General features: G+C 34.4%; 1 gene segment (V, D, J or C); it reads left to right on the forward strand.

The window, feature by feature from the left end:
* Positions 1-12,111: 12,111 nt before the first annotated feature.
* LOC121951147 lies at positions 12,112-54,166 on the forward strand. The segment is given in 6 exon segments: positions 12,112-12,134; positions 13,279-13,343; positions 18,147-18,278; positions 51,919-52,125; positions 52,747-52,788; positions 52,890-54,166. Coding segments are annotated over 6 exon segments (657 nt in total).
* Positions 54,167-60,353: the final 6,187 nt, after the last annotated feature.

Raw genomic sequence — 60,353 nt, forward strand, 5'->3', positions numbered from 1 at the left:
AACCTGCAGCCGGCTCCAAACGCCGTGTTTCGGCTCAGGGAACACCTAGAATCTGCTCCTGGACACCTGGTCTCTGTAGGTGAGTCCTCGCTGCTGCTTGTCCACCTGAAGTCCCTTTTCTTGGTGTCCTCACTGAGCCCTGTGTCTCTGCTGTCCTGCCGTCCCGCTGTCCGTGCCGCTGAAATGTGAAATATTCGGACATGAAGCCGGTGAAAACGCCTGTGTGAGCCTTGGACTTTGTCCTCCGTGTCTGCGGCTCCAGCTGAGGAGGATTTTTAACACTTTGGAGCCTGTGAGGAGGACGCACAGCGGAGAGGTTTTTGTACGAGGATGTAACGCTGTGACTACTTAATATTTGGGGATCCCATCCGTCTCACGGTCACTTCTGACGGTAAGAAAACACACTTTCTGCCTGTTTTCGTGCTCAGTGTCGATCACATTTACAGCTTCTGCTCAGCTCTGGACTGAAGTTTTTATGTTTTAAAGCTGAAAGTCGATGAATGAGCTGCAGACGTCCTCTGACTGTCTCCAGACACGCAAAAAGCAGAAAAACGGTTCCTCTCACGCAGGAGGAAACCATCTGAAATGTCTTAAAGACATTTTCTGTCGGTTTAAAGCTTGAAAACTGAAATTCTGCAACATTTTAGGTCGTAAGTTCAGTTTCATGGTGTGATGGAAAGTCAGTAATGAGAAGTAATAAGAATAGTAAATGCAGCCAAAATTGCTAAATGTCGAACAAAAAAAAGAAAAGAAAATAACGTTAAGTGGAGCGTTTAAAAGCGTAAAAGAGAAAACTTAATTTTAATTTTTAAATCCAAAGTGATCTACCTGAAAAAAAAAACAGAACAAGTGCTAAAATCTGTCCTCTAAAAAGTCTAAAAATCCTTTTAAAAAAATCCCGATTTAAGCTTTGTCAAATTTACGGACTTAAGTGCTTCTAAACAGCTACAGTCAAACAGGATTATCAGGTCTCAGATTCTGTTTTAACAGCCTTTTTGATTTTTTCTTTATATGTTTTTTGTATGTTGTGTGACTGTTTACTTGTTCATAATTTAACAATAATGCTCCTTTAATTAAACTCTAAGTGCTTTATACAAAAATTAGACATTTTAAAACTGTTCAAGGTGAATACTTAAAATGCGTTAAAGTAATCACCCAAAACTTTAAATGCGGAGTGGTTTACTGAAAGCAGAGCAGAAGCAGAAATCCGTCCTCTTAAAGTGTCTGAAATACTGAAAAAGTCCTGATTTAAGATGGATTTTATTTTATTTTTAATTGGTGGACTTGATGGATTTAAAACACTTACTGTAAAATATGATTGTTCGGTCCTAAATTCAGTTTTAACAGCCTTGTCGTGGTTTCTTCATGTAACATTTGTCTGTTTTTTCACTGTTAATAACAGTGAGAATTTTCCAATAAAGATAAAGTTGATTTAATTCAACTCCGTGTTTTTTTGTGAAAATTAAACTTATAACTGCTTAAAGTGCAGAGTTAAAAGTCATTAAAGTGAAAATCTAAAACATTATTAAATCGCAGAGCGATTTACTGAAGCTGATACAGAACTCAGAGCCTGTCCTCCTAAAACGACCTCAAACCCTAAATAAAGTCCTGATTGAATGTTTTTAAAATTTACAGACTTAAGTGATGTTAAATACCTGCAGTCACATGTAATCTTTTCACCCTTAAATTCAGTTTTTAATAGCCTCGTTGTTCATATAATGTTTGGATGTCTTTTTGTAATGTTAATAATAACAGAGTTTTTTGAATAATGATAATTATATTTTAATTCAGCTGAACATCTTATAACTGTTCAAAGTGCAGAGTTAAGAGGCGTTAAAGAGAAAATAATTCAAAGTCGCAGAAGCCAAAATTTGTCCTCCTGAGGTGTCCGAAAAAACTGATAAAGTCCTGATTTAATGCGTATTTTATTATTAATTTTATTTTTTAAATTTATGGACTTGCGTGGTTTCAAACACGTCAGATGTAATTGTTCAGTCTTAAATTTATTGTAACAGCTTTGTATTTGGTTCTTCATATTATATCTGTATGTTTTCAAAACATACATAAAAAAAATTAACCTTAAAACAGTTTGAGTCGAGAAAGAAAGTGAACATAAAACTATAATATCATAAACGCAGAGCGATTTACTGAAGCCGACACAGAACTCAGAATCTGTCCTCCTAAAATGACTTCAAATCCTAAAAACGCCCCGAAAAATCCTGATTAAAAGTTTTAAAGTGGTTTGAAACGCTTACAGTTAAATAGAATTATCAGCTCTTAAATTCCATCCGAACAACTTTGTTATTGTTATTTGATATTTGATGCAGATATCTGTTATTTGCAAGTTGTTTTAATATTTAAGATCACAGTGAGCATCTTTGAATATCAGTAATGTTCATTTAATTCAACTCCAAGAGCTTTTTTAAAATTAAACATCTGACCGTTCGAGGTGGAGAGTTAAAGGACGTTACAGTGAAAACCTGAAGCTGTAAGATGATGAAATAATAAATTAATATGAAATAAACACCTGCTCAGTTAAAACCATCACAGGCACAGAAGAGTTAAAGGCACTGAAGTCAGCTCCATTATGAAAGCAGATTCAAGCAGACCAATTTTAATAAAGACTGTTGCTGAGGAAACACTTTACACGTAAAAGAAGAACTATTAAAATAACTAAAGGTGGAGAGTTAAGAGACATTCAGAAATGAAAACCTGAAACATGAAATCTTTTAAATGCAAAGAAATCTCCTGAATTAATGATTGAAGTCCTGAGAAGTTCAGACATAATGATATAATATAACAACAATAATAATTATAATAATGATTTTATTATACTAATAATTAGAACAATCCTACTACTACTATTACAACTACTACTACTAATAATAATTATATAATAAAATTCTGTGAATGTCTCAAATCTGTTATCGTAATGGAATAAAACAGTACTAATTTGTCATATATCATTTAATGTGTATATCACAAAATGACATGATATATATTTTAAATAAAATAAAATTAATAAAGACAAAAATAATATTTGAAAAATTAAAAACATAAAATAAATGTCAAGAATGATAATTCTGGATAAATATTTGTGTGTCCGGAGTATGAATAAAATCAGTTTTAATGATCAGTCCGTCCTCTAAACGTGTGAGCAGCTGGTGTTGGTTGTTGGTGTTGGTTGCTGGTGTTGGTTGCTGGTGTTGGTTGCTGGTGTTGGTTGCTGGTGTTGGTTGTTGTGGTGTTTGTTGCTGGTGTTGGTTGCTGGTGTTTGTTGCTGGTGTTGGTTGCTGGTTTGTTGCTGGTGTTGGTGTGTTGTTGCTGGTGTTGGTTGTTGGTGTTGGTTGCTGGTGTTGGTTGCTGGTGTTGGTTGTGGTGTTGGTTGTTGGTGTTGGTTGCTGGTGTTTGGTTGCTGGGTGTTGGTTGCTGGTGTTTGTTGCTGGTGTTGGTTGCTGGTGTTGGTTGCTGGTGTTGGTTGTTGGTGTTGGTTGTTGGTGTTGGTTGTTGGTGTTGGTTGCTGGTGTTTGTTGCTGGTGTTGGTTGCTGGTGTTAGTTGCTGGTGTTGGTTACTGATGTTTGTTGCTGGTGTTGGTTGCTGATGTTGGTTGTTGGTGTTGGTTGCTGGTGTTGGTTGCTGTGAGGATCTGATGTGTTGCGTCTCGTTGCTCGTTGCCCTGCAGACCCTCCCGTGGCGCCGACCCTGTTCGCCCTGAGTCCTCTGCCTCCTGAGGGGACGTCGGCGGACTCGCCGGGTCCGGACGTTTGTCTGGCTACAGATTTCCGTCCGAAAGTCGGTACGCTGGTCCTGAACTTGAGGGACGGTCCGGTCAATGTGAGCACACAGCAACGCCGTCCTGTCCACGAAGAAAAAGACGTACTTCTACGCCACGTTCACCAACCAGACCCTACACTCCTGCGAGCTGTACAGCACGCCGGGAAACAACGAAATCAGTAAGAAGATCACTAAATCAACAGAATTACAGATTTTTGTACGGGGGGAAATAAAATAAAGATAAAAAAGAATTTAAAATAAAATAATCAAATAAAATGAAATGAAAATATAATAAATAAATAAGTTAGAAATACATTAAAAACTGAGCAACAGGCAGGCAATGATGATGGTTTGATGAAAAAAGATTTAAAATGAATGAAGTGAATAAATGAATATCCAGCTGTTGTAGTGGGGGTCCTGGGAAGGCTTGACAGCTGTTGGTGTCACTGGCTGTTTTCGATTTTGTACAATTTAACCCTTTAACACCTGGATCGACGCCCTCCACCAGCATTTTTTCATCTCTGAAACCTGAGAAAAGTGGTTCCATTTTTTTTCAAAAACACGAAACCCTCTGAAACAGGTTTCAAAGGGTTAATATAACATTTTGTTTGACACCAAGTCTAAGACAATATTTTGGATATAATGAAGACACGCTGATCCTTCGTGTCCCTACAGAAGAAATGAGCCCAAAATTTGCACGAAATTGGTAAAAACTTGCAAGAAAATTTCCATCCAAAAATAAATGAGTAGAAAAAGAAAATAACCAACTTGCTCACTTTTTCAAGGTTTAAATGCCTAATACTTTACATTTTATTTTATTTTACGATCAGACTTAATAATTAATATGATGTTTGTGTCTCTGACCGATGCGTCTTCTGTTTCCTCCGCTGACAGTCGACTTGTGCGCCGACGTTCATCCAGGTGAGTCAGCAAACACGCCTGAAGGTGAGTCACTGACGACGACTCAAAGCGGCTCAACTCGTCTGTTCTGTTCCTGTTTTTCTCTCTCTGAACAGACAAAAGCAAAGTGAACTTCTTCCTGCTGGTGATGAACGGAGTGAGAGTGGTGTTCACCAAAACTCTGGCCTTGAACACCCTCCTCACCATCAGAGCCGTGCTCTTCTAACGCACGCGGCTCGGCGGCCGCCGCGTCTGGAAAATCGAATGAAAACGAAGCTTCTCTGAGGCGCCAGAAAAACAAAGTTGGCATCGTACATTTCTGCAAAACGACACATTTGTACGTTTGATCCGAATCATCTCAGTGTGGTTACAGTGCCGTAGTGTCGCGAGGAGGTGGAGGGGCCGGTGGGCGGAGTTACAGGATTTAATTTTAAATTAAATCTGCTCAAATCTGGTCCTTAACTTTAAAGTCTCTTAACTTTAAACAGTACAGACAATAGAAAGCATATAAACCTTTACAACGTGAGCGAGTTTTTTCAAAAACATCAAAAAAAGTCAATCAGCAACTAGATAAGAAATGCCTCTGCAATAATTTTTAAAAAAAAGGTGACAAGAAAATAACCTAAAAATTTGTTTTAGAAAAGAGGGAAGGATCATAAGAAAATGATCCAAAAAAGAGGGAAAATGTCCTGATATTTATAATTGTAACAATTTTAGATTTGACCTTTAAATAACCTTTAAACCTTTAAATAAAGGTGCCGTTTATATTCATGCACGCTGCGTTAAACGCCCTCGTGGGTGCGTGCTGTCTGCACACTGAGTTATAGCTGTTTCACCATGTTGTCTTACTGCCTGGAGCCTCCTTTTTAAATATTTTCAAATATATATTTTTAATATTTTGAGCATAAATTGATATTTTTTTCTATAACGGCTGCTTTTGCTGTTTTGAGAGTGTATCTGGAGTGTTGTGCTTTTACACACGTCACCTGTTTTCCTGGTTTCCATGGTGAAATGTTGCCTGTTTTATTTCTAATAAACATCAGTTAAGGTTTTGGATCCTCTGTTTTTTTTTTGGGGGGGGGGGGGGTTGTTTTTTTGTGAGCAGGATGACAAAGGTTGGTTTTCTGTGGCAACCTGATTTGAAGATTTTAGGACATATCTTGGAATTTTGGATATTTCCAGGATTTTATAGGATTTTAGTACATTTGTAGGTTTGTAAGACGTTTCTCGGATTTTATAGTGTTTCTCAGACTTTAGGATGTTTCTATGATTTTAGGACATTTCTAGGATTTTAGGGCGTCAGGGCCTTAGCTCGTACCTCTGTTGAGGGTGTCAGGATCTATTTTGATGCTGTTTTATGAATTTCCTATCAGTGGCCAGATTTTTCCCGCGGGCTGTGAGTTGAGTATCACTGCAGTAAATGATGGCGTCCTTATGAGAACTTTTAAGTGATTTATCTGAAACAAACTAGTGGTGGTCTCTCCTCTGCAGCCTCGTAACATGTGGAGCCCCTCAGGGTTCAGTTCTGGGACTGATCTTTTTTTTATGTTGAGTAAATGTTATGCAGATGATACACAGATTTATCTATGAGTGATATTCACAGGCAGGTTAAACGTGTACCCAGGACCAGATGTGTTCAATTCTAACTTTATTTCTGACTGTGTTTTCTCGATCCGTCAGCTCTCTTTGTGTCTGTCTGTTTGTGTTCGAGTGTGTCTGTTGGTTTTTCAGTGCAGCAGTTTCATCAGTTGAAACCACATTTCAACAGAAAGCTGAAACCATCACAACAGTCGAACCTGAAACTGCAGATAAAGATCCGACAGGAGCCAATCAGCAACTCACTTTCAGATCAACAGGCAGCTCCGTCTCATCATGGTGAGGTTTCTTATTTTATGTGACACTGTTACAGTCTGCTTTCCACCACATACCAAAATAAGAAAATACTTTTCTTTTTTTTAGGTTATTAGCAATCTGGCTTGATTTCTTTCAAAAACATGGGAAGTAGGTAATGTGCAGCAAAAAAAGGGAAAAAAATGACCCAAAAATTTGCCATAAATAGTAAAAAGTACAAGAAAATACATAAAAGTAAAGTATTCAAAATAATAATAACACGACAACAGCAAAGTTGGGGGCTTGTCAAACATCATCTGGGAAGTTTTTCCAGGTTATTCCAGGTTATTCCAGGTCTGTGCTGCATGATAACAAAATGCATCCTCACCATGTTTAGTTCTGACTCTTTGGGACAGCCAGTGGGACGACCCCAGATGTTCTGAGGACATGAACACCAACATTTTCCCGCCAACAAATACTGACGGCGGCGAGAAACAAACAAAAAAAGCTGGCCCTTTAAAACAGGAAATGAGACAAGAAGCAGTGCCACAAAACAACCTCTAACATTTACACAACTTAGGACGCCAAAGACGTAGAGCAGAGCAGAGTAGAGTAGAGTAGAGTAGAGTAGTGTATAGTAGTAGTAGAGTAGAGTAGAGTAGAGTAGAGTAGAGTAGTGTAGTGTAGTGTAGTGTAGCGTAGAGTAGAGTAGAGTAGATTAGAGTAGTGTAGTGTAGTATAGTGTAGTGTAGAGTAGAGTAGAGTAGTGTAGAGTAGATTAGAGTAGTGTAGTGTAGTGTAGTGTAGTGTAGTGTAGTGTAGTAGAGTAGAGTAGAGTGGTGTAGTGTAGAGTAGAGTAGTAGATTAGTGTAGTGTAGAGTAGAGTAGAGTAGAGTAGTGTAGTGTAGTGTAGTGTAGAGTAGAGTAGGGTAGTGTAGTGTAGTGTAGGGTAGAGTAGTGTAGTGTAGAGTAGAGTAGTGTAGTGTAGTGTAGAGTAGAGTAGTAGAGTTGAGTAGTGTAGTGTAGAGTAGAGTAGAGTAGAGTTAGTAGAGTTGAGTAGTGTAGTGTAGAGTAGAGTAGAGTAGAGTAGAGTAGTGAATAGTAGAGTAGAGTAGAGTAGTAGTAGTGTAGTGTAGAGTAGAGTAGTAGTAGTGTAGAGTAGTAGAGTAGAGTAGAGTAGAGTAGAGTAGAGTAGTGTAGTAGAGTAGTAGTAGTGTAGAGTAGAGTAGTGTAGAGTAGAGTGGAGTAGAGTAGAGTAGAGTAGAGTAGGTGTAGTGTAGAGTAGAGTAGAGTAGTAGTAGTAGTAGAGTAGAGTAGAGTAGAGTAGAGTAGAGTAGTAGTAGAGTAGAGTAGAGTAGAGTAGTAGTGTAGTGTAGACTAGAGTAGAGTATAGTAGAGTAGAGTTGAGTAGAGTAGTGTAGTGTAGAGTAGAGTAGAGTAGAGTAGTGTAGTGTAGTGTAGTGTAGAGTAGAGTAGTGAATAGTAGAGTAGAGTAGAGTAGTGTAGTGTAGTGTAGAGAGAGTAGAGTAGTGTAGTAGTAGAGTAGATTAGTGTAGTGTAGAGTAGAGTAGAGTAGAGTAGTAGTGTAGTGTAGTGAATAGTAGAGTAGAGTAGAGTAGAGTAGTATAGAGTAGAGTAGAGTAGAGCAGAGCAGTGCAGTGTAGAGTAGAGTAGAGTAGAGTAGAGTAGAGTAGAGTAGAGTAGTGTAGTGTAGTAGTAGAGTAGAGTAGAGTAGAGTAGAGTAGAGTAGTGTAGTGTAGTGTAGAGTAGAGTAGAGTAGAGTAGAGTAGAGTTGAGTAGTGTAGTGTAGAGTAGAGTAGAGTAGTAGTGTAGTGTAGTGTAGAGAAGAGTAGAGTAGTGTAGAGTAGAGTAGAGTAGTGTAGTGTACTAGAGTAGAGTATAGTAGAGTAGAGTTGAGTAGTGTAGTGTAGAGTAGAGTAGAGTTGAGTAGTGTAGTGTAGTGTAGTGTAGAGTAGAGTAGAGTAGTGAATAGTAGAGAAGAGTAGAGTAGTGTAGAGTAGAGTAGATTAGTGTAGTGTAGAGTAGAGTAGAGTAGAGTTGTGTGTAGTGTAGTGTAGTGAATAGTAGAGTAGAGTAGAGTAGTGTAGTATAGAGTAGAGTAGAGTAGAGCAGAGCAGTGCAGTGTAGAGTAGAGTAGAGTAGAGTAGAGTAGAGTAGAGTAGTGTAGTGTAGTGTAGAGTAGAGTAGAGTAGAGTAGAGTAGAGTAGAGTAGAGTAGTGTAGTGTAGTGTAGTGTAGACTAGAGTAGAGTATAGTAGAGTAGAGTTGAGTAGTGTAGTGTAGTGTAGAGAAGAGTAGAGTAGTGTAGAGTAGAGTAGATTAGTGTAGTGTAGAGTAGAGTAGAGTAGAGTTGTGTGTAGTGTAGTGTAGTGAGTAGTGAATAGTAGAGTAGAGTAGAGTAGTGTAGTAGAGTAGAGTAGAGTAGAGTAGAGTAGAGTAGAGCAGAGCAGTGCAGTGTAGAGTAGAGTAGAGTAGAGTAGAGTAGAGTAGAGTAGTGTAGTGTAGTGTAGAGTAGAGCAGAGCAGAGCAGAGCAGAGCAGTGCAGTGCAGTGCAGAGTAGTAGAGTAGAGTAGAGTAGAGTAGAGTAGAGTAGAGTAGAGTAGAGTAGAGTAGAGTAGTGTAGTGTAGTGTAGAGTAGAGTAGAGTAGAGTAGAGTAGAGCAGAGCAGAGCAGAGCAGTGCAGTGCAGTGCAGAGCAGAGCAGAGCAGAGCAGAGCAGCAGAGCAGAGCAGAGCAGTGCAGTGCAGTGCAGTGCAGAGCAGAGCAGAGCAGAGCAGAGCAGAGCAGAGTAGAGACCATGTTGTGGAAAAGCTCCATTCGAGTGTTTAATGTGATTTTGATGTCTTCTTATTTTGATTGTAGTATTTCATGATTTTCCCGGTAAATCATCGTGAATTTTCTTGTGTCTAAATTTTATTTTAATTTTATTTGTTTTCTGTCATTTGGATGTTTGTTTGGTTTTTTTTGCAGGATGATTTTCTGAACACTTGTGGAGGCGTGGCTCCGCCTCACCTGCGCTCACTCAGTGATCAGAGCGGACTGACTCACCTGCAGGCTTCATCATCGTTTCAGTCCTGCTCACCTGCTGCTCCTCTCCTGCTGCTCCTCTGCTGCTCTCTCCTCTCTGCTCCTCTGCTGCAGACCTCTCGGCTGCAGACGCTCCAGACGCTCTCCGGCTGCAGACGCTCTCCGGCTGCAGACGCTCTCCGGCTGCAGACGCTCTCCGGCTGCAGCTTCCTGTCACCTGTCACGGCGCTTTGTTTTTAGGCCGCAGGTGAAGCTCGCCTGACAAACAGGTCACAGCAGTTGAGCTCTTCCTTCCTGCCGGTTACAGAAACTATAAAAGTCCTCCTGGAGGAGTTTTTAGCTCTGAGGAGAAGAAGCTGAAGAGGAGTCCAGAGCCGGATTACCACCAGGAGGATCCAGGAGGATCTCAGCTCAGGTAGTCCAGCTCGACTCCACAGACCGTCTCTGTGACCGTGTGCAGAAAGCTGCGTCTTCTGAAGCTAATTTTCAGTGCTGCAGTTAAGTGGCTGCATCTGACAGTTTTTGCAATTTTGCTAAAGAAAAAATGTGACGGTGACTCCAGGGCCGTTTTTAGGGTTTGAGGTCATCGAGGGCTCTGTCGGGGGGATCTGCGCTTATGATGGACAAGCTCTATTTTTATGCCTTTTTTTTTTTTTTTTTGCACTCTGGCAACTTATTTACCCCCAAAACTTCTTCACTTCTTAACATCACTTCTGAAAAGTGATGTTAAGGTTTGTTGTTGGTGTTTAGAAACAGAAACTTTATGACTGCTCATTTTTATTTCACTTTTTTGGTTTTCACTGGAGTTGGAAAGTAGTCTGCATTTTTGTTAAAAGTGAAGGAATCTAAGTGTATTTAGTCAAATATGGACAGAATATTTGGCTCCAGGATCGTTTTTTGTCATTATTAGGGACTGTGTGTTATTTATGAGGGGGGTGCATGAAGGAGGAGGCATGTCAAACAAATTTTAAGAGATTTTTTAAATTATTTATTTTTTGGCTTTGGGGAGGGGCGTACTGCTTTAAATGACTAAAGTTTTGGATTTATTTTAAAGTACATTTTTAAAGAAAACATGCAGGCTTGGAAGACATTTTTTTAAATCTTTTTTTTTTAATTTTTAAAAAGTTTTTTACTTTAAAGTTTTTCTTATTTTAAGTAAGCAGCCGTCATGGAGCATCGCGTCTGTCGCTGATCAGTTTGGAGACGAGTGACTCAGAGGTCAAACCAAAGGGTTAAATCTCAGTGAAAAACTGGGAACGGTTCCCTGACTCTTCAGGATGTTTTTCTTCGAACACGTAATGGTCAGCTGTCTGTCAGCGTTCACGGCTTTAAATGTGTTTAAAGCAGGTTTTTGGAAAACGTCTCACTTTTTGTTTTTTTTCAATTGTTGACTTTCAGGCTGAAATGGATTCTGGGACTCTGACGAACGGCGGATTGTGATTGGACGGCAGCTGATGGACGGACTCTGCTGTTTTCGGCGCAGACGTGGACTCTGAGGTCGGCGTGGACGAACGTCAGGGTGAGTTTTGTCTTCTGTCTTCTGAGTTTCGAGCTGTCGGAAAAAACGCAGAAAAGAAGAATGAAAATAACATTTCAGTATAAAACGCCGTCACACAGCTGAGAGAAGAAGCTCGGTGTGAGCGCTGCACTTTTTGTCACAGCGAGTGTTGAAGTGTGAAAACTAAAGAAGGAAACAAACTTTATTTCGGCTCTGGAACCAAACTGACTGTTGAGTCTGGTAAGACGAATATTTTCAAACTGATCAGTAGAACTGCTTTATTTGTCATTTTTGCAGACTAAAAAAAAATACAGAAAATATGAAATTAGGAGTCGATACAAGACAAAAAGTTAAACATGAAAAACAGGTTAAAATGCGATTTGCAGCGTCAGTGTGAGAGCAGTTTTACAGTGTGAAGACTCAGAGAACAAACAGGCTATTTCAGCAACACATGCACGCTGCAGACTGGCTGAAAAAAAAAAAATACAAACCTTTGTGTCTAATTATGAATCTTCAGGTTAAAAGCAAACAAAAACTGGATCAAACTGTAAAACAGCAAAAGCAGAAAGAAGTGCACATCAGTTCATAAATGCAACACGAAATGCATCGAAATAGAAGTATAATTATACTATTTTATACTATTAAATGCATATTATAGTAAAAATAAGCATGAAAAACAGTGAAAAAATGAAATGAAATAATGCAGATTTGTAGCATCAGTGTGAGCAGCAGTTTTTGTCACTGTGAGTTTGACAGTGTGAAGACTCAGGGAACAAACAGGTTTTTTTTCGGCTCTGGATCCAAACTGACTGTTGAATCTGGTGAGATGAATATTTCCTTTATTTGGTTTGATTTATTAGTGTTGATCTGGAGACTCAAACGCTGCTGACTGAGCCGCAGTTATTCTTTATTTTAGCAAAATTATCACAAAATCCTGATGATTTTAAAAGTTAATGATCAAACTTGAGACCGCAGCGAGAAAACGGTGAACAACCTGAAAAAATCCAGCCAATAACTTTATAATAAAATATGAATTTAGAGTTTGGATAAACGTCAGGAATCATGTCGCAGCAGTTTTTGTCACGGTGAGTTTGACAGTGTGAAGAATCAGGCAGGAAACAGACTTTATTTCGGCTCAGGATCCAAACTGACTGTTGAATCTGGTGAGATTATCAAAGTTTCTTTAGTCAACTTTCTGTCTCTTTAATGCAATTTGTAAAGTTTTGACTTGACCGTGAAATACAAATTAACAAAAAAATATAGAAATGGATGCAAAACTCTGTGAAAGTTAAAAATAAAGTGACAACAGGATCTTAAACTGTGCAAAAACCAACCGAAGCCGACAGCACAGAGTATAAAACCTGCACAGCAAAATAATCTTTCACAGATTTAAAAAAAAAACCAAAAACATTGAAAATAAAAGCAAAATAAGAATAAAAGCAAAAAAATAGATGACCGACAGCACAGGGCTGTTAAATCCCATCAAATAATAAAAATAAAATAATAATACATTTGAAAGTCTAAATGTATAAAAGCCAGTTTCTGCTAGGGAAAATGAAATTAATTAAAAAATGTGATATGATAATAAAACAAGCCACCTCTTGGCTCGTCAGAGCTGAGATCAAACGTCCAAAATGTACCATTTATTGAACTAATGTAGAAAAATGTAGTTAAATTTTACACATTTCAAAATACAAAGTCATTTTCTTCAGTTTTAAAGGGAAAGAGTCAGTGTTATGTGTATTTAATTTATTCTGGTTAATCATAATCTTAAAGTCATAACTTTGACTCAAAGTGAATATCGTCAGTTTTTCTTGTTTTTGGCAGAAATGGGCTTCCGTATAAACATAATAACACATCAAATAATGAACCAGTGTGTGTGTGATTGAGTGAGGTTGTGTGTGAGGTTGGTGTGTGTGAGTGTGTGTGACGGTGTGTATGGAGCTGGGAACAAGCTGATGTTCGGCGGCGGCGTGAAGCTCGTCGTGAAGCTCGTCGTGTAGCTCGTCGTGTAGCTCGTCGTGTCAACAGGTCGGTGAAAAAATTCATAACACAAAAAGCAAAATGTTTTTTCTTTATTTTTATTTTTTATCATTATGAATCCAGCTGTCGGCTCTCCGGTTCCTCACGGCAAAAAAAATGAAATTATTTAAAATTTTGCTTTTAGTTTGTCGCCAAAACTGGTCCCAAACTGGTTCGTGCTGGTTTTTGTGGAGCTGTGTGTGTCAGTGTGACTGCTCAGGGAGGCTACGCCGTCGTGTTCGGAGGAGGAACTAAACTGCGAGTACAAACCAGTGAGTTTATTCATTTTAACTGCAAAATATATTCAAATAAAGTTACCTCAGACATCAGTTTAGTGACGAACAAATTCAGGATTATCTGTTGAAATGACTGTGAGGATATAATTCAGTCTGTTCAGACTCACGTTTCTGAAAACCAGAGTCGTGTTTTTGAGATTAGAGTCAGTTAACCCTTTGAAACTGTTTAGTTTTTATTCTTATCGAAAACGTGGTTAAAAGGCAACAAGCAAATACACGAGACATGGCCCTAAATAAACCCCCCAAAATCCTCCTGAAAATATGCACAAAAAAACAAACAATGAAATGGCCAAAAAAGATTTATTTATCATATATATATATATATATATATATATATATATATATATATATATAAGGAACATAATTAATAAAATTTAAAATTATTATAATTATAGTTGGTGTCGTATTTATTTGAATAATTTCCTTCTAATCTTCCTCTCTCTTTAAAACTATTTTTAAGGTAATTTTCTTATTCTTATTATTTTTTTCTTTAATTGTTGGACATTTCTTGCTGAGTTGGTCAGAAATCAAAGTAAAACTTTAATGATTTTATGATTGATGTCAACAAAAAGTTACAACTATTAGACTTCACCAAAAGATGTCAAATAAAAGACAAATAAAAAATATAGTTTGATGGTATTTGATAAAAGTTTATATGTCTTATTGTTTTTGACTTTTAAGAAATTCATCAGAAAAAAACCCAAAAACTGGACTGAATCTTTAGTTTATTTCTAACTTCAGAGGAACCGAAAAAAAAAGACTTTTTAATGAAAGTGAATCTGTCGAAGCTGAATCTGACGTTTTCGGTCGGCTGTCAGTCACAGTGTGAGAGGAGCTGCAGAAAAGATCATTTTTGGGAGAGGAACTCAGCTGAGAGTCGACGCTGGTAAGATGGAAAACAGTTTAAAAAATATTAATTTAAAAAAAAAGTCCCATCTGCTAACTTTTGTCCACAAATGAGTCCTAAACGCTTTTTTCAACACATGAAAAGAGTCTAAAAATATTTTTGTATAATTGAGTTTCGTTGAGGACAGAACGTGGGAAAGATTTTGAGATTAAAAAGATAAGATGAGATTTTTACCGAGAAAAAATAATAAAGTTTTTGTTACCAGGGAGAAGTTTTTTTATGTAACAAAGTTTAATTTTGGAAAGTGACTTGAGGTTTTCAGCCAGCTGTCAGTCACAGTGTGACAGGAAATACAGAGAGATTAATTTTTGGGAGAGGAACTCAGCTGAGAGTCGACGCCGGTAAGAAACAAAACTCAGTTTATTTCTTATATATTTTTAAACCACCACAACGTAGAAAAAGTGGCATTTTATCCAGTGATCACTGAATATTTCTACATGTTTCCAACTATCAATTTTAGGTATTTCAGCAAAAATGAATGATAATAAGTGATGATGAAGGTGAGCTGCAGGTTTTCAGTCAGTTGATCAAACTGATCAGGTTATTTTCGGGAGAGAAACGCCACAAGGTTCTTAAAAATCTTAAAACGTTGTGTTTAAGGTGCGACACTTCAGGTGAAACAACTTTGAGATTTTGAGTGAATTTGCTTCCAAAAAATCTCTTTTCTTTTTATCAGACTTACGAAAAGAAAACGTCCAAATTCAAATTTAATTTTTTTTTTCCTGCAGACTTTCTGTTCTGGAAATTTAGGCAAAAACGCAAAATCGTAAAAAAAAAAAAACATAGAGCAAAAATAATTGTCTTAATATGAGTAAATTTCGTGGCGATATCTAAGTTAAAATTTAAGCTAATAGTGTTTTATTTTTGGTCTAAAATTGTATTGTGAAAAAACCTGATTTTATGTAATGGAAGATTTTTGTTTTGGAAATGTATGAAACTCAGTGCGTATTTAATAATATTTAATAACTCATTTGCCTTTAATTAAACAAAATGAAAAATCTCCAAAAAAATAGAAATGATAATAATGATGTTTTCAATGTAAGTAATCACCTGAGGAAGATTCATGGTGAAATCTGTTATTTGAAACCTGGATGTCTCACATTATACCAAACCGAATTCATTTATTCATTTATTTTTCTGATCTGAGCAGCTCGTATTTTCTTTATTAACAGTTTTTGTTTTAAACTGCAAAAATCTGCAGTTAAAACTCTGTTTGACTCAACTTCTTTTAGTGGAGAATAATCCAACGTTTCAAAATCTCAAGTTTTGTGGAAATGTTTTTACAACGTTTGTGAATTTATTATAAAAAGTTAAACTGAGAGACTCGAAAACTTTCACCTTTCTTATTTTAAAGTAAACTGCAGGATTGTATGGAAGCTCATTTCTGCCAAAGAAAAGCCAAAACAACAGAATGATAAAATAATAAATATGTCGTCCCTTCACAATCTTAAAAAAGGACACAAAAACAAATTGTTTCGATGCAAATAAAACGTTTAAATTCGAGAGTCGGGTCAGAAACAGCAGCTTTGAAGCCGTTTGGTTGGGAGCTGTCAGCAGTTTGAGTTTCTGTCATCAGACTCGACACTGTGTGAAATCCGGGGCGTCGACAAAATCCTGTTCGGCTCCGGAGCCAAACTGACCGTCGAGTCCAGTGAGTCTGATCTGTTTTATTTGGTTTTTTTAAAATAATTTTCTCAGCAAATTAAATCCAAGAGGAGGCAACGGTAAATCCCGACATGATCATAAGAGGTCAAAAATCAAGACAAACTGTAAATAAGCATCAATAAAAAAGAAAAGAAAATTACATTCAAAATAAAAACAGTTGAAAAATAATATCCACATAAAAATGTGTAAATATTAAAAAAATAAGAAAAATTAAATATTTCTTTAAAGAGAATTATTTAATAAGCTGAAAGATTTATTTTTCTAAATAAAACAGACTGATGAAAGAATGATCTACAACTTTAACCCTTTGAAACCGGAGCAATTTATGAGCAACTTGAGAAGAAACTACCACCAAAAATATAGCAAGTAATCAGTAAAAAGATACAAAATAAAATACCTGAACATCAGAAAAGAAGAATAAAGTAAAAAAAAAAAAAACAATCTGAAAAAATCTAATAATAATAATAAATCAGTATCACAATTTAAATAATTAAAATGATCCTCTTCAGACATTTGACGTGTTGATCAGATTTGATGTGAGGACAGAATCACTGTGTGACGTCTTCAGCTGCCGGACGGAAGATTTTATTTGAGAGAAGGAACCAAAGTGATTATTGAAAGCTGTGAGTAACCAAAGACTGAAGTTATTCCAACTTTTATTTACATTACATTCATAATGTCACTGATCCCAAAAATACGTTTTCAACGTAAAGTCTGTAAATACTAGTGGCTCAAACGCAGGAGCTCAGATTCATAGAACATCCTTTTATAATATTTAATGTTTTAAAACGGGTAAAAAAAAAAAACAACAATAAATAATCAGAAACTGCATGAAGTCAAAAAAGACTAAATATCAAAATCTACCTTTTAATTCAAATATAAACATATAAAATATAAACAGAAGCTTTATTATGCGACTGGAATAAAATCAGATTTAAAAAATTTTTTTTTTTTCTTCGTGTTGTGTGAATTCTGCTTTGGCAGCGGGACCGTTTAACCGTTTAAAAACCGTTCGACCATTTAACCGTTCGACCGTTTAACCATTCGACCGTTCGACCGTTTAACCGTTTAACTGTTTAACCGTTTGACCGTTTAAACCGTTTAACTGTTTAACCGTTCGACCGTTTAACCGTTTAACTGTTTAACCGTTCGACCGTTTAACCGTTTAACTGTTTAACCGTTCGACCGTTCGACCGTTTAACCGTTTAACTGTTTAACTGTTTAACCGTTTGACCGTTCGACCGTTTAACCGTTTAACTGTTTAACCGTTTAACCGTTCGACCATTTAACCGTTCGACCGTTTAACCATTCGACCGTTCGACCGTTTAACCGTTTAACTGTTTAACCGTTTGACCGTTTAACCGTTTAACTGTTTAACCGTTCGACCGTTCGACCGTTTAACCGTTTAACTGTTTAACCGTTCGACCGTTTAACCGTTTAACCGTTCGACCATTCGACCGTTTAACTGTTTAACCGTTCGACCGTTTGACCGTTTAACCGTTTAACCGTTTGACCGTTCGACCGTTTAACCGCTTTACCGTTCGACTGTTTAGCGTTTAACCGTTTGACTGTTGAGCTCAGTGAATACTGACGACGAACATGATCAATAGTATTTATGTGGAGAATTTCTAAAGCATGAGAAACATCTGAAAAATTACCTAGATGGTAAATTTTTTAAATTAAAGATGTTTAATCAGGTTTATCTAATCAGGTTCATTTTAACAGATTTATTAAATTGTGTTTATTCAAGTTTATTTAATCAAGTATTTATTATAAAAATCTAGTTTATTTGTTCACTTCATTTAATCAAAATAATTTACTCAGACTTATTTGTCCAGATATATTACATCAGGTTTATTTAACCAAATAATGAAATTAGCTTTATGTTATCAAGTTTATGTAATCCAGGTTTATTTAATAAACTTTAATTAATCAAGATTAATCAGGTGAATTTAATTAGGATTTATTTAATCCAAATATACTCTATTTAAACATTTTAAAAAAAAAATCAGATTAATTAATGTAGTTTATTTATTCAGGTGTATTTAATCAAACTCATTCGTTCAGATACATTAAATTAGGTTTATTTAATCAATTCATGAAATGGGGGTTATTTATTCAGGTTTATGTAATTTTATTCAATCAAGTTTATTTAATCCAGACTAATAAAGTTAATTTATCGGGTTTATTTGATCAGATTTTTTGAGGTTTATTTAATTGGGTGTTGGGTGTTTTTGTAGTCAGTGAGGTTTGTGTCGTGAAGCGTCACACTGTGACTTACGGCTCTGCTGCTAACAAGATCGTCTTTGGCGGCGGCACCAAACTTCACGTTATCGACAGTAAGTTAAAAAAACTCTTTTTGAGAAAACGGCCTGAAAAAACTAACATGCTGTAAAATTTCATAGACAACAGATTAATTGACTGGTGAGGTTTCACAGTGATATTTATATATTAGAAATGGCACTTATTCATATTTATTATTTATAAATGAATTAAATTTAAATATATTTATGCATATTTAGTATATTAATAAAACTTATTCTCATTTTATTCATGAATCATTTTAAATGAAAACAGTGACTTTATTAATCAGACAGAACGTAAAAAATAAAACTAGAAAACGTGGATGAAGTTTGGTTCAGTTTGTGTCGTGGAGCTTCACGTTGTGCGAATGATGGAGGATTTAAGATCATCTTTGGAGGTGGAACCAGTTTAACCTTTGAACCCTGTGAGTTCTGATCTATATTTTATTAATTTTACTTATCTGAGGTGTCATTAAATGCAAACGACAGTGTTAAAACCAGAATATGAACAAAACTAGAAAGTTATTAAAACTGATGCAGTGAAAACAAAAATCATAATTAAGATTTAACTTGAATTATTTTTATCATACGCTGTAAAAAGAGACAAAGTGTTTTTAACTTTACAAACGTTAGTGTGCGGGCTGCTTAAAATAATTAAAAATAAATGTCAAAGTAAAATTCAGTCCAAAGAAATTATTTCTTCTCATGGGACGATATTTAAATACATCTGTGTGTTAATAAGAAGTTTAACATTAAAAACAGTTTGTTCAGTAAATCCCACCATTAGCATCTGATTTATAATAAATATTCAGTGAATAATCAGTTATTTTAAATCAGCCACGTTAAATTGCTGTTTTTCTGAATGAGGTTTGGTGCAGTGAGTTTGTGTCGCGCTGCTTCATGCTGTGCGAATGTCGGAGCTGCAGCTAAAATGATTTTTGGACGTGGAATCAGATTAACCGTCGAACCCAGTAAGTACAGATACTGATCAGAAATATAGTTTATTTTTACAGGGAGATGAAACATTTCCAAAACAGTTCAGTCCCTCTCCAAAATACACATTCAATTTCTTCTGTGTATTTTCATGGAAAAAGCCATTCATGGTAATAATCATTCAGGCAAAAGTCTCAAATATTAAAAATAATATGATTTTTTGAGGGAAATATAAACCTACAAAATTTGGTTTAATTTATAATCAGATATCTTCTTGATCCTAAAAGTCAAAATATTAAAAAATACATCTGCTGAGAAAGAATCATGACTTTATTCATTCAGAGGATCGACACTAAAACAAATCAATATCTTTGCTGATCCGTTAATATGAAAATCATTCATAGTTCATTCACTTCATTTCATAGTTCAAAGTGTAAAAACGCTGATTTTCTGAATGAGGTTTGGTTCAGTTTTTGTCGAGCTGCTTCACGTTGTGTGAATGATGGAAGTCGAACTAAGATCATCTTTGGAAGTGGAACCAGATTAACCATCGAAACCAGTAAGCAGAAAATATATTATGTGTATTATTGTAATGATGCAGATTTATCAACAAAGTTTTCAGCGTTTGATGCAGAAAAAACACAGTCAGAGTTAAAAAATCCAATAAATAGATCTGAGATGAAAATGATTAATTTGACTCTTCAGGCCATAAAATCAACACAGAAAATAATTCAGATTTACAGATTTACAGAATTTTTATGAGCAGAAAAGCCTTTCAGGAGATATTTAACCCTTTGAGACCTGAACATGTTGGTTTCTTTTGAAATTATGAGGAAAAAGGTGATTAGTAAATTGGTAAGAAATATTGGGCAAATTGCAAGAAAATATTAAAAGGTGACGAGAAAATGACCTGAAATGATTTTTTAAAAGAGGAAAACGTCCAGAAAACTATATGTGTAATTATAACCACGTGATGTTACTGAAAAAAAAGTTTTTATTCAATTATTTTTACTTTTTTGGGGGGAATCATCATTTTTCTTCTATTATTTATTTATTTATTTATTTTTTATTTAACTTTTTGTAATTTAGTGGTAATTGTCATTTTTTTTCTAATCCCAACCCTTCCTTTCAATTTTTAATTTTTTTCTGCTATTTAGAGGTAATTTTCAAATAATCTTTCTTTTCCTGCTTGTTCTGTTCAAAAGAAGCCAAACCAAATGCTCAGCCTTTAAAGGGTTGAATATTGATGTGATTGAAAAATTAAAATCCACTAAATCAATGTGAAAATCAATCAGCATGATTGACAAAATAACCACTGAACGCAGTAAAACTCTGATACTGGTGATCACGGAGCATCATCACAAACTCACTCAGCAGCTGTTTTTAGTGTGAGAATATAAATGTGTCAAATTTAAACACTGATTTGTGGAAGAAATGTGTCATAAACGCCTGTTTTTAAAGGACACAGTGACATCATTTTCCAGCCCGAAAATAACCTTTCAGTCAATACATAAAATAAATAAATGATTATGAATAAAAGTTTGGTTCAGCTGGTCACTGCTGAGTTTATGTGGCGATGCTTCATGTTGAGGGATTATACTGGTGCTCATGAGCTCATGTTTGGAACCAGATTGACCATTGAAACCAGTAAGTGCTGGTATGGAAAAATAACATCAACACAAAGTAGAAAAATATTCAAAAGTAAAATCAACACAAAGTAGAAAATAATTCAAAAATAAAATCAACACAAAGTAGAAAATAATTCAAAAATAAAATCAACACAAAAAGTAGAAAATAATTCAAAAATAAAATCAACACAAAGTAGAGAATCATTAAAACACATCAAGTGACAAAATATAAAACTGAATGATCAATATCTGTACCATCATCAAAAAACAGTTTTGTATCTATTGTACAGCAATTTTTAAAATTTTACCATTATTTATTATACATATGTACAATAGACATTTATTTCTAATGAAAAACCCCAAACAATAATAAAACAATAACAGAAACTTTTTCGTATATTTGGTAATTCTATATTTCTTTACACACTTTACGCACTCAGCATAGTACACATATTTTACAAACTGCTCTGAAACTAAAGCCTGTTGCTCACATTTATTTTTTATTTAATATTTTTACAAATGCACTTATTTCATTTTAATTAGATTTTCAGTTAATTCTATAAATCTATAATTAAGCTCCGCATCACAGCGACTGTAACAAATCAATATTTCCTTCGATGATCAATAAAGTATTTCTAATTCAGATTCTCAACTGTAACTTAATCATTCCAAATAAAGTTTAAAAAGCGGTTTTATTTTTTAAAATGCAAATAAATGTCTGACAGATTTTCTTTATCCTGATAGTTATATATTAATAATAATAATAATAATAATAATAATAATAATAATAATAATAATAATAATAATTAAATTCCTGCTGCAAAAGAATCATGAATTTATTCATTCAGACAATCGACACTCAAAATAATCAATATCTTTGCTGATCAGTTAATGTGGAAATGTTCATTTGATAGTTCAAAGTGTAAAAATGATGTTTTTCTGAACGAGGTTTGGTTCAGTTTTTGTCACGACGCGTCCCGTAGTGTGAAGTCTACTAACCAGAATAAACTGATGTTCGGAGGTGGAACCAGATTAACTGCTGAAGCCAGTAAGTAGAAAGTAACTTTATTCTTGGCTTTATCACAATAATCAATACACACAATAATCACAATCTTCAGTATCTAATCTAGAACATGACAACCTCTCGTTCTGAACGTACAGTAAATATCAAAACCTCTAACATATATTTATCATAGATATGCATATTTTTAAATTAAAACTGTCTCTTTTTTTAGTATCTGAATGTCATCGTTCCAGTAAAATCATGATTTTCTAAATGAAGTTTAATTCAATTCATCATTGCTCAGAAAAAACACCCAAAATAAAGAATTATCCAACTAAATCCAAAACTGACGTTTTTATCATCTTAAAATTGTCTTAATCATAACAATAGATTCAAACCTTTGAGCAGCATCCTGACTCTACAGTAAATGTAACCATTTGCATTTTATTTATAATTAATAATAAATGATTTCAAATGAAAATAGTGTCTTAATTAGCCAGACTGAAGTCTCTAAAGTTAAAAAAAAGAAAAAAAGAAAAGTTTTTTCTGAATGAAGTTTGGCTGAGTTTGTGCCGTGATGCTTCATGTTGGAAATAAGATGATCTTTGGAGACAGAACCAGATTAACCAGATTAACCAGATTAACCAGTGAACCCAGTGAGCACTGACACACATCATTAATGTCTTTTATAGAGCGTTAAAAAACAAACACAAACAAACAACAATCTGAAAATAAAAAACTTGTGTTTTACAGGAATAATCCAAAAGTATTTGTGGGTATTAAAACAGTTTGCAGAGTATTTTTAATGAACCGTCATCATTCGTGTGATTTCTGACACGTATTTGTCACAGAGGTGCGTGTTTGTCTGAGGGCGGCTCAGGGCTCTGCTGAGTTTGTGTCAGGTGATTTCGTGTTGTGTGAACGCTGGAGGCGGATTAAAGATCACTTTTGGGAGTGGAACCAGATTAAGCGTTGAACCCAGTAAGTGCTGATAATGTCTGATTAATGTCTTTTACTGAGAATCCGAAAAGACACGAAAAGACAAAACACTTTTGTTTTTCAGGAATAACAAACAAAATCTGAGTGATAGATTTAAAATTATTAATGATTTATTGATGAGTAAACAGCTGCAAACAATATATGACGCGTTTAGCGCCGCAGGTTCATAAACCAGCTCAAAGCAGGAAATAATTCACTGTAACACTGTTAATAAAACTTTCTTAAGATAACAGCAACAAATCCAAAAACATGAAAAAGGAAAAATTCAAAGGTTTGCAGGAAAAGTGGCTGAAATAATCAAACACATTATTAAAAACAGGTTTTTTTTTCAGTATTTCTACTAAATGTTGGCATTGTAAGTATTTTATATATAATCTATACTTTATGATTTTTTTAAACTTGTAATTCTGAGAATTCAGAAACTAAAAAAGTCGATCTTTCTAAAACAGCAAAAATCAACAAGAAAAAAAGGCAAATTGTAAAGTTTTTGAGGAGAAGTAGCTGAAATAATCAAAAACATTGTCGATATTAAAACAGTGTGCACAGTATCTCTGCATCATATCTTCTTTACATCTCTAATATGTTGATAGTTTCTGATCATTTTATTGAAATGGTGACTTTTTTTAAGCGGACAGAAGTCTGTAAAGAAAAATGTTTTTCTGAATGTGGTTTGGTTCAGTTTGTCACACAGTTTGTGTTTTGCTGCTTCATGCTGTGTGAATGCTGACAATCGAAAGCTGATTTTTGGGAGTGGAGGCAGATTAACCGTTGAACCCCGTGAGTACCGAAACAGATGATAAATATCATTCATACAGAGCGGGTCTAAACTTCAAAAACACAATCTGAAGAAAAGCTGAAAACATAAATATACACAGTCCGGTCCAGCTGGACTCTGAGTACGTTTACGTGCATGCGAATATTTCACTTTCATTTCCATCGTGACAATATTCTGACGCTGATGCGGCTCACGTAAATACTTGATGCTGTTTGGATATTCTAAATTTGGCTGTTTTCAGGGTGTAGTATTTTCTGATTTAGACGTGGATTATTTAGATATTTTCAGGTATTTTTAGCGGGAATGTTGTCTGTTTTTGTAATGAGAGTAAAAAGGTAATATTTGTATGCATGTAAATAACTGATAAATAAACAGCTTCATTATAATAATACAGCTGCAGAAAAGAATCCGAATCATCAGTGAATTCATCTGATGTATCAAAACCATTTTCAGTATATTTTAATACACAGTTAACTTCAAATTTCAGATGTGACTGAGACAAAAGTCTGAAATGTAAAACGGCAGTTTTTTGGGTGAAGTTTGGTTTAATCGCTGTGCTGAGTTTGTGCTCTGCTGCTTTATGTTGTGTGAATGCTGGAGGTGGATATGAATTCATTTTTGGAAGTGGGACCAGATTAACCAGTGAACCCAGTGAGTACTGATACAGGCCATGAATGTCAATGGTAGACCGTCTAAAAAAAACTACGACAAAAGGAGTTTAAAGGAATATGGATAAAAAAAAAAAGAAAATTTGTATATTTCTGGACTGACTGATGAGAGCAAAGAAGAAATGATTCCTGTCAGGTTCATGAAATCTAAATAATTCACTGTAACACTGTCAGCTGAAAAACCTTCAACAAAAACAACAAAAAACTACAACTAAACTTTAAAAAACCAACCAAACAAACCCTAAAATCCTTTAAATAAGAGCCATGATCAACAAACATAAAAAAAGGAAAAAAAAAATCAAAGATTTTGCAGAAAAACTGCTGAAATAATCAAATAAATCTGTAGTGTTTAAACATTTCTGGTAGTATTTCTAAAGCAACTAGCCTCTCATCATTATCATAAGATTCATCATATATATTTATCCCAAAAATCTGTCGATGTATTGATGAGGTTCGGGTCAGGTGCTCTGCTGAGTTTGTGTTCAGGTGCTTCATGTTGTGTGAATGCTGGAGGTGCATATAAGATGATTTTTGGGAGCGGGACCAGACTAACCATTGAACCCAGTGAGTACTGACTCAGACCATTAATGTTGCATATAGAGCATCTAAAAACCAATAAACAAATGTTGGTTTTACAGGAATAATAAAAAAAAAAAACAGAGTGATGGATTTTAAAAGAGAGAGAGAATTTGTTATTTTATTGACTGACTGATACGCTAACGATTGTAAAAAAAATAAATAAAAAAAATTAAACAGATAATTTGTTCATAAAATCAGCTTAAAGTAGAAAATAATTCAGTATATGTTGTCAGGTGAAAAACTCGTATCTCAGAGATGTCAGAAATTAAAAAACACAACTTTTATTAAAATAACAGCTATAATCGGCAAACATAAAAAAGGGGAAAAAAAATCACAGTTTTTGAGGATAAGTAGCAGAAATAATCAAATAGTGTTTAAAACAGTTTGTTCAGTATCTTTTCAATTAAACATTTAAATGTCAAATATATTAATCAAGAATTTTTAGTGAAATTGTGACTTTTTTTAACTGGACAGAAACGTCTAACATAAAAACGTTGTTTTTCTGAATGAACTTTGGTTCAGTTCGTCGCTCTGCTGAGTTTCTGTCCTGGAGCTTCGTGTTGTGTGAATCCTGGAAATCAGAATCGACTCGTCTTTGGACGCGGAACCAGAATAACCATTCAGACCAGTGAGTCCTGAGATATTAACCATTAATAGTATACATATTTCTCATGGTGTTTTGCCTGTAAACACCCAAAATCACGATCGTAAAAAAAGAAAAAGATGAAAAACCAAACTTGCAGTTCAGACTGATGTGAGATGAAAACTTTGTAACTCCAAAATGTTTTAAAAATCAAAGGAAATAGTTTTGTGATCAGACATCAAAATGAACCAACATCCATATTTGCCAAAATAGAGACTCGATTTAGTAAAGCAGAATAGCAGAAATCTGTGAGTGGATATTAAAAATAAAACTATTAAACAAGTAAAATGGAACAAGAGTTAATCTAACAAAAAAAAAAGATTTTGGTGCAAAATGTCAAAAAGTCTTTCCAAATCTCCATATTTTGATGTGTTAAACAACACGTAAGAGGACACTTTCATCAGTGTACACAGCTGCACTTAAACACCAAAAGCAGATGCATATTTATATGAATAAGTATACTGAGTATTTCTTTCCATTAGACGTTATTAGTGGGAATATTGTCTTTCTTTGTAATAACGGTAAAAATGTAATAGTTTTATAAACGTAAATGTAGCTACTGATAAGGATGCAGCTTATTCATAATATCTTTTAATCTACAGTTCAATTCAAATTTAAGATTTAATTGAGACAAAAGTCTGAAATGTGAAACTGAAATTTTTCTGAGTGAGCTTTGGTTGGTGCTGAGTTTGTGCTCTGCTGCTTCATGCTGTGTGAATGCTGGAGGTGCAAATCAATATAGGATCATCTTTGGAGGTGGAACCAGATTAACCAGTGAACCCAGTGAGTACTGATACAGATCATAAATACCATTTACATCAAGCATTTTTTTCATTAATATATACAAAAGCTAAAGAAGAATTAGTGTCGAAATAAAAACAAAAGAAAATAGTGATGATAAAGCAGGCTGACCTGTTTTAACGCAGAAAATAAATTAAAGGCAAATTTAGCTTACGTCATTTACAAAATATTTATTTTCTAAACATAAAATATTGTCTCGATCATATCAATCGCAATCAATTCTTCAACTGAGCTCGTCTTAATCAAAGCTGTTAATCAATCTGTTAATACTTATTTACAACATCATAGCTGAAACAGCAGCTATTGTTGTGACCGGACCTGAATCATTCACACAGAAGTCTCGTAAATTATTATGTAATTCTCATTATGTAAAAGAATGTTTTTCTTTTATTATTTTTATGAAGTTTGGTTCAGTTTGTGTCTGAGAGTTTGTGTCATGGTGCTTCATGTTGTGTGAATGTTGGATATAAGATGACTTTTGGAAGTGGGACCAGATTAACCATAGAGCCCAGTAAGTACTAATATTCAGTATTTAAAATATGTAATATGAGGTCACATATAAAGAAGGAAATATTTAATAATCTGGACTCATAGATGAGATGATATTAAAAATCAAACTACTAAACAAATCAAAGGGATCAATAAATAACAATAAGCATCATAAATACATCAATCATTCATCAGTCACTCTGAAGTTAACATGAAGTATAAAATAAAAATGAGTTTTAGTAAAAATATAAAAACAAAATGTGTATTGGTAAGATAAAATTAAATAAAAATATGTGCATCGGTAAAAACATAAATGAAAATATGCTCAATAGTAAAAATATAAGATAAGAATATGTTCATTTGTAAAAATATATTAAAAATTATGTGCCGAGTATTTAAAGTGTGTAAAAATATAGAAAAACAAAATATACAAATATGTGTCTCAATGCTAAACTATAGTGTACAAACAACTATGTAAAAGTTTAGAAAATAAGAAATATATGTCTGTATGCTTAATAAGTTATCGTTAACTGCAGATTTTTATGTTGGAATAAGATAAGTGTTTTTGGGTTTATTATTTAGCGCTGCAGCGTTTATGTGATGATGTTTAGTGTTGTGTGAATACTGGAAATTACAAACTGGTCTTTGGCTCGGGGATCACACTCAACGTTGAAGCCAGTAAGTTTTTTTTTTTTTTTTTTAAGTTTTAAAGAAATAACTCAAAAGTCCTAACGTCATTATTTTTAATAATTCAGAATCTAAAGTATTTTTCTTTTAAAAAACAACAACAGCAACATTAACATTACTGATGTGATCTCAACTCACAAATTAAAACACCTGATTTTGACTTTAACCCTTCAGAGTCTGGATCGACATCAGTTTTGCTGATGCTTTTCACGAGCACCGAAACCTCTGAGCCCAGAGAACTTTGGTTTGATTTCTTTTGAAAAAAATACAGAAAATGGCAAGAACTTTTTTAGCACTATTAGGTTTTTTTTTTTTTTTTGCTTATTTTTTAAAAAATGTTTTTACTAATTTCTTGCAAATTTTGGGGTCATTTTCTTAAAGTTGCTTATTACCTGTATTTCTGGATGAAATCAAGGCAGTTGGCTCAGGTCTCAAAGGGTTAAATGCCTTGGCTGTCAGTTTGTAAGTTTGAAATTAAGATTCAGTCCATTTGGATGCCATCCTTATGTATCACTGCTGTTGAGTTTAAAAAAAAATGATTCAAGTTAGTGAATTCAAAGGATGACTGGATGGAGAAAAGTTAATTAAACGTGTGCTCCAACACCTGCTGGAAATGTACATTTCAGATCACATTTTTTGAAAAATAATTATTCCATCCAATAAGAAATGCTAAAGTAGAAGAGGAAAATAATCAGTTATCTTTTAATTGTATATGAATACACTCTTTACTGAGCTGTAGCACATGTGGCAACAAAAATTAGCCCAAATTATAACATTAAATAATTTTCAGTATAATGTTTAAGTCCACATACTATTAAGCCCATTTATTAATTAAATTTGTTGTTTGGGTTTTATTTTAGGAATCTTTTGCTTTCTGTAATTAGTGTTTGTTCATCGAGAAAACGGTTATGCAGTTATTGAGCAGATGTCGTCCGCTGTGTGACTGTCGGTGGAAACTACAAAGTCATTTTTGGAAAAGGAACCGAGCTAACTGTCGAGATCAGTGAGTATTAACGTGATCATTTTAATGGTTGAGAACTCATTAATGTGCTGTTTTTGTCACGTAACTTAAAAGCTACGAGAAAATGTACATGACAGTTAAACGGACCGGCCGAATCGATCATGAGTTTAGACTCCATGAAGTTATTGAGAGTTACCTAAATATTTTACAGGAATTACCTCCTCTCTCCATACAATGAACTCACTTTCAGAAAGTTTCAGCTAAAATCTTTTTTTTTTTCTAAATCTCCTAATTTCTTGCAATTTGTGGGGCATTCCTCTCCAGCTGTCACATTTCCTCTCCCCCGTGTTTTTAAAAGAGATCAAATGGACTCAGATGTTTAAATACTTGTTAAAGACGTCTGAATGCGGCAAAATATAAGTGATGTCAATCCAGATTTGGTTAAGTTAAAATGTTCTTTGTAATAATTTTTTCCTCAAATTCTCAAAAACGTATTTTATCATGCGCAGAAAAGTTGTTCCTCAGACATATATCTGCTCAACATTCAATCTGTGTGAGCTGTTTTAATATCCAGATATAATGAGTGAAGTGCAGATGTGGAAATGGTTAATGTAGTTACTGTTCAGATCAGACTGACTGTGCGACTTCATCTGCAAACTGGAAGATCATCTTTGGAAAAGGAATCAAACTAACTGCCGAGAGCAGTGAGTATCCAAATATAATCATATTTAAGTGATGATAATAATAATAATAAGATAAATAACGGCTCTTATTTCATGTGGTTCGACTGGAGTTTAAACAGCCCGACTGGTTGAAAATAACAGTACAACAGTAAAGTTTCATTAATTAGAGTTAAAAAAAAATTACATTTGTAACTAAATAATTCAACAATGACTCAAAAGAACAACTTTGTCTAAATGTACTTAACTGGAAAACGCGCTTAGATTCTAACTTCCTAACATAATTTGAAATGTTTAATTATGAAAATGATAAATAGTCTTAAATTAATTTTATTTTTCAGATATTTTAAAGATAATTTTCTAAATCTATTCATTTCATGGACTTTGTGAAACATTTCTTAAGAAATAGTTTGTTGCCTTTTTGCACATTTTTAAAAGCAGCGCAAGAAAAGTGACGTCGCTCCACCTTCCACTCCGGAGAGCTCATTTTTAACCCTTTAGCAGTCACACTAAGAAATAGCAAAAAGATTATACAACATAACAGACAGCAGAATATGTTGAGAAAATGTATCAGTTTCTTGAAAACATTTACCATTATAATGCATGTAAAAAGTCAGTTTAATTAAAAACAAATCTGAAAATAGAAGTAACTTCACATAATAAACACATTAAAGTAAAACAAAAATATATAAATTCAAAAAAAAAAATGAATCTAGTAAAAAAATTCTGTATGAAATTGATGGTAAAAAAGATCAGTGTTATATGATGAAAATCTGAAATAAAAGTAACATTTTTAAAATACGCAACTAAACAAACACAAATAATGTTTTATTTTCTATTAATTTGTTTTATTAAAATAAAACTGGCAGATTTGAGAGATTTGCATGGATGTCATTTTTCTATAAATCTGTGTCAAAAAAAAGTTTACATTAAATAGTGTTAAACTTAAAAAATCACAAAAACCAAACACCACCGGCTCTCCCTCAACTATGAAACTAAACTGCTCCTTTAGTACAACAGATGTGTAATCTGTAATCCCGTCCACCTGTAATCTGATTTGAATCAATATTGGAGCCTGTGGTGGATGAGCTGCAGCAGTCCTGCAGCGTTCTGGTTTTTGTCCAGCTGAGATTCACTGTGTGACTTCTGGATCAGGAAACTTGAAAATGCTGTTTGGAGAAGGAATCAAACTGACTGTAGAAACCAGTGAGTATCATTAACTGATATATTTATATCATATTATTATTATAATTATGCATTAAAAATATTGATAACATAAAATGAATGAAAATATGTCAGTGTGCTAAAATCAACTCAATGCAAAGTCAAGTTTAAAATACTTAAAATGTTTACTTCTTCATTTTAATAGCTGCTATTAACAGGTTATTAACGGTAATTATTGTGGCTCGCGGCAGAAGCAGCGTCTGCAGTTATTGTTCAGCTCAGATTAACTGTGTGACTGCTGGAGGAGGAAACGTGAGACTCATTTTTGGAGAAGGAATCAAACTAATTGTAGAAAACCGTGAGTACCAAGAATTCATAAATTAGATAAAATAATTGGAATCGACACAAATGAAAATAAAAAGCCAGCTGCTAATGTAAATATGGTGACCGCACAAATTAATCACACATAAATCACTCAAAATGTAAATCAGTGGTAAATTAAAGGATAACAGCACAGCAAGTCATAGAGATCAATGTTAAAAAAATAAAGTGGTAAAACTGTGAAACAGGCTGAAATATGTAAATAACTCGTCAACAAGTGAAAGTTGAATTTAAAAGCCAAAATAAAAAGGCAGGTTGTATAAGACTCACTGGACCTGAAATAAAAGCCGCGTGTGGAATTCAGATTCTGTAAATCATTTTTAAAGGTGATCAGATGATGATTTTATTCTTTAGGTATTTTGGCGTCGTCGGTCATTTTTAGAAAACAGTGTGGTGGTCATCTTTATTTTCACTCTTGGACTTCAGGTGTCTTCTTTTAAATGCTTTCTACGTGCATTTCTGAGCTCAGGCAAAGCGGCTTTATTTTAGAGCACATTTCATACAGTGCAATTCAAAGCGCTTTACAGAGCAATCACATATAAAAACATATCAGCGGATACAGTTTTACAGTAAAAGAGTGAAGAGATGAGATGGATAGATGAGTCTTTTTCTGGACTGCAGCATATAAACCAACATCAGACGGCCGAATATCTCGAAGATCCAAATGTAATACGAGTGTTTGCAGATGATGGTCCGCTGTTTACTGACACACCGTTATTGCTCTGAGCAGAAACATTGTGTGACTGCTGCTGGAGCAGCATATGGGAAAATCATTTTTGGGAAAGGAGTCAGACTGACTGTTGAGGCCAGTGAGTATCATTATCATTTTATATTTCATTATCATTGAGCTGTGGCTCAGTTTTTTTTAGGCAAACATGTAAATGTAAAATCCAGACTGTTGCTGGAAAAAACTTAAAACTGGCTGTGATCCTGAATATTAATATTTTAATTAATTATAGTGAAAGTTAACGGTCACATTTTAGAGGAGAGACTTGAACAAACACAAATTTCACTAAACATACTTCTGCGACCTGCTGGCGTCAGAGTTAGAATGAATTATGATGAACTTATGTTAAAGGTACTTTACTGGCAAAAGATGCAGAGCAATCAAAGTCAACGGGACAAATCCATGCAATAAGTTAACACTCATGAACAAAAGTATTCTTACTGAATGTGAACATATTAACCACCATAAGCTTAGCTTCAGATACCGAGCCTTTACACATTTCTCTGCAGGACTTTTCTCGTACTCTCCTTTGTGTCATCACTGGTCATATACTTTATTTGTTTAATTCTTAAATGTTTTATCCCCACTGACGTTATTTCGAGCTTCCTGCAGTTCGTATAAATGACCAGAGTAGATTTTGTCCCGTTGTCGTCATTAATCTCTGGGTTTCTGTGGTTGGACTTCTCTCAGTGTGGCTGGCTGTGGAGTTTATAACCTCATCTCTGACTCCAGGAAGATAAAATAACAAAAAGGCCTGTTAATAAAATAATTATTAAAGAATTTGAAAAAATAAATAAATAAAATTTAAAAGTAATATTATTAAAGTAATTGCATGAATTGAAAGAGGCAGTACATAAACCCCATCACTGATGTCAGTAAAAACCTTATATTATTGGTGATCTTTTATGCTTTCACATCAGTGGCGATGTGATAATATGAATTACAAGTTTCTCAGCATCTTAAAACCTTAGAAGTCTTTAGATAATATCAGAAATACACTAATGTCCCGCTAAAACAAGAAAGTTTACAAAAAAGACAAGGCTCTCATCTGACAATAATGATAACAATGATAAATAATATTTAACTTTATTTATAGAGCACTTGTCTTAACAGCAGATTCAAACCAAAGAGCAATAAAATAACCATAGAAAATGTAAACAGTGATCACTAAATATAGACAATGAGGAATAAATGAAAGTTTAAGAACAATGTAATGTAATATTACAAAGTTTAAGATTTGGTAGAAATATACCTTAATGTAGGTGCTGTTTTTAGCAAAACTGTTTTCAAAAATCTGAATATTTAAATCTAAAATAGCTCGATGGTGAGAAGGTCTGTGCAGTAATTGTTCAGCTGAGATTCACTGTGTGACTGCTGGAGGAGCAAACTTTAAACTTCTTTTTGGAGAAGGAACCAAACTAACTGCAGTAATCAGTGAGTGTCAAAAATTCATATATTTGAATTTAACCGTTTGTTGAATGCTCATGGGAAGCTATTTTTGGTACTGACGCAATTTAAAGTCAAAGCATCTCCAGCTGTAAACTTTATGAAAGCTAAATGACGAGGCAAATCCGTTTTATATAGCTGAAATCATGTTATTTTGTCCTATCTCAAACATTTTGACCATGATAATATTTGTAATTTGTCAGCAGCATATTGCAGGAATTGCATATTTTCTGAGTTATTACTACATGTTTTAAATACTTAAAAGTTCTCTTTGGGATTCATAGAAACAAACCTCCACGTCTGAGTTTATGTGGTTGAATTTCTCAGAGTGTGACGTACTCTGGAGCATCTAAACTCACCTTTGGATCCGCTGTTAAACTAACAGTTTTGTCCAGTAAGTAAAATGATTGATGATTTAATTTAGGACGGTCTCTGGAGATGCACCCACATCTTGCTAAGACAAGCATGTTTTACCTCATTCCTTAAATTTCAAAACTTTTAGATGCATTTATTTTGAACGTGGCAGGAGTCAAGTCAGTTTTATTTATAGAGCCCATTATCACAAAACATGGTTTGCCTCAGAGGGCTTTACAGTGTACGACATCCCTCTGCCCTCAGACCCTCACATCACCCAGGAGCAATATATTAAAATTAGCCCAAAACAAACAAACAGACAGACAGACAGACAGACAGACCATTAAGTCCCCTTCACTCCTTTATAAGACGAATGACTTTTTGCTTTAATGTTCGTCCTCTCTTTACCGTTTGCAGTTAGCTGTATTGCGTCCAGTGTGATGATGAAATAGTCTCTGTAGTTATTGTTCAGAGAGATTCACTGTGTGACTGTTGGAGGAAACAGACGGCAGATTTTTGGAAAAGGGAGCAAACTAACAGTAGAAAGCAGTGAGTATTACCAGTTTAAATATTCAAGACTGACAAACGCTTTTTTATGCAGTTTAATTTTTACCATCATTCAAACAAAGCTCTGTTTGTGACTGACGTAATTATGAAAGAAAGCAAAGATCACATGGAAGAGTTCGTCTGGCTTTTGCAAATCAGCCTGAATTAAAAAGACTAATTTTTGAGAGTAATTGTGTTTAATGGAACAATGAAACATGCAGTTAAAAATAGCATGTTGGTAAAAATAAAGCTGTTTGCAGACGATGCCGTGCACTTTATCACTCGTGAACTTTAAACTGCAGTTTTTTTGTTGAGTTAACAAACACTGTGTGACTGGGACAGGAAACTGGAAAGTAATTTTTGGGGAGGGCATCAAAGTGATCATAGAGACCAGTAAGTTAAGTTTATTACTTTTTTTGAATATTACTTGTTACTGAATGATATTCAGATTATCGAATTGGGCACATTAATAAACTAAAAACCCCATGAAAGAACAAATATCTGTTCAGGCCGTCCATTCTTCACTTCCTGCAAACAAAAGAACCACCTGCGCTTTATTTGTTTGTTTTGATTGTGCAGCAAATTAAAAACTTAATCTACTTTATTATTTAAACCACGAGTGAATTTAACAAAAAACCCCACTGTGCCACATAATAAGAAATATTCTTACGTATTATTACTGTGCATATTGATCCCTTTATTTGTGACGACGCCTTTCTTTTGTTACTCGTAAACCTCAGCAAACAGCAGAACAGTACAGTGCAGTCAGCTGCTTTCAGATTTAAACGAAAGTCATACGTTTAAAATGAGCAGAGTGAGAATATTCCAAATTAAAAACATAAACTTTAGATGTTTTGTCAGCTAATTGTAATAAGAGAAGCAAACTCGTCTCGCACCGACGCTGTTAATAACATGCATCAAAATAGTGATTACAAAATAATGTATTTGTGCTCTGAAACCGATGGACTGTCGGCCGGTTTGGTTTTGATGCCTCAGAAAATGATTCTTGAGATTTACGTCTTTGGATTCATGACTGTGTGAATGTTGATGGTTATGGGAACAAAGTCATCTTTGGTTCTGGCACAAAACTGAATATTGAATCAAGTAAGTTACATGATTTTCTTTTGAGGCAGAAGACACTTTGAAGAAATTTTGGTGAAATTTTGATGCATTTAAACAAGTCTGATTCAGCATTTTGAGCCGTTTCGACACCAGCAACCTAAATGCTTCAAAAAGAGCTCCAGACCCGCGTCTCGCTGCGGTAACTGTTCGACCTTTTGCTTTTCAGTCTTTTTTTTTGTTTACACATTTATGGCACCAAATAATTTTTTTCTTCCTGAATTGCAGCCATTCTCATCCCTACATTTAATTTCCTTTTAAGCTTAATAACACGAACATATGAACTGCGCAAATATCATTTGGCTATTTTAAAACTGAAACAGAGAAGCCTGATGAGGAAACAGCTCATGTCATCCATGTCTGGGTTCACGCACTTGGCTTTCTCTTTGTGTGACTGCTTATGGAAACTCAATTTTCATCTTTGGTTCTGGGACAAAACTGAGAGTTGAATCACGTAAGTTTTTCATGAATTTGCGAGGAATAACCTAATGCAGCTCTGTAAACTCGACATTTTCATCTCGATTTATGCCAGCGTGAGTTTAAACATCGAACTCCGGCAATCGTTTCATTTCTGAAAAGCCACATTACGGTTTATGCACATGCTTAATATTTGAGTTAAGGTTTCTCATGCATAAATCCAATTTCTTTAAGCTGAATAACACATAGCACATATCTATAGTCTAATCCATTAAGGACATGAAACAGTGAGGGCAAAGTCCGGGCCACTGATCCTGTTGTTTTTGTATTTGCGTTTCCTGTTGTGTGACTGGAAATTCAAACGCGAGGCTCATCTTTGGTTCTGGCAGCAAACTTATAGTTGGATCAGGTAAAAAAATGACTTCATGTGTTAACAATAATGTTCAATCTAATGTAGCCGAACTCTTTTTTTTCATGTGGTTCTACAGTCTCTAATATAAAAAAACTTTATTCATATAGCAGCTTTTCAAAAACATTTACAAAATGCTTTTTGAACAAAGCAAAGCAGAACTGCACAGACGGCACAGACCTATTGAGCACAAGCGAGACCAAACGAGGGAAAAATTCAGATCAAATTAAACCCAGAGGATGAATAATGTAAGATTCAGGATGCATTATATCAGTCTAAAATAATACAAAGAAATAGACCAAATACGACAGCAACTAAAGCAATAAATGCGATAAAACCATGAATAAAATAAAACAAAAAAGATAAAAAGGTAAAATAGATCAAATGCAATAAAAGAAATTTAAAGAAATAAAGACGAGATCACAAAGAAACAAAACTAAAAAAATATCATAGCTGAACCTTAACTTAACAGAAATATGTTGTTATATTTCATTTCTAAAATATTACCTCTTCTTTGCAGTAAGATCTTTTTTTTTTTTTTTTTTCACTAATCACTAGTTTTGTTATAGGAATAGTTTTATCAGGAAAAAGTCAGTGATTGACTGCAGGGTTTATGTATCCGGCTCTTTTGTTGTGCGACTGGCTTTTCAAATGACAAACTCCTCTTTGGTTCTGGCACAAAACTGATTGTTGAATCCGGTAAGTTTCTTCATTTGATTTCCTCATTTTTAACAAATGTTGGATCTTAATTGAACATGTTTCACTTCATTCTGGGCGGCTGAAATGTCCACTGGCAAATAAAAAAATACTAGGTTAACCTTTACTTCACTCAGAAAATCTATAAAACTCAATTACACTTCTATAATTTCCATTTCTAAAACATAACATTTTCTGTATGCTGCGTCCTGATAGATATAAAATATTTCAGATGCTCATCTAGTGAATCTCAAATCCAGTTATTTTTAAGCAATCTCAGTTAGATTCAATTAGATTGGATCAGAAACTTTGAGGAAAAATCAGCCTCTTTTTAAATGTACGAGTTTCTTCGTGAGGAAACAGTTTGGCGGTAAATGTTTCGAGTCGAGGCACTGTGTGACTGATTCATCGGGAACTGGGAGGATGAAGTTTGGAAAAGGGACCAAACTGACGGTTGAAAGCAGTGAGTTTCAACAAATTTTAAATTCAACAGGAAAACGACTCATTTTAGTTGCATCCCAAATCTAAAGACATATTTTGACTCTGATAAAATTGTTCATGTTGAGGATTTCTGTCATTTGAGGCTCATAAAACCATTTCAAAACTCTTTCAAATTTAAAAAACAGTCCTCATCAACTCAAAACAAGACTGTTTTAACCCCGTTTGGGACAGCTCGCCTCGAGGAAATTATTAGCTTCCATAATATAGTTTACTTTAGAAGACAACATTAACGGTAACGGTAACGTTCAATAGTTGAGGATAAAATCTAAAAAGTTTGAAGGGGGTCCCCAAAACACTATTATTTATTCAGTAGTAAATGCCAATTTGAAAATTACAGCTGAATCGGGTATTCATATACATTTGTTTGCGGATGACGTGATTTAGTACTTCACTGTTTTTAAATTTAGATTTTGTCCAGAAAGAAAAAAAACTGAAACAGAGCTTGTTTTCTGATGAGCATTTTTTTGAGGAAGGAATCTGATTAGTTGTTGAGGGTCAAAGACTTCGACTCTAAATTTAAACAGTTGTTTGTGTTTTTGAAGCCACACGAGAAAACGGTTTATTGTTCCGATCGGATCCACCGTGCGACTGCTTCAGGATCTAACCGGAGGCTTGTTTTTGGAGAAGGAACCAAACTGACTGTAGAGAGCAGAATTTAAATATTCAATAAGTCAATTACAGTTTGTTCTGACAAGCAGACACAAGCTGTCTCTTTAACTTAGAAAAGCATAATTTATAGCCATCACTTCCCTCCTTAATTTATACACTTAACCCTAACCCTAACCCACTTTTTAAGCATTTTTAAACACTATGTGCACCTACAAGATTTTAAATAAATGCTTTTATTTCTACAGCAAAGTCAAAGATTTAACTCCCAGACTTTATGAGAAGTATTTAGATGTTTCTCATTTAAAAGATCTACATTAACGCAACAGCTGAGAGTTGAATAAGGTCAGTTATTAAGCTGTTTGCAGATGATGTGATTAAAGTTGTTGCTGTGACAAACTTAGTTATTGCAGTTATAGTTAAAGTTAAACTGGAAAATAACTTTTGCCGAAGGATTCATGCTGCATGTTGATGCCAGTAAGTATTGCTGGTTTATTTGTATAATGTGGTATATTTAGAGCGTGAGTCCATCAGGTTTTGTTCCTTAGCAGTGGAGAGATATCATGGGGAAAACATAAAACCAACAGAAATATAATTTGTTTTATATCATGACCACCACAAAATTACACGTTACCTTGAAAAACATGGATGAATCGTCAGCATGTACAGGTGCCAGCCCGTAATGTTGGAAACAGATCACATTAGATTAAACATACAGATTGAAATTTGACAAAAACCCACACATTTTAGATATTTTATTTTAATTACAATTCATTCAGAACTGCGTTCATACTCTTAAAATTTGAATAAGTCACCTTCATTATGATATGCAACTTTAATGAGTGCATAAATACAAATACAATCTGTTTTACATTGTAAACATATATATATATTTACTATAGCCTCTGATCACTGAGGTCCTTAGAAAAAAAACATTTGCCTCTCTAAAGATTCAAATAATTTACAGTTGAGATTTTGCTTATTCTGGTAATACAAAAGAAAAACAGTCTAATTAAAATCTAACCATATTTTAAACATTTATTTTCATTGCTACTAATGTCATAAAAAACATGTTAACATTCTGGACTGCACATATAAATCATTATTCTAGCATTTAAATCAATAAATTCACTGGACTTCTTATGAATCAGTCAGCTGTCGTATTTTAGTGGATGTTAGTGTTTTATGTATTTGACTTTCAAACTGTGCGACTGACTCCGGGCGTTACAAACTCATCTTTGGTGGCGGCACAAAACTGATCGTTGCCTTACGTAAGTCAGTTTCCAAACTTTAATGAAAAAGCACAACTTAATTCAACAATCTTTGTTTTTAGAGTAAAAAACATCAGCTGCAATGTTAGTGTTTATGATAAACGTTGTAAGATTTGCACATTCTCTATCTTTTGTGCTTCTTAGAATATATATATATATATGTGTGTGTGTGTGTGTGTGTGTGTAATGTTTTATATTACTCTGCCATTTTTTAAATTTAACAACACTCACAATACTCATAACAATTCATTCACAAGTGCGTACCTTAAAAACAGGTTATTTTGAATTCCAGCCCAGTAAACGTGTTTCCACACAGACAGTTGGACCGCTGACCTCAGACTGGCTTCTAATATGTAAAAATACGTCAGTTTCTTAATCTTAATTCTTAATAGTTTTCAGGACTGTCTGCATTTGTTTTTGCTGAGTGTGTTTCCAGTGTGTGAATGCTGGAGTGAAGCTCCTCTTCAGCACTGGATCGACTCTGCGTGTCCAAACAAGTAAGAAGAAACTTTTTAAACTTTTTAAAAAGGTAGTTATTGGAAAAACAGCAAATGCACGCAAAATAAACATATAATTTAGTTCCTTTATCAGAATCTGACACTGGACTGCTGAAGGTTAAACTTCAGCGGAGGGAACGAGGACTGAAGGAATAACCCAGCAGCCTGTTATCACTCTGGTTAGTCAAATCCAGAATAACATGAATCCTGTTATGTGTATTCTAATATCATGATGACGGCAGTCACATATCATAATTAGTTTGAGTTGGAAAATTAGGCCATTATAGTTCATAAGTAAAAATGCTCGCGTACCATCTGCAGTAGCAGTTCTGCTGTGACCTTTTGTCCTTTTTTTCTGTAGCCTTTCCATAAATGAAGTATTCAAAAGTTTTGGATGTTAAAGACATGTAGGTATTGTAGCTGTGGGTCAGTGTTTCTGTAGCTGTTGTTGTCACGGTGTGACTGGATCTGGACTCAATAAGATCCTCTTCGGCTCCGGCACCAAACTGATGGTAGAATCCAGTAAGTTTGTTTTTCTCACGTTATCAGCTGACGTCCGATCTTTGATCTAATCTCTGACTCTGGACTCGCGTCACGTCCACTTAGATTGTACATTTTGGTCAAAGTGTAAACTATCTTTTCAGAAAGGTTTGTACACGGTAAACAGAAACATGCTCATTTATCCCTCGACCCTTTGAAACCTGAGCAAATTGGTTTGATTTCTTTCATAAACCGGGGAAAAGGCCATATACATTTTAAGAAGGCATGGCCCAAAAATAGCAAGAAATTTGTTAAAATTTACAAAAAATGACCTGAATATGAGCAAAAAAATTAAAAACAAACAAACAAACAAAAAAAAACCACACACACACACAAGAAAATGAGCCAAAAAATAAAATTAAAAAACGATATATTGTTCTGTTACATAATTCTTTAATATATAATATAATGATTCTATATATTTTTCTTTGGCTATTTCACTGTGGTTTTTGATAATTTTCATGTAATTCTCCCTCTTTAAAAAACAAATAAACAAACAAAAATGAATTTTCTTCATCAACTTTCATTAATTAGATATTTATTCCCCAAAAATTGGTTTGGGGCCAGGTCATAAAGGGTTAAATATAAAGATTATTCTCCATTATAGAGCTAAAGATTTAAACTTTTGAGTAATTATCAGGGTTTTGTTAAAGAAAAAATGCATTTGGTTTATTTGAGGGTTATTGTGAGAAGACCAGTCATCCAAATTACACTAATTACCTTCAACACAAATAAGTTTTTTGCCTCAGTGACAGAAAAAAACCTTTAAAGTTAAAAATGCAGGGTTTTAAAATTAAAGTCGTTTTAATGGCAGTTTTTCCTTTTTTTAAAAAAAAATTATTCAGTCACTATTTAAAGGGTTGGTGCAAAACATGTCTAGCTAATATTTTCATCCACCGTCACCAATAACAACAATAATGAAGGTGAAAGGAGAAATCCTCGTGAACTTGAGATTATTTTAAGAAACAAGTTCTTTGTATATGTTTAAATAACATCGACAAAATTACTACAGACACGAACATCCTTTATTGTTATTATTATTATTATTATTATTATTATTATTATTATTATTATTAGACTTAATTTGACTTTTTCCAGGTGCAAACTGGTTAATATTTTGAGACGTCCTTCTTTAGCAGCAGATCAGTCGTAGGATTTAAATCCAGCCAAAACTGGATTGGCAGCAGATCGATTCTGTTTGTACAAATCAGGAAGAAAATCAGCTTCTGTAAAATAAACCTTTTCTAGCTTTAAATATCAGTTTCCCTTTGAAAATGTAACTGTGGAAATTTAAAGTTTACGTTAATAACCAAAACTTTTTACCGTGAAAAAAAGTTTCAGGAGAGAAAATGACAATATATGATTAGAATTATACAAACAAGAAAACATTTTTCATATCTGATCAATAATGGATGACAAAGATTTGAGTCTATCTTAACAAAATATGAAGCTCGAGTTTTTGACTCGCAGCCGAGTGCTGTGTGACTGACTCTGGACTCCGAAAACTCTACTTTGGAGGAGGAATCAAGTTAATTCTTGAAAGCAGTGAGTTAAATCTCATTTATTTATCTTTATTTGTAACAAAAAGTGATTCTTTCAGACTGTTTTCTCTTCACCTCAATTTGATACAACAAAAGCGATCAGCAGTCAGGTTAATCTTTTTAATCACTGACTGTTTTCTTGAAAAACTGATTAAATAGTTCATGTGGGCTCATTGCTCACAATCACACCCAAAATTAGCAAAATGATCAACTTTAACAAAAACCATCTGACTGCACACGAAAAAACCATCCAGACTGAACAGATTTAACTTTTGTTAAAATGTGTTTATTAGCACCAAATCTTTAATACTAATATTGAAATTAAACCAATTACACCTTTAAATTCACCTTTAAATGTTCTTTTATCTTCTGAGAATTAAAGCTAATTACACAGAATTTCTTATTGCAGAAAAGAACAATACAAACATCTACATTTACTCCAACGATTTTATCAAATGCTTCTTGAGCAAAACCACAAATGTACACAAACAAAATAATTTTTAAAAATCATGTAGTTGCTAAGTTTTTATGATTCTTGGCGTTTGTGAAGGAGGTTGTGAGTTATCGCTCAGCCGTCCTGAACTGTGTGACTACAGGCGGTTTTGGAAAACTTCAGTTTGGATCTGGCATTAAACTCATCGTCCATGATGGTGAGTAAAAACTGCTGATTGCAATTAAATCATAAAGACAAAAATGTGATTACTTATTAAAGAAATATATATATATATATATTTCAGTCTGACACTTGTCATTTAATCCATTAAAATGTGATGAGAAGAGCCTCCTCCTGTAGGAAAATACAACACAAATATCTTGAATTTCATGGGTGACTCCAAAGTGTTGATCAGCTCTTATGTGAACATGAACAAATATACAAAATCATTACAAAATTATCACATTTGATTTTCGAATTCAAAAAAGAGTTCATTTAACATTAAAATATTTTCACCAGAAGTTAAAGGAGAGAGTGAAATCCACAACTCTAAAAACATTCTGCAGGTGTAAATGCCTTTATTTTTTTAATGGATTAAAATGGTCAAAAATCAAATCTTAATTCAGCCGCCCGCAGAGTTTATGTGGTGAAGCGTCTCAGTGTGTGAATGACGGGACTGGAAGGCTGAAGTTTGGACGAGGGACTGAGCTGAAAATACAAATCAGTAAGAGTTTATGTTCATTAACCAGAAACTAACTGAGTCAATCTGCGACAACTCATTTACCAGCTGAAACCAAAGCTAATTTATCAATTAATATTGTTCAAAAACACAAGAAGAAGTTAGAGGGTATGAGTTACTAGAAAGTTACCAGAGATTTACCCCCAGAAAACGGGAAAGAAAGAAAGATTTAAAAAAATGTGTAAATATTAAGATAAAATACTCAATAATATTTACATGATTAATATTATAAATATAGTTTTCTGGACATTTTCCGTATTTGATTCAATTATTATAAACTTTTTACTAATTTCTCAATCCCGATGTCTCGTTTTCTCTTTTAAATCCTTTGTTTAAGGTCTTTTTTTGTCATCTTTCCCTAGTTTCTTGCAAATTGTGGGACATCTCAGGTCAAGTTGCTCATTGCCTTTTTAGTCGCATTTTCAAAATAAATCAAACCAATTTGCTCAAATTTCAAAGGCTTAAATTTTTGTGAAGAGCGTCAGAGCGCAGCACATAAAACCTGAGGTCATTCCAGGTTTCAGAGGATTAAATCACAAAAAAATAGCATTCTAAAATAGTAATTTTTATTTTTTGTAATTTTAATAGTTTCCCACTGCTATGTGAGGGAATAAAAAGCTGCGTTAGATAAATTATATAAAGTTACTTGACTGGCAGGAAAGTTATTGATGACAATATTGAGAAGCAATGATTCAACTCTTACAAAAATGAAATATTAGCTGCTAACAGTCGTGGTAACTGAACACTTTTTGGAAGTTTTGGTTGTCCTAAAAGGGAAATGTTATTTCTTTAAGCTCTGCTAACTACCTTTAATTATTATGCTTCTATATTTGACATCAAAAAGAAAAAACAATGAAATAATAATAATAATTTCATGTAAAGAAATTATTAAGAATAAGTAAATTATTAGATAAGAATAAAACAAAATGCAAAAAGACAATTTGTCCATTCACAGGAGCAATTTCATCACGTTTCTAAATACATCAAATTAAATTACCTCCATACATCAGTTCTTCATAGATTTTAAAAGATCTCCCATTTCAGAAAGAAACTGAAACATACAAAGAGAAAACATGAATAAAACCTCGTATTTCTGAAGTCTTTCAAACCTCTGAAGTGTCTCAGTAATCGTTCAGCCTCCCTAAACTGTGTGACTGGAGCTGCTTTCCAAAAACTGCAGTTTGGATCTGGAATTAACCTCATTGTCCATCAAAGTGAGTAAAATTAGTTTTTGGGATAAACAGGCATAAATATAAACATGTTTCTCCTTTTAACTGAACATTTAATCATTTTAAAAGTTATGAGAACAAGGTGTTGTATTGCAGGAGTAACATTTTGCAGAAAAAATTAAGATAAAAATATAAAGATTTACTTTGGGAGCTTTAAAGTTTTCATCAGTGCTGATGTGATGTGAAAAATCTCGCAGTTATTAAGACGCTGAAACTCTAAGTGTTTGTGATGTAGATTGTGAGTTATCGATCAGTCCGACTGAACTGTGTGACTGCAGGCGGTTACCAAAAACTGCAGTTTGGATCTGGAGTTAAAGTCATCGTCCAGAACAGTGAGTCAAAACTGTTAAAAACATATAAATTATTAAAACTGATATCTCATAAGATCTAACAGTAATGTGAGGATAAACAAATATTTGTATGCGAGTCCTCCAAAATTTTCATCAGAAACTACTTAAGCAAAATGACAAACATGCAAAAAGAACAAAATAAATGAATTAAAAAAGTAAAGTAATTGAAAGAAGCAGAATTTGTGAAGGAGGTTCTGAGTTATTATGACTGGTTCCCCAAAACTGCAGTTTGGATCTGGAATTAAAGTCATCGTCCTTGACTGTGAGTAAAAAAGTAAAACTTATTAAAACTTAAATCTTTTCAGAACAAAAGGTAATCTTGCTGTGATCAGCCTGCTGTTACTGTCAGAAAATATGAACATCAAGGCTAAAAATGTAAGTACTTCCAATTTTTTATCAGAACTTTGGCAGAACCACGAACATACAAAAGACAATATTAAAATCATAAAGTATGATTGGATTAAAGTTCGTGAAGGAGGCTCCGAGTTATTGATCAGCCTCCCTTAACTGTGAGACGACGACTGATTACCAAAGACTCCAGTTTGGATCAGGGACCGAACTCATCGTCAGGAACAGTGAGTAAAATCAGAACTGTGACAGAACAAACCCATAAATCTGCTCTGAGAGTAGAAAGAAATTTACCTGAATGAGTTATTCCATACAAATATTGAAGATCAGCGTGGCTACTGGCCCTTTATGTATATAAATGTGTTCAATAATTTGCTACCGACTGTTTTTAGGAATCAGCAACTGGATTTTAAACATTAGTTTCAACAATCAAACACATTCATCACCTATTTTGTCTTAGAAATAATGAAGGCGTTTAAGGGAAGGTTAAACCAGGTGTTACTGTTAAACCTTCTAATTATTATAATGACAGTAAACTAAGAACTAACATTTAACAGAATTTTGGCCAAAATTGTCAAGATTAAGTTTTATGCCTAAAAACGTGACTTAATTCACATTTTACCTGAGTGTTTGATTGCAAAGTGCAGCTGGGTTTAAGTTGACTCCGATTCTGCTCCCCGGTGTATTTGGACTGAACTCAGACACTGTGTGAATTACGCAGCCAACAAACTGCTGTTTGGATCCGGCGCTGAGTGGACAGTTTACACCAGTAAGTCTCTTTATCCGCCAAACTGGCCAGCGCCTTTTTCATTTTGAACTCGTGAAAAAAATCACTTCGGTTGCGTTTTTCCCCCCCGGGGCTTACATGGAGTTAAAAGAGTCATGTCAACATGGATCTTATTATATCTTATCTTATTATATCTAATTATTATTGAGTTTTTCATATTTAAACAAAAGCAATGACAACAATGACGTGAACACTGTAAAACTAAGATAAAAAAGGATAAAATAAAAACCAGCCCAAACTAACAATACGCGCTGCAAGAAATGTGCACATGGGCATGTAAAAAAAATGAATAAATACAATTTTATACATATATAATATAAATAAAGACATGCACATATCAGCATACATGCATATGTACATACATATAATGAAAAAAAATAAAAACATAACATATACAGGCAGTTAAGACAGAAAGCCCCCTCCAAAGAAAAAGTGTCATGCCCAGATCGGCATGTTGACTGCTGGGACCAACGCAGCAAGATCCTTTTTTTTGCCAAAAATAAAAGAGCAGTCAGCAAAGATTTAATGTCTGTAAAAGGTCGTCTGTAGTTTTTGATGTAACAGATAAAATGTTAAAGACATAGAGAATTGTTGACCAGTGACCTCCGGGATCGCAGAATGGACATCTCGTCAAAATGTTTGATTGAGATCACGTGACCAAAAAAAAAAACAAAAAACATGCAGAAATGTACTTTTTGCATTTAAAACAAAGGTTTGATGAGCTGTTGAACTTAATATTATCTTCAACTGTCTAATTTAAGACTGCAGTTTTCACTCGAATGCATCGGTCCTTGGTGTTTAATTCATAAGTAAAATTAATGCAGAACATTTCCGATTAAATCAAAGACGTAACGAATAAGATTTGGCTGAGGTGTATGTTTTGTCTAAGTTTGACTATTTCGTCATTTCAGTTATTAAACTCTAAATTTCAGACTAATTATGTTACAACAAAACAAACAGGCATTTAGATGCTGTTAAGAATGTTCTTATCGACTCTCATCTTTGAGATGATTGATCGTTTTATTTCATGGAGTTAAAAAATGAATATTTTAAAAGTCTTTGTGGTTTTTGAGCTGACGACATTTGCAGTGTGAATGACGCTGCACGCAAACTCATCTTTGGAAGAGGAGCTAGAGTCCTCATACAGCCCAGTAAGAATGAATCAAAAGCTTTTTTAATATCTGTTCGTTTGTTTGTGTGAGAATTACAATAACTTTGTTTCAAAAGTAATTTTCTGCAGTAAGCCACAAAGTGCTCAACAGAGCATCATAAAATACATCAAACTCTGCAGGACAAAATAAAATGGGAAACCATCGGAGATAGGCAGCAATAATGTGAATAAACTATTAGATTGTTGGATTTTCTCCTCTTAAAACTGCAGTTTGCCTCAAATTTTGGGGCCTTCAGAGAAAAGCTTTGTGAAGTCAATTCAACCCCAAATCCTCCAGTTTGATTAAACAATTAAAGAGTTAACCTTTAAAAATCAGCTTTGACTTTAAATATCTGAACAGAAACAAACGAACCCTCAGCTCAGTCACTGATCAATCAGCACCATATTTTTAAAAACTCTTACAGGTATAAATGAGTGTTTTTTGGAAAATTGTCCTGAATCCAGGATTGCCCGTTGAGATGCTCAGTGAGTTTGTGGCCTAAAGCGTCTCAGTGTGTGAATGACGGCACTCGGAGGCTGATCTTTGGACGAGGAACTGAGCTCAAAACACAAAACAGTAAGATTTTATGTTCGGTGAACAGAACAGATGATGAAAAACTCGCTGACTCACTAACAGTTTACAAAAGTCCAACATAACATTGTTAAAATGGCAAATGATATTTTACGACATTGGAATTCAGCAACAGTTGATTATTGAGTTAAACTAAGTTTAAAAAAGAAAAAAAAAAAGAAAAAAGTTAAACTAGAAAAAAAAAATCTCAATTATCTTGGATATGGATGGGATGATATCGAGGCTAAAGCTATAAAAATCACATGATAGAGAGTTTACTTAATGTCTGTGCAGTTACATCAAATATAAATATTCCTAAAGTCAAAAACAAATGTCAAGTGTTTGAGTTGTGACAAACTTTGGTCAAATTTAACTCTCAGTATACAAAAATACTACAGTGAGAGCTGTGAACCACCATCCTGTTCCTCCGCATCAGCTTTAAGACTCATTACAACATACAAATAGATCATAAACCAGAGTGTGAAATGATCACGGCGAAGACTGAAATGTGAATAATCAGAAGAGACGGTAAAAGTGAGAAGACGACAACAGTGTCGGTCGTTTTTGTCTCAGCTGTCGCTGATGTGTGACTCAGACTGGATCTGGAAAGATCTTGTTCGGATCAGGAATTCATCTGTCAGCAGAAACAAGTGAGTCTGCTTCTATTCATTAAACAGCTGATTATTTGGTCTCAGGTCCGTTTAAATGGTCCGTTTAAATGGTTAAATGGCTAAATTCAATGGTTTAAATGGTTTCCTTTTTAAAGCTGTAGTGAAAAATGTTTCAGGAAAAAATAAAAAAGGTAGGATGATTTAGTTACTTATTTCTAATTATTATAATTATGTATTTAGAATTTCTAGAGTTTAAAATATCTAGAATTTCCTTTTTTATTTCCCCCCCTTAATTTAAGGAAATTTTCAGGTCATTTTTGAATTATTATTATTAATTATTTTATTTCAAAAATTTAATTTATTTTTTTTTTTAACAAATTTCTTGTTAATTTGTGGTTCATTTCTGTTGATGGTCGTTCTTATATGTTTGAAAGAAGTCAAGCCAATTTATTAGCATTCACACGTCACAACTAAACTCTGGATGAGTTCATATTTAGAAAAGTGGTTTACAGTATCGTCAGACTTCAGATATTATCTTAAAAACTACAGAGTTTTTTTTTTTTTATAACTTTAACAGTCATTAAACATTAATATTGCAGTAAGAGTCATTGGATGGCGTTGATCACGTTAACACTGATGATCTGAGCTGCCGGGGTTTGTGCCGCTGCAGCTGCAGAGTCCATTTAATCATACAAACAAGTGAGTCATGAAAATCAAACTATGTGACTATTAGTTTCCAGTTTCTTTACTGATAAATGATCAGAACTGATCTGATCTGTCTGCACAAAGTTAAAAAAGTTAATCAGGTTGTAATGTTAAAACAATTACTTCAATAACTGATCAGTTAATTGAGAGAAAATTCACCACTGACAATTTTTGATGTTCAGTTAAATTAAAAACTGCCTGTTAATTATGTAGTTCTAACATCTTCAATGTAAAACATCCCTAAATCAACATTTACAGCTGCTTTTTAAAAAGAATAACTGACAGCGAGATGGTTAAAAGTGATGCCTGCTGATATGAAACACTCGATTTTATGAAAAAGTTCTCCAACAGCAGCCGAATACTTTTGATATGCTTTAGATCCTTTCAGCTCAGGTTCAGTTTTTTTTCTGATTCATCTTAATCAGTTACTGTTCAGCAACTTCTGAAACCATTAAAATGAAATTAGTGATGATAATGATCTATAATTAATTACTGCCATTTCTTTCAAAACTAATGAAAACCATCACCGGTGCAGGCGCACTGTTGATTTCCACGTTTTTGTGAAGGAGTTAATGTCTGTGTGACAAGTGGATGGAAAATAACGTTCGGCCGTGGGATCAGATTAAATGTGTGGCTGAGTGAGTCGAACTTATTCTCTTTATTTCTTTTATTAATAACATTCAACCCCTCGAGAGTTAATGTAAAATATGTCAGAATTAAAATACACCAAACAACACAATTTAACTAAAATGGCCTGTGATGTGTAAGTCGTTTAATATACAGAGTGACCAAAAAAAGCACGCACCGTCTCACTCAGGTAATAAAGGACTGAATGTACTGCGTGTTCACATATACTCTGTGTATGAATACACATGCTCACATATGTCCATAAAAATAACTGTAACACAATAACAGATACATCAAGACAAGTATACACACATCACTCTTCATATAAATCACAATACGCACAACATGTAGATTTGTTAAATTTATATAGAAACGTAAACAGATGTGTCGTCAGTATAACGAAGGATCTCCTGCAGTTTTTGAATGACGATAACTTGCTGTGTGAATAATAACAACTACAAATTTCTGTTTGGATCTGGAATCAAAGTTACTGTAACATCCTGTAAGTGCATTTTCAGTATATTCAGCCATTTAATAACATTCATCATTGTTATAAAAGTCTGCTCATTACAGTCAAACACATCATTAGAAATAATCATTTCAGTTTCTTTGTGTATGCTTTTTTATGTAACATTTTAAACTTGTACTTTTGCTATCTTTGTAATACAACTACTTAAAACAGAAATTTAACAAAGTTACTGATAAAGTGTCTACATTACGTCAAATTACGTCTTTAGTACCTCTTCTTATTCAAAAAAGTAAAGTAAAGTAGTAAGCAAAGCCAACAGTTAACATTTAGTCAAGAGTAACACGAGTCTCACTTATTTGAGCAGACGGACATATTTTTATTAAAACTAGTGATTTTTTTTCTTTTGGTGAAAGTAACAAGACGGGGAGGTCACTTTTAGAGTTTATTGCAGATAAAATTACACATGAGGCTTCCTGGGAATTAAAAATGTTTGTTAAATATGTTTTAAAAATCCCCCTCTCTCTGACCGCTGGTGTTTTTGCTGCCAGATAAATCTGTGTGCGAATAACAACATTAGATTTTTGTTTGGAGCTGGAGTTAAACTTACTATCATGGCAAGTAAGTGTTAGACTTTAGTTAATATTTCACTCACATTTCAATGTAATGCTGCAGATCTCATTGCTAAAAGGATGGTTCAGTGGTTTAATATTTCTAAATCTAGAAGAATGAAGGTACAAAGATCCTAAAGGACCTAAACGAGTCGAAACTGTCAAACACAAAAACAATATGTGACACAATTTGGAGTTTCCAAACTGATATTTGGTGCTGGAACATTAACTTGAAAATTAAAAATGGAAATCAAACTATGTAATCTCAAAATCCTACAAACTGTAATTTACAAATCTCTCTCAGTGACATTGGTATTGTGGATATAACTTTTTTTTTATAACTTTGCATCATGTCTCTTCATCCTAATTTTTTAATCCAGAGACGCTGCAGAACAACAGATTTTTGTTTTTCCAAACCACATTACATCACACGACTGCATAAAATAAAGACAGTATATGCTGTAAATTACTATTTTTATTTCCACTAATGATAAAAGTAAAAAACGAGTCAGTCGAGCCTAATTATCGTTATTGCTGAGGCATCAGTGCAGCTAAACGCTATAATGAACTGAAGATGATTAAATTTCAAATATTTAAAAAAAATCAATCAGGGCTGTTATGAGTTTGAGTTTTTTCAACATTCACGCTGACAGTCAACAACTGAATAAATGCAGAATTTACAATAAAAGAGGAAAGATATTTGTATATGGAATTCACCTAATAAAAAGAAAATAAATGTATAAAATCATATTAAAACTGTACATATTTAAGTACACACATACACCTATATATTTCTACTCATAGATACCATACATAGATAACATACACTTGCATACCACCATGTATACATTTAAAAAGCCATTAAAACAGCTAGATACATACACAACATAATACATTCAATCATCTGTCTTCAAGTCACTGATATTCTCTTTACAATATGCTAATGTATATAAATATATATACTAACACTTAAAACAAGAGGCCAGACATTTATTACACAAATGACTGATGACTTATAGTTATTTGATAAATACTGAAAAGTTTAGAACAGAGTACAGACCACCTGCATTCATATAAATCATGAGCAGCTTTAATGAGGGACCATGTACTGGTTTTGGTAACTGGTTTAGCTCCTGTGTGAATAACTTCAAAACCATATTTGGATCTGGAATCAGAGTGTTTGTGTTATCAAGTAAGTGTGCGTTTCATTTCCACATGGACACATTTTATTTGTCTTTGACATGTGGGAACATTTTTAAATTGATTAATGAATGTTGTCTGAAAGAGGCAAGTTTATTCAAATACTAAATACCACACAAGACAAAACACACCTGTTAGTATTCTGTAATAAATGATTACGCTGCCACAGTTAAACTGAGAAAAATACCAAACCCCATAATTTGGTATTTGCATAAAATGTATAAAGATGTACATGTTTTTTTTTTTGTTTTTTTTTTTTAACAAAATCCACTTTCTAAAAATATAGTTCAGTGTGGGAAACATACAATCGTTGGACCTCACTTTAAAATGTGTAAAAAAAAAAAAAAAAAAAAAAAAGTTCAGTACTTTTTGTAGATACAACAAATAAAGAAATACAATTTTAAAACTGAAAGAAGTGTAAAGAAAATGAAATGTAAACAGTTTTGAGTAATTAATAAAAAAGTGCAGTTCCATGTGCGGACGTGCCTTGTTTCATTAAAATCAGTGAAAAATTCTTATGGATAAAAATGCACACCTGAAGTTGAGCCTCTAAAAGACGTTTAGGAATAATTAAAGATTTGATTTGGGATTTTTTACTGTAAAACATTTTGATGAAGCCGAGTTTTAAATGTTTCAGGGCGACCTTCAGTCACAGTGTGTCTGTGAGTCTTCGGTTGGACGGAAAATCAAACAGCCAGAAAACATTTTCTGACCTCGAACGACAGTCAGCGATGTGTGAACATTTTTCTTCTGTTAATGAGTCGTCCTTTTGTTTTTTGTTCTTTCAGATGAGGAGTACAAGCCGTCCTACTACGAACTGTCAAAGGGTAATACGTCGGTGTGCCTGGCCACCGGCTTCAGCAGACACAAAGCAACAGTGAGCGAACACGGAAGTTTTTTCAATGAGACAAAGGCCGTCCGCATATCAGACGACTCGCTGTACAACCAGGTGGCTTTCATATCGTCCCCGGAGGAGAAGGAAATATGCCTGCAAGGTAACTGTCAATGATATAAATCAGTTTAGCCCAAGCTTGTTTGAATTCATTTGCACACACAAAAACTGCAATAAAATCCTGAGAAATAACAGTTAAAAAAAAAGTGTCAGTAGAAGCCAGCGGACCCCCCTCAGCTAAAAAACAATAATCAATAACAAAAGAGAAGAAAAGTTTTTAAAAAGATATACTGAAAAATAAGACAGAGATAAATGACAGTGAAAAGCAGAAAAAATAACCAGTCAGTCCACATTAACACGAACGTACAACACTTCTGCGGAGTCGTCTGGTTTATCATTTTAACCTGACCATAATGAAATCATTAAATGAACAGAAAATAAAAGTCAATCTGATATTCGCTCATATCACCAATACATTTGGAAAACAGATAATAAAACTGACGCGGTGAGTTCAGATGCTTTCGGACGATTATGAAAAGTAACCAAAAAGTTGAAATCAAAAGCTCATTTGAAAAAAATGGGGGTCAAAAGTTAAATCTGAAAAACAGTTGATTGTGGTGACCATGGTAACCAGGGTTATTAATAACACGTGTGGCTCGTTTTGTGAGACAAATAAATATGACGGTCATAACTAACGATCACTGGTTTGTCTGATTTCTTTCAGCTGCAGGACAATCTGACAAGTGTGAAGATAAACTGGAACAAGGTTCGTATTAAAGTGACCAAACAGCCGACTGAAACCCCGCTCGAGTTTAGATTTCATCTTTGTGGTGATGGTGATGATGATGACGATGATGATGTCTGCAGATGCTGAGGTGAACCTGATGACTGTGACCGTCCTGGGCCTCAGGCTGCTCTTCGTGAAGACGGTCGTCTTTAACGTCCTGCTGACTCTGCGTCTGTGGATCAGTCAGTGTGAGTACGAACCACACCACTCGGAGGCTGTCGGCTCCTCTGTGAGCTCAGATCAGACCGCCGTTTCTTCCGGTCGGTGATCGGATTTCAGCGTGAAGCCTCTTTGTTTTTTATCTGTTGTCCTGGTGACGAACATTTTCACAGCACGCGATTCTCCGAACAGAATCTGCGACAAACACGCCAAACTTCAGCAGCTCGTTCTCATTCCTAACTCTAAACGCCGCTGCCCGGTCAGTCATTTAGGCGTCACACACCGATGCCAAAGAACGCCCGAAGTGGCGGTACGATACGCCACTGAAGGGCGTCGGTTTCTGCGGCGGACGGGTCCAACAAACTCCGGACTGTCACCCAGGAGCCCGCAGTTTGGTTTCCGTATAAATGCAGATTGTAGCGCCTGATGGTTTATTCTGAAGCAAACCACAAGCTTTTGATACAAAAGGAAATCAGCGTAAAAACAAGGTGTTTAACCGGTGTTGTCATTTTATTTTGAAAAAGCTTTTATGCATCTAATGAGCAGAAACGGAACATTTCCTGTGAAAACGGAGGTGAATTTTTAAAAAGACAAAATGCATCAAAGAGGCGTAAACTGACATGCAACCCCGAACGTAAAATGTTCAAACTCCTGACTAGGAAGGACACGTGAAGACGTCCACGAGACACTTAACCGTTGATCCCGATCGTCCAGACCGCTGACCGCAAAGAGACACTGAGGCGATAAGCACAGTTACTTCCTCGACTTTGTGCTCTGAAAGTCTGAAAACGTCACGACTCGGTTTAACGTTGACTTTTTCTATGTTGCTTTTGATATTTCAACCAGAGTTCCCAGTCAGTTTATGGTCATACTGGTGCTGGTCTCCTTTGGATGCTGTTTTAACCCTTTAATTCCCCATCGCCTGGGTCATCATGAGTTTTCTTGAGCTGTATTCAGATGCCTTTTACAGGCGTCGAGCTGAAACATGAGAAAAAATGGTTTTATTTAATTTAAGAAAAAAAAAGATGAAAAAAATGCAATGAACAACAGAAATGTCTCGTAAATGATAAAAAACTCAATAAGAAAGTACCTGGGGGAGATTTATATTATCAAAAACTATGGAAAAATTTCATTTATAAATCTATTTGCTATATATTTACTCTACACAATGAAACTTTTTCTGCACGTTGTTTAGGTCATTTCATGTTTGTTTTTGTTTTTTAACTATTCTTTTTGTTGGTGTTGTTGTTGTTGTTGTTGCTTATTTTCAGGTAATTTTCTTGTATCTTTTTCTTGCAATTTTTTTGGGCCATTTTTTTCAAGTTGCGTTTTTCCTCTTGTGCCTTTCAAGGAAATCAAGCCCATTTGCTCAGGTTTCAAAGGGTTAAAAATGTGCCTGTATGATAAATGTTCTGCAAAGGTAGAAGTGTTTGTAAATGAAAAAATAATATTACAAATAAAATATGCTCATGAAATATTCATCTCAAACTAAAAAGAATAACAGTGTAAACACACACACACACACACACACACACACACACACACATATATACATATACATATATATACATAATATATACATACATATATATATATATATATATATAAGAGTAGAGAAAAGATTCTAATTCAAAGATAAATCTTTAAAATTCTTCAAAATGTCATTTGAGTTTCACTTATGTCGTCTGAATCTGAATAAAACAGAAACTGTCACATTTTGGAAACCTGCAGAGTTTTCGCTGCTCTGTGCGTCTCTGGATTTGTATTAAATCTCTTTCAGGTCACATTCATTTAATATTATTTTGTGTTTTATTTTGTAGAAACTGCAGAACTTCAGAAAAACCTCCATGATGGAAGAAGAAGGTTTTTCGGATGGACTGGATGAGGACATCGCTCAGCCTCGTCTCCTGACGTCTCATTTGATGGACAGAAACTTGTAAAGATGTTGTCTGTTAATCTCAGACTGAGGAGGACATGAGGACGTCCCGTCGTCTTCGGGACGTCTGTCCTGCCGTCGGTCATGTTGTTGCTTTTGATGAATGAATTCTGTAAATATGATGTCACATTTTCTCAGACTGACGTTTCATAAAAACTCTGTGAAAATAAAGACTGAAACGAGAATGTGAAGGACTGTCGAGTTTTATTCATGATTCCTCTGACTGATTTATTGACTCTCACTTTTTAGGATCATACAGAATCTGTTTTTGTGTGCAAAACCAGCAATAATTTAAAGTCTTTTCTCCTCACCTGATTAACCCCTTGAAAGCTGAGCAAACTGGCTTGATTTTTTTTCAAAAACACACAAAAAGTTACAACTTATAGGTTACAAGAAAAATTATCAGAAAAATAGCAACACCAAAAAAAGGTTTAAAAAAGGTAGAAAAAAGGTATAGCAATTCGATTTATAAATGAAAAGGTAAGAACAAATTCATAGTTAATAATTTTGAAAAATGTGTTTTTTTTAGACATTTACCTATTTTTTAAATGATCAACCTTTAATATTTTTTCCCTCTATCCCTCTCTTTTTAAAACCTTATTTTTGGGTCATTTTCTTGTCACCTTTTGCTTATTTTGCGCCAAGTCACTCATTGCCTTTTTAGTCATGTTTTACAAAGAAGTCAAACCAATTCATTCAGGTTTCAAAGGTTTAACATTTTAACACTGAAACACATGAAACATAATCTGACCCAAAAAAGCAAGTATTCCATGTTTTATGTCTCGTGTAGGATGTGCATGAATAAATGTGTTCCTTTAGTTTGTCCAAAAGTCATTTGAAGAGACAGAAATGTAGATTTATTATCCTGTTAAGAGATGTTGAATCTGTTTGAGTTCGGTTTTACCTCAGAGGTCAAACTCTTATTAAACATTTCTAGGATGTTAGGACTTTAGTGTCTTTGCTGTGTCCTCTGTCGGGGGATGGGGGGATATATTTTGAAGAGCTTTATGCTCTCTGGCACCTTCTGGACCCTAAAAGTACAAAAACAATTTTTTTTATTTTTTCTGTCAATTAGAAAACGGTTTTGGGGCCACCAGGGACCCTGTCAAGGGCCAGGTTCGGCTTGTGGGCCGTCAGTTGGGTATCACTGATATGAAGGAATAAACTGAGTCATTTAATAAAGAAATAAAAAGTAGGAGACACTTTCTATATTTCAGTCATTTCCTTCAACATGTGGGCAGCTGATCAGAACTCCGAGTCTCGGTTTGAGACCCCGGGTCTCTGCAGAGTGCCGCACTTGACTGACAGTACTTTGCTGTTTCATTAAACTTCAGTATGAGGACACAGTCGTTTAATAAGATCACAGTTTGAGCTCAAACTGGATCGAGCTGCGGTTTTCTCTGAAGCTTCCTGTTTGTTTCTCTGCACCAAAAACACCAGCAATACACTGACAACTGTGTGTGTGTGTGTGTGTGTGTGTGTGTGTGTGTGTGTGTGTGTGTGTGTGTGTGTTTGTGTGTGAGAGCTGGTTTCCTTCACAAGGTTACTACATGTGGTCACAAACATGCTCGTTTGTATGTTTTTGCTTATTCTCTGACAGTTTTCTTGCCATTTGTTTTAATAATTTCTTGCAGATTTTTGGGTGGCGTCTCCTTAAGCTGCTTATTAACTTCTGATGTTTGTGTAACTTGCAGGTAGACAATCTTTGCATTGCGTACATAAAATTAACCCTTTAAAAAGTTTGTTTTTTGCTTGATCCTGTGTAAATGCATCTAAAATAAAACAGTAATTGTGCATTCATTTTTTTAACTTAATGTTTTTTTGCAGCAGAAATGTGAGGCCTCTGTCTTCTGTGTCATCACATCATGACCTCATGTTACCTCACACACACACACACACACACACACACACACACATAATCAATCTGAAATTAAGGAAAAGAGTAGCTGGACGTTGCTTATGTGCTGTATGGGTAGATTTGGTTTATCGAAGGCAGAAGCAAAAAAAACAACGAAAAATCACAACATTAAATAAGAGCAGCAGAAACGTGACGTGACGAGACAAGACGAGACGAGACGAGACGAGACGAGACGAGACGAGACGAGACATATGATCAAAAAAACTAGGGAGAAATGTCCAGAAAAAATTATTCATATAAATTCTAATATAATAACTGCATTATTTTAACATTAAAATTACAAAATCAAAAGTATGTCAGAGAAAAAACCTTTCATATTATTATTTTTTCCTTTTTTTTAGCACAATCTTTCTTGTTGGTTTTTTTTTCCTTTTTTGGTTTTTTGTTTTCTGGTTATTTTCTTGTCATTTTTTGACGTCAATGTCTCCCTAATTCTTGGACCTTGTCTGTTTAAGTTGCTCATTGCCTTCTTCCTCTCGTGTCTTTAACAGATATCGAGCCAGTTTGTTTCCATGAAAGGTAAATCAATTTGATTCAATTCAAACAACTTTATTTATCCCACAGGGCCGATTCGTTTTCAGCAGACAGACACACAAACATGTACCAGGGAGACGCAGCCAGGACTGAGGCGTGCGTCACAGACAATAACTCAGTAAATCAAAGCGTCAATAGAGGAAATAAATACAAGAATAAGACAAATAACGTAACGTCTCAATAACGGCAGAAATAAATGTGTGTATTAATAATATTATTATGTATGTTTTCAGATAAACATCTCTCAGGTTTCTCGCTTTGTAACGTGTCATTTTCTCATGAGTTGTGGGTGTTTGTATCTGCGATCTGATTGGCTGCTGCTGCTGCTGGAAAATCTTCTGCCTCACTGTTTCCACAGGATGTGGTCGCTCGGCGAGCTGCAACGAGACGCCTGCGTCACAGACGAAGGCGGCGGCGGTTTCTGCCTCAAAGCCTGCTGGGACAGGAAGTGTGTGTGTGTGTGTGTGTGTGTGTGTGTGTGTGTGTGTGTGGGCGGTGCAGAGTGCAGTGTGAGAAGCAGATCAGACGCCTGAACAGAAACCATCAGAGCAGCAGGTCACACGCTCCTGTGTGATAAACGTGTCACTTTATATTTAACTCGTGGGTTCAGGTGTGACTCGGAGCCAGGTGGAGGTCACACGCACCTGCCGAGGGGCCTGAGGCCTCAGCAGGGCCCCAGATACGTCATCCCTTTGAAGATGAAATAAAATAATAGAGAGATCCTAACTATCAGATAAGCTAGAACTGTTTTTATGCACGGGCACGTGGAGTCCACGGGCGTTAATAAATATGATAAACATGAATAAAAGCTACTTATTAAAAACACATGTTGGCTGTAAAACTATTAAAATCAAATTCTACTATAAACAAAGCTTTTAAAGGACCTCTGACAGAAGCCGGACAGTGGGAGTTTTAATTATCAAAATTCTCCCTGCGAGTTTAACAAGATAAACCGGGTGAACTTTAATAAGCATTCATAACAAAACACGACACTGATGCAGCGACAGGTTTCAGACAGAAATCGTATAAAGTGTTGGACTTTAACAGCAGAGTTCTGTCTGAGGTTAGAAACGAACACACTTTGGTGAAGGTTAGAAAAAAAACACGATTCTGGTAAAATATTAATAAAAAAGGTAAACAAAAAAATGCTGCAGTCACTACAAGTACAGTGGATGCTGAATGACAATTTTTTTTTTGGCAGAAAATAACTGAAGTGCATTTCTGTTGAAAACTTTCTTTATATGTTCTGTATCAACATATTTCCAGATATGTTAATCAGCAACATTTCTTCATTATGTTCATAGAAAATCAAATTTGCTCGGTCTCCGTCCAAACATATTTGCTGTTTAAAATTAGTTGTACATAAACATTTTGCAAAAGTTAGGGTTATGTAAACCTTAATGTAACCCCGAATTTTACCCTCTCTTTTTACTGCAAAGTGATTTATTTATGCTTTTTGTCCTCTAATGATTTTTTGAGACCCAGTGATAGTTTAGGATGTTAATATTATTGAATTGAATGATCCCATGCAGATTTAAATATACATTTATACATAACCCTTTACTAACCTGAGTGGGTTTCTTTTTATTTTACCTTATAAAAGTGGACTTGCACTTATTTATTCTACATAAACTACTTTGATTTTATGATTGCTGTCAGGAGTCACTTTTCATTAAACTTTTGCCATATATTAAACTTATGGACTTTTTACATTAACTCATTAATGTACATATGTTTATGTTACTACATCATGCTATCATGCACTGCTTTTTCCTACATCATTCTGCATTTGAACCAGTTGATATTTTAATGGAGCAAATTCACAGATAAATATGCAGTCAATCAACTAACAGAAAAGCAAATGACAGTGAATGTGAAGCTTTTTGGGTCCCTGCTGATGTTACTGTCTCGTCTTATCGGTCCACTGTCTTCAGTCTTCATTTCTGTGTATTATTACATCATCAAACAGGGTTTTATAACTGTAATCATTACATGTCATCATTTCATCCAATAGGGTTTATCATTTTCTGTTTATGTTTGCTTCTTTTAACATTTGTTTTTTATGGTTATAGTGTAAAGTTTTTACATGTAAAAATCATCATCGTCGGTGTAGAGTTTGACCTGCTGCGACAGAAACCACAGCTGTAACCGAGATGGAAAATTCATTTGTTTGTTTGTTGGTTTTGTTTGTTTGTTGGGTTTTCTGCAGGAAGTCAGCGGCAGGATGTGCATGAGGTTTACAAGACGAGGAAGAAGAAACGAAGCTGCAGCAACGAAAAGCTTTCAGGTCACAAACATCCGTCACACACGAAAAACAAACACAACCTCAAAATATTTCCGACACGTGGGGTGGAAAAAATAAATGCAGCTGAAAAAGTGTTTCAAAACTGTTAGAAATGTTGCACTTATGATAAAATAATAACACAATTTAATAAAAAACACAGGAAAACATATATTCTGCATGTAAAAAATTAAAAAATCTGATGATATGATGGCTGTATTTCTATTATCTGTTTTCACAGCAGCCATCAGGTCTACCCACAGGGGGATGTAGAAGTGATTAAAATACATTTATCAAACACTTATATTTCATCTAACAAAAAATGAAGCAAATATATAAACATAAGTGATATATGAGACAAATACAGTAAAAGTATAAGGGCTGTCCACATACCTTTGGCCAAATTTTAAATATTTGATAAAAGGAACTAATAACAGCAAAAATACTTTGTCATAATTAATAGGTATTCTTGTTCATTTCATTATTAGATGTTTTATTTTTAATATTTGACACTTTTAACATTTTATTTTTATTGCCATACCATTTTTATATTACTACAACATTTTTTGTTTTTTATCACATCATGTTTATATTGTTAATACTTGTCATCCATATATAATATATATATATTACATTACATTACATTATATAACACGTATATATAAATATACACACATTAAACATTTCTCATTGAGTACGACACGCTCATTTCCCAG

Source organism: Plectropomus leopardus, chromosome 12, assembly GCF_008729295.1.
Source record: "Plectropomus leopardus isolate mb chromosome 12, YSFRI_Pleo_2.0, whole genome shotgun sequence".
NCBI classification, from domain to species: Eukaryota; Metazoa; Chordata; class Actinopteri; order Perciformes; family Serranidae; genus Plectropomus; species Plectropomus leopardus.